The 72,089-nt window shown below is 37.4% G+C and overlaps 1 protein-coding gene and 1 non-coding gene across 2 annotated transcripts; one reads left to right on the top strand and one right to left on the bottom strand.

Moving 5' to 3' along the window:
* Positions 1-19,134: 19,134 nt before the first annotated feature.
* Rgs5 (regulator of G protein signaling 5) lies at positions 19,135-69,133 on the bottom strand. Its single transcript, XM_070034197.1, has 5 exons — positions 68,967-69,133; positions 39,937-40,047; positions 33,556-33,617; positions 26,902-27,068; positions 19,135-23,845 (listed from the first exon to the last, which is right to left on the bottom strand). Exons 1-5 carry the CDS (start codon positions 69,008-69,010, stop codon positions 23,684-23,686), a joined length of 546 nt encoding a protein of 181 aa, XP_069890298.1. The 5' UTR covers positions 69,011-69,133; the 3' UTR covers positions 19,135-23,683.
* Positions 37,412-37,532, top strand: LOC138835882 (small nucleolar RNA SNORA3/SNORA45 family). The gene has a single exon (XR_011374769.1). It is a non-coding gene; the product is annotated as a small nucleolar RNA SNORA3/SNORA45 family (small nucleolar RNA).
* Positions 69,134-72,089: the final 2,956 nt, after the last annotated feature.

The raw sequence follows: 72,089 nt of genomic DNA, 5'->3' as shown, positions 1-72,089 counted from the left end.
AAAAATATTATGACACCAAATATTATTAATAATGGACAATTGCCCACATAAAGGCTGGTGGTGAGTGCAGCATGAATAGTTTGGAAAACAATTCCTTCCTTCCTTCCTTCCTTCCTTCCCTCCTCTCTTCCTCCCTTCCTCCCTTCCTTCCTTTCTTCTTTTTTTGAAAAAATAAGAAAGGTAGTAAGAGTTGGAGTCTTAGTTCAAGTGGTAGAATACCTGCCTAGATAATCTCTGAGCTCCAACTCTATTGCCATTGCAGAAGAAGAAGGAAGAAGAGGAGGAAAAGGAGGAGGAGGGCTAATATCCTACAAAATCAATTTCATACTAGTAAAAGTTTCAAAACTCCTCCCTAAAAGTTTACAACATAGTTCAGAATAAATATGTAGCATTTATAATGATGAATAAATTCCAGAGGAAAATAGCTATAAATTAATGATAAAAAAATAAAAGACAATGTATGGCCAAGATAGCAAAGAGAATATTGACTATTGTTTTCTTATATAAAGTAATTCAGGCTTTAAAAAAGGCCACAAGCACTGGAGGTGTGTGGCTTGCAGAAGAACACTTGTTTCGACCCTGAAATCAAACTCCTGTAATGCCAAAAATAAATAAATTTAACCTAGAAAAGCAAAGGCAAAAAAGACATTTTAACATGAAAATTGATAGTATTATTAGCATATATATATATATATATATATATATATATATATATATATATGAACTTTGGAAATGGTAAATATGTGGACAAATACAAACACCAACACAGGATTTGCATATAAGAATGCAAACCCTAATCATAGAAAAGCTCCAATGGATGTGATACAATGAAGAGTCCAAGACAGTATTGTTAGAATTTAAGAGAGAGATTTTATTTAAAAAACACAAAAGAAAGCCAAATTTATAGGATGTCATCCTAAATGAGTTAACACCTAACAACCAAGAGTCCGATATAAAAAACAAAAATTGTTGATAGAACACAAGTAGATAAACATAGTATGAGTTAATACTCATCACTCTGAATACCTGGTGGAGGAGCCCAGTGACTTGGAGCAGCGCCTCTTAGCTACAGTCTGGTTGTAGTCCCACTGCCCAGAGGTCAAGGCTGGCAGCGACACGAAGAATACACAATGAGGAATGGATAATCTCTTCAATAAACAAAGCTGGAAAAACTGGATATTCATATGCAAAAGCATGAAATTGAACCATTATACTACAAACAAATATTACCTTGAAAGGGATTAAAGTCTTAAAGATAACTTGAAAAACTTCTAAAATTATACAGGGAAAATGAATTTGGCAATGGTTTCTTGGACATGACATTGAAAAATCACAAGTGGCAAGAGCAAAAAATAAACAAGTAGGACTATATCAAGCTAAAGACTCTTGCACATAAACGGATTAATCAACAAAATTAAAGTGCAACCTATGGAAAGAAGAAAGCGTTTGTGAACCATAAATTTAACAAACAAGTAATCCCCAAAATATACAAGTAACTCATATAACTCAATAGCAAAAACAAAACAACCCTCTAAACAACCAGATTAAAAAGTGGGTAAAGACCCTTAGTTATAAAGAAGATGAAAGTCAAAAGACAGTAAAATATCACATCATGTACTTTAGAATGGGTTACTGTATATTTTTTAAAAAGGAGAAAAATAATAAATGGTGTCAAAGTGAAGGGGAAAAAGGATTGGTACATCCACTATATGTAAAACAGTAAGAAGGTTTCTCCAAAAATGAAAAATAGGACTTCCTCTCTGTAGCAAAACCAGTTTGGGTATTCCTCCAAAGAACTGATGATCAATATGGCAAAGAGACACCTGTAATTCTGTGTTCTTTGCAGCAATATTCGTACATCATGCTAAGTAAAATAAGCCAGACACAGAGAGACTGATGTATGATCTCACATACACAGAGTGCCTAAGACAGTTGAAGTTACAAGAGTTAAGAGTAGGATAGCAACTATCTGGTGAGGGGGAAAGAATAGACAGACATTGGTCACAGGGTAGAAACAATGTCAAGGTGAGTAAGTCTGAGAGCATAAATGCCTCCTACAAAATATATTTAATAAAACTATATTATCTACTTGAAACTTGCTGAGAGTGCATCTTAAATGACCTCATCAGAAAAAGCAAAGTGAGATAGGATAACTGCAAGATGAAGACAGTATTCATTAGCTTGATCCTGGTAATCAGATAACATGAAATTATCATGTTGTACAGCTTAAATGCATACATAACTTTAGTGTTGTGGTACTGAGGCTATAACCCAAGGCCTTGTACATACTACATGTGTTCTACCGCTGTGTTACACTTGGGCAACCTCTCCCAACTCTGTTCTATGTGAACTTCAGGCTTGTGCATCAGATAGGAAAACTATAGACTTACAGAGACATTTTAAACCAATTCTCATAATTGTATATCATACAATTTCTGTGAGTTAAAAGCAGTGCTGTGTTCCTGGAGATGTTTTTGGAAACAACCCAACTATCAAAGACACAGGATTTGTAAATTCTTATATCCCTATTCAGGTAATAATATTTGATCGGTACAGAAAACAAATAGATGTATCTTCCAGAATTACAGTGGATTGTCATGAATTTAATGAAGTAGCAATTCAAACTGCAGGTATTTCTTCATACTGCTTTAATTGCGAGAACATTTTCTGGATGCTGCTAAACATCAGTGATCTGTCAGATGCTTTTTCCCTTCATATTCTTATTTATAAAGACTACTATATTGATATTCCTCTTAACTCCATTAAACTTTCACTTTCCTGTGACAAACAAGCAACATACATTCACTGTTCTACCACAGGACCATACCAACTCCCCAGCCTTATTCTAGATTGAGAGATACTTGAGAGATCTTTATTCCACAAGAAATCATACTTCTTCCTACCTATCTGTTATACAGACTGGGCATGTTAAGTAGGAACATAGGCTCCTCTAGACCAGAGGACAGCCAGCTATGACCAAAGTTCTCCTAATATTTGTTCTAATACTCATTGAAGCACAGCTACTTCTACATCTCCATATTATCTATGACTGCCTTCTTACTACAGTGGAAGAACTGAGAAACCAACGAAGTGAGTTACAAGGCCCACAAAGTCTGATTTATTTTCTGTTTAGACTTCAACAGAAAAAGTTTGCTGACCATTGCTTTAGACACATGAGAAGAATATTTGTCACACTGAGTGTGGGAAATTAATCCTTTCAGAATTCAAAGGACAGGGTAAGTTTTCCTAAGGGTCAGACATCTTGAGGACTCTCTCAGGATCAAATACACATCATTTGTCTCTGATGAAACTATCATTAGGATAAATTCACAATGCTTTAGGAATTCTCTGGATGTGCAGTAACATATACCTTGCTATGATAAATTATTTCGATCTTTTCACTCTGTAACCTGGAAACCTACCAGTGTCTAGTGGACCTCAGAATAGGAGGAGGCTGTTATAAATGCCAAGAACAAGGTTTGGAATTATCCTATCTGGCTAGAAACCACGGCCAACTGATGTGCTTTCTAGAGGCCAAGGAATGTAGAATGGTCAGTGGAAGAATATAGTTATAAATTCCAAAGAGAACACTGTGACTTGTCTGCCACCTAGTTATTTGGGGCTTCTTTTAGACTCTAGAGGACTTGATAGTGCTTCAAATCTCAGTAGTGTATGGCGATGGTCTTTGGAGTCTTGTTGGGTCTTTAAGGGTTAATCGCAGAGACCTTTAGTTTGGCACAAAGTCCTGCTATCGTTGCGTCCTTTGGAGAAAAAGATTATAGCTTGTTAGTAGGTGTTAGTCTTGGCCAAGGCTACTAAGTGATCATGTAATGTAAGTTGCTCATCTTTAACTGGGTGTCATTTTACATACTCTGCAGTGAAGGTAGAGATACATAGGAACTCAATCATCAAATGGAAGGGAAAGGGAAATAAAGCTTCAACAGATCTTGAAGGTACAAGTTAATTCTAGGAGGAAGTAGCTCAAATGCCTAAAGCCCTGTTACTGATACATTACCTCTCTCTCTTTCTCTCTCTCTCTCCCTGTCCATGTTCAGTCTTAAGGAGGTCTACCTATCACTAAATCACTGAGGAAGATTAACACATAGAGGCCTAGTTTACAGATTTTTCTGCATTATGTTTATTTTTAAAAAATCATCCTAAGCAGGAACCAGCTACAAAACTCAAACTCTTACCTGGGGCAAGTGTAAAGGACAACAATGAAAGGAAATCTGAGGCAGACTTTTAAGGGATGTATCAAGATGGTTATGTTATTTATAAGAAGAGATAGCCATAGGTACATGTCTTTGCTTAATCATGAGTGGGGAATTCTTGGAATTCACACCACTGAAAGTTATTGTGGAAAATACCTCAATAAACATGATCCTTATTTCAGTTCTTGTGGATGTAGACCCAGAAGTGGGGTTATTAAGCCATATGGTATTTCCAATTTTATTTTCTTTGAGGAATATAGTGTTTTATATAAATGATCTACCAATTCACATTCCAACCCATTGTTTATGTTTTCTACATCTTTCCAAAGATTAAACTGTTGCTTTTTATGGAGGTTTCTATTTACTTTTTAAATTATTTATTTTTATTATCATTAAGTAGTTGCCATTTCAAAAAGCAGTTTATGAACATAATAGATCTTGATCAATGTCACCCCTTTTAACATTCCCATCCATCCCTCCCTAGTCACCTACTCACCCCTTCCCTCACTCTTTCTTTCTCTCTTTTCTTTCTTTCTTCCTTTCTTTCTTTCTTTCTTTCTTTCTTTCTTTCTTTCTTTCTTTCTTTCTTTCTTTCTTTCTTTTCTTTCTTTCTTTCTTTCTTTTCTTTCTTTTCTTTCTTTCTTTCTTTCTTTCTTGCTTTCTTGCTTTCTTTCTTTCTTTCTTGCTTTCTTTCTTTCTTTCTTTCTTTCTTTCTTTCTTTCTTTCTTGCTTTCTTTCTTTCTTTCTTTCTTTCTTTCTTGCTTTCTTTCTTTCTTTCTTTCTTTCTTTCTTTCTTTCTTTCTTTCTTTCTTTCTTTCTTTCTTTCTTTCTTTCTTTCTTTCTTTCTTTCTTTCTTTCCTTCATTTATTTTTGTCAGCTGTAGGGTTTGAACTCTGGGCCTGGGCGCTGTCCCTCAGCTCTTCAGCTCAAGGCTAGTGCTCTACCACTTGAGCAAGTACCACTTCCGGTTTTCTAAGTGGTTTATTGGAGATAAGAGTCTCACAGACTTTCCTGCCCAGGCTGCCTTTGAACCACAATCTTCAGATCTCAGCCTCCTGAGTAGCTAGAATTACAGGCACCCGACCTCTCACTCATTAATTTTGCAGGATATACATTGGATTCCTGTCTGCATTTCCCCTCACTCCTTCTCCTTTTCATTTATCTATAATTTTCCCCTTGACTCTACCCCACCCCATTGAAGTACCTGCTTCCTGGTGTTTTATTTTGCCAAATATTTTTTGCTTTCTAAGGATTTGCACTATTTGTGATCTCTGTTGATTCAAAGTATGTTACTTAGTACAATAGTCAATCTAAAAGGTGTGAGATAATATCTCAGTATAGTATTGGTTTGTATCTCCTTGATGAGTAGTGTTATTTAGTAAATTTTATACAGTGCAGGTCATTTATATGTCTTTTTTTGGAGAACTACCTATTATTTTTAAATTGGACTTTATTGTGAAGGTGATGTACAGAGGTGTTACAGACGCATATGTATTGTAGTGAGTACATTTCTTGTCAAACTACCTATTTCTTTTGCCACGTAAAAATCAGGTTTATGGAGTTGTACAAGCCCCATTTATATTCTTGGTAGTGGACATTTGCAAACAACTTGTCCACATTTTGTTGGCTTTTTAGTTGCTGGGAAGGAGCATTTCCATTTGACTTAGAACCATTTGGCTATTTTCACATTGGCTGCCCACAGCTGTGGTATCATATCCAAGAAATCCTTGTCAAGGCCAATGTCAAGAAGATTTTCCACTGTTTCTTTAGAAGTTTTACAGTTTGGAGGTTTATGTGTAAGTCCTTAATTCATTTTTAGTTGACTTGTACATGGCATAAGCATCAGATATCACTCCTTTGCATCTAGTTTTTCTGATAATTTTTGAAGTAACTGTATTTTTTTTCAGTCTATACCATTAGCAACCTTGGTGAGAATCAGTTTTCCTTGCTTGTCTGAGTTTATTTCTGAGATCTTTATTTTATTTTATTGATCTATGTGTTATTTATAAGCCAGGACCTTTTAGTTGTTTGTATTATAGCTTTGTAATATATTTTTAAAAAACAAAAATTTGATACCATCAGCTTAGCTCTTCTTGTTCAAATTTTTTTTTTTTTAGCTATTTGGAGTCTTTTGTGGTTCCATATAAATTTTAAGAATTTTTTTCTTATTTTTTAAGTGTCATTGAGGACTTCATTGTAGATTATTTTGAGTAGTATAAACATTTTAACATGCTAAAATTCCAATCTATAACCCTGAGTGTCTTTCCTTTTACCAATATTTTGTACTTTTCAGTGTATAAATCCTTTACTTCCTTATTTTATTCTTAATATTTTGCTATCATAAATGCACTGCTTCCTCAAATTCCTTTTGTGATCATTAACTATTACAAGTTACTCTTATATGTTGATTTTTGTACCCTACATCTTTGATCAAAGTTTTTGTTAATGCCAATAGGTTTTAAAAAATATTTTCAAGGTTTCTACATGAGATATTTTTAAAATTTTTTATTTTGGGTTCTTCTTGGGCCCAATGATCATAAAAAGTTTATTATTTAATTTCTATATGTTTGTGAAATTTTCCAATTTCCTTCTGTTTGTATTTCTAATTATACTGTATTATTTTTATGAAATATACTTGGAATGATTTGTCTTATTGTGTGTATATGATTGTGTTCAATCATATTATGTATGTATATGTGAGAGAGAGAGAGAGAGAGAGAGAGAGAGAGAGAGAGACCTAGAAGGTGAGCTATTCTTGAAGAATGTTTTATATACTTTTGGATAAAATTTTTATAGTATGTCTGTTAGATCATTGTCTATAGTATTTTTTTAGTTTTGTTATTTTCTTTTTGAATTTCTGTCTGGATAATCTATTTATTATTATAAGTGGTGTATTAAAGTTTTTATTAGTGTATTGTCTTTATTAGTGTATTGTAGTTTTTCAACACAGACTTATAAAGTGTCTATGCATTTTGGATATATATATATATATATGTATGTAAGTATACACACATACACACATATATAGTTGTTGTGCCTTCTTACTGAGTTGACTCTTCATCATTATGTATTTTATAAATCACTGAATCCATTCAGCCACTCTTTAATCAATGGGTTTGATTCATTTACATTTAAATTAGTTATGTTTAAGATGTGAACTTAAGCTAAACATTTAGGGGTGCTCATTTAGTGGTCCACTTTCAAAAGATACAGAGGCTTATATTTCCTAATATGTGACTCTACTATTTAGCTGATCACCTTCATTCTATGTCAAAGCCTTTATGGCAAATCAGTAAATGAGCTGCCCTGCATTTTTTGAGCCATTCTGCCAAATTAAGCAAACCAAGGGAGGCATAGTTGGAAATCCAATTCACAGCAAATCAATCCAATGTGGATGAAAACCTACTGCTGGCAGTTGGGGCAGTCCAGTAAGACTAAGCCATTACCCGGTGAGATCTAATGTTTTTGTAGGTAGATAGTTTCATAATTTTTTCATAATTTAAAGGAGACACAGCTAGGTGCCATTGGAGAATTGTGTGAGTATAAAGAAAGAAACCTTCCAGCGGCAACAGACATATGTAATCTTTTGTAGAAAGAAGGAACAAGTGACTTTTGCCTATAAATGAGCGTATTTCAACCCATGATGAAATGCCTGTGCTCAGCTGGACCCTTATGCCATGATATTTAGGAGAAGAGTTTCAGTCTGTCTGTTGTCTGCAGCTCTCATGGTGGGAGCAGCTTTGTCTTGCTTTTCTGCACCTTACATCTGAGCCTCATTTCCAACACAACAATAGATTCCAAACCCTGTCCTTCACCACACAGCCTACATTTATTTCTAATTAAAAAAAACTAAAAGCCAGAACAGAATCTGACAAATAAGTTGTTAATTCTCAGAGAATTTCTGGTATATATTTATTTCTGAATAATAGAAATACTTAAGTTCATATAGGAAATTTAGTTTACCCAGTAAAATTGCTTTGAAACTCAAGACTAGCAGTGGAAATTTTCTGAGATAAATTTAGTAAATAAAGATAGAAATCCTTGTTTCTACCTTTATTTACTAAATATACAGGTGGACCTGTTGCAACAATGAGAAGTACAAGTTGTCATGTCGAAAACGAGCTTTACAACGTTGGTATGGGGGGGGATGGGGGGGAGGCTGGGAAGGGATGTGAAGGGTAAACAAAGGAGGAGGTTGCAATGATTGATAAGAAATGTACGCATTATCCTGCCCATGTAATTGTAACCCCTCTGTACAGTATGTTCACAAAAATAAAGTAAAATATATATATTAAAAAAAAGATAGAAATTCTTGAGCCACTGGATCTCAGAGTAACAAGTGAAACTCTATTAAAGGCTAGAAAAGTCAGTCAAAATGTTGAAAGACACAAAGTATCTTGGACATGATAAGTTATACAGGACTGTAGACATTCACACAGTGAGACCAAAGAAGGATATTTTTAGGAGAGAATCACAAAAGCTCAATAACTATGTGCATATGTCATATAAAATGATGTTTATTGAATTGAACTCCAGGATAGTAACAAGAGGGATTTTTCCTTCGTTGTTGTTTTTGTTTTCTATTACTTTTGTCCTGTTTGTTCATTTATCTGTCTTTGGGAGGGTAAGAGGGGGGCACAGAAATGGTAGGACAAAGTGTGAATAAATGTAGCAGTGATACTCATTAGACACTATGCTGAAAATGAATTATATACCTTGTGGGGGAGGGCAATTGGAAGGGAAAAACTGGGAGAAAACAAGGGAAGAGGAGACACTGATCAAAAAGAAATATACTCATTACCTGACTTATTAAACTGTAACTCCTCTGTGTATCACCTTTACAATAACAATAAAATTAAAATAAAAGATACTTTTTTATAAAAAGGAGTGACTTGCTGTTAGAACTAGGATAAGCCCACAAAATATTTTGATCTGGTATCAGTTGGTCAGTAACAGGGAAATTCTTTTCAGCTAGAGCTGCTTTTAGAGCTGCTTTCTCAAAGCCTAGAATTGAGAACAATGCATGACTACTGATTATTTGTGGCTAATGAATATAAAATTTAATGTTCTTGGGATGGGAGACCAAAAATAATAAAATCATGGAAACTCAGCATAATTTTTAACATGGACATAACCATTCTGTATCTGGATTTGTGAAAGGGTATTAAAACAGAAAGGCAGAGGGCATTGACGATGCTGCTGCTTCCCAGGGTGAGGAGGTGGTGACCATGCACAAGCTGTAGAGTTGAAATCATGACATTTACATCAGTTTCTTACTATTCTTGGGATTTGCAGATGATTTCATCTGCAAAGTGAATTTCTTCACTTGCAAAGTGGGCATAATTATATGTTTTCTTACCTTGCAAGATCAACTGAGCTTGACTCGAGTTTGGTATTCATTTATTCACCACTTAAACAATAGCTTTGAAGTTATTCTCCTGTACTATTTCCTTAGATCACACAAATTAAGACTATGTTCACTATCTGGGCAGACCTAAGAAACACACTAACTTTTGGTAAGTTATCAAACCTCTTTTCTCATTTCAAACCAAGAAAACAAATAGCTACCTGTCATTTTTTAAAGATTGTTGTGATCGTGGATAGAAAGTCATAAATAACATGCTTAACATGCTGCTATTATTTTAGCAGGAAGGCACAAACAAAAGGAGTCTGTACTTAGAGATATAATCAGACTATCTTTTTTTTTTTTGGTCGGGCTTGAACTCTGGGCCTGGGTGCTATCCCTCACCTCTTCAGCTCAAGGATAGTGCTCTATGGCTTGAGCCACAGCGCCACTTAAGGTTTTCGAGTGGTTTATTGGAGATAAAAGTCTCACGGACTTTCCTTGCCTGGGCTGGCTTTGAATCTCGATCCTCAGATCTCAACCTCCTGAGTAGCTAGGATTATAGGTGTGAGCCACCGACGCCTGGCTTTGATCAGACTATCTCTATGATAAACGAACTTCTACAGCAGTCTTTAAAGAATGAGTGACTGTGGGGGAAAGTTCATGCAGATAAGGTGAGGGAACAACACTAGGAGTCAGAAAGTTAGGTTTAATTGTCTGCAGTGCTTTTCATTCATATAGGAACTAAGTGGTAGTGTTTGTGTGATATGGATGGACTCAAGCTCATCTGCTGTTGTGCTACACAGAAGGGTCATTTGGTGGCTAGTTTCCTCTCCTAGAATTTCTCAATTGTGAGCTCTTACCTGTCATTAATTACTTTATTGTGGGACTCCCTTTGTGTATGTGTGTGTATCTATTATATATGCATATATACATATATAATAAACACACACACATATCACTCCTTGAGAGCTGACATGGGATTTGCTTTGTATATGAATTCCTAACTAGCATAGGACATGGTACATAGTCAGTATTCAATAAATATATACATATGGAACAAACACAATAAGCAGTATAGTTGAGTTCAGGACAAATCATAAAATGGAGAGAAGTAGGGAATGACAGACTTTGGTGAGTGCCAGACAAGACTTCATAAGCAGTAAAATCCAGAGAGTTAGGGTCAGGGTCTTTGTGTTATCCTTCCCAAGTGCCAATATTTTATTTTGTGCAAAATGATGTGTTCCAGTAGTCCCTCAGGATCTAGAAAATATTAGCTGTTTACCTTTGAAGCTGAAGAATGTGTTTTCCTACAGCTGCTGATTTATTAGTGTTACTTTAGTTATACAAACCTTGTCTGTCTGGGCTAAGTAACAGCTTAAGCTGGAAGAAATGCATTTTCTAAACTCAAAGCTAGAACACATAGTGTAAGTGTGCTTAAGAGAATAACAGAATGGCATATTTGACAGGGCAAACCATATTGGAAAATTCTTGTAATCTCTAGCTGCAATTGCATAGCCTGTTACTTCTTTGTGCTTAGAGACTATGTAAATTCCTCAGAAATCCATAGGTTATGACCCTAGGCTGACCAGAGTGGGTTGGAAAGGGGAAGAAAAACAGTACATGGTAAATTTTCATGCCTCTGAATAAGTAAAAGAAAATCCAAGCCTTCTTTCCAGTGAAATAACACAGTGTGAAGTTCCAGAAGGAGAGGAAATAAAAATTAGGGAAGGAAAGAAGGACAAAAGCTCATTGTTGATTGCAACTATGGATGCCTGCTGGGCTCCTTTCTAATTTCGTGGACTTGAGATCATCCCCAACTCTTTGAGTCTTGGTTTCTCAATAGAAAAATGGAGCAAAAACTAATTTCCTGAAAGTTATGTATGTGAAATACCTTGTATAGTATCCACAAAGAACATAAGCAAGTTAAGTTTTAAATAAGTAATAACTTCTATTATAGAACTAAAAAATCAATACCAGAAAGAAATCAAAGGAGAGAACAAGAGGAAGACTGCAGATGGAAACAAAGGATTAATATCTAGAACATAAGCAAATTACCAAGTGGTAATTTGGGTTACCAGAGCCAGACTCAGAGAAGAGAAATTGGACATAGGAAGGTGATGTGATCACACAGGTAGAATGACTTTAAAACAAACAGGCAGACGTGAGACGTCATGAAATACTAAAACAAGATAATTATAGCAAAATAAACCAAGAGCAGTCCTCCACAAATATACATAAAAGCATCATTTCAGATGCTAGTCAAGAGCTCCAGGCTTTACAAAAACAGAAATAACAGATGGCCCTTCCATCTCAACCTATGATAAGAACAAGGAATTCAAAAAGGAGCTTTGTATGTAAGTTTGATAACAAACATATGTATTCTCCTTCATTCTTCTGTTTTTCTTTACCACTAGATCTATTATTGGTAACTTCTAATGAAAAGTATTTATAAAGGAAAATAAGCCAAGTGCCAACAGCTCTCCTAGCTACTCTGTAGACTGAGACTGGAGGATCATTCATTGTATAAAACCAGCCTGGACAGAAAAGTCCTGTGAAACTTTTTAATTACTAAAATGCTGCAAGTGGAGCTGTGGTTCAAATGGTAGAATGTTAGCCATGAGCAAAAAAAAAAAATCCCTCAGGGACAGAGCCTAGGCCTTGAGCTCAAACTCTAGGATCAGCACAAAAAAAGAAGAATTTTCTTTATATAAATGCAATATTATTTAACTTCCATCATTATTTATCCTTCCTCCCTTTCTTTCTCTCCCTCCAAACAGTCCCATGATTGAAATCATGTTTTTTTCTCTCTGTGTCTCTTTCTCTGTCTCTCTGTCTCTCTCCCTCTCTCTCTTTTTCCCCACACACATTCTGTATATTTCTTTTAGGTCTATATTCTGCATATGAAAAAAATCACCTTGTCTTTCTGAATTTGTGTTCCTTAACTTAACATAGTGATATTCAGTTTCATCCATTTTTTTCTGAAAGTGATACATATCCTTTTTCTGTATGGCTGAGTAATACTTCATTGTGTATGTTTACCACATTTTCTTAATCTACTCATCAGTTGTAGGGTACCTGGGATGCTTCTATAGATTGGATACTATGAACAATAAACGTGTACATGTAAATGTTTGATGTGTACCCCTTTGGATACATGTCCAAGTGTGGTGTGGCATGGTAATTCTCTTTTATACACTTATACGTACTGTGGATCTTCAATGCAGAGTACACAGACTTATGCAAAGTCTGAACTCTGCTACTTCTAGTCTTGAGAAGATGCTATGACAGAGCTTGTCATCAGAGACTGCAGAGACTGGCAAAGGTGTTCCTGGGCTAAAGCCACTCTCCATGCACAAAGCTCTGCTAACTTTCTTGTTTATTTTAAATATTTTTTATTGAGTAGGTAACTTAATGGAATCAAGTAATTCTGCTTTTCACATATACCTACTTTATTTAATAATAAATCAAACACTTGATTCTGCTAACTTTCTTTTGCTGACACAACTGGGTGACTGTGCCAAGTCTTTTACATTTCTAAATTTCATATTTTTTAAGTATAAAATAAACATTTTTCCATCCTACCTCCCCATCTCATCAATTTATAACATCTCATCAACTTATGATGATAATCAAGTGAAATAAAGTAGGTCAAAATGAAACAAGGATAAAGATCACAGTCCTTGAATAGACTTAGGCCAATGAATCCAAAATATCTCAAGCAGACATCTGGTCAACCAGTTTAAGTTCACAATATGAGGCAATGAGATGATGTTGCATGTACTCAGGAGACAGGGAACTTTCTGGAAGGAAGGGGAAATGGGATAGATATGATAACGCATTATCACTCTCCCTCTTGGTAATACTGAAAGTAGTACCTTCTTTCTCTGATTAAGCTCTAATGAGTCATAGAAAATTAATATAAGAGGAAGGAAACTGCTCTGGATGGAGATCTGAGAATGCAGTTTTATTTACAAGTTACAAAGCCACTTTTTATAGTTCATGTGTTTTTTTTAATTTGACATTGCCTTTCTGGGTTATAGAATATCAAGGTATCCCTAAATGTTGCAAATGAGAAAAAAGAGGCTGAGGTAGGTATTTGAGCTGCTTAAGGTCATAGGGAGAAAGAACCTAGCCTACAAGTTGAGTGACTCCAGCCACAAGGCACTGAGTCAAGTTGAATGACATGAAAGTTGTACATAAAAAATGCCCTCCACCAAGCCCTATTACTTTGCACACCATTTTTAGATGTCTGCACTTAGAGTTCAAAGAGCCACCGGTTTCATTTTTATCAAACTATAGCATCTGGATCATTGACTTCTTTTTAGCATTTGCTTGTCATGAGGAGATAGAATCTGAATAAATGCTTTCATTTGGAGTTCAATTGCGTTTATTCGCATCTGCAGACCGCTGATTAATAAAAATAGAAGGCTCTTCATACAAGCTAAAAAAATATGCTGTTTGACTTCCTGTACTTATAGTTAGTCATTCTATAAGACTAGACAAGGAAGGCACACAATCCCCAAATATTATTAAACCTTTTTAGAGGAAAAAAATATGGAAGGAAGTGCATGAGATTAGCCTCTTAGCACACTCATCCCCTAAAGGGAAACAGAAATACCATTAGAGTGAAAAGTCACAACAGCTACTTGCCATAAAATTATCAGGAAGAATCCATTTATTTTCTGTCTCTTTTCTTTTATGGTTAGCAAATTGGCTGGAGATGTTCAGAGACAAAGAACCTGACAGGTGTCTGACCTACTTACCCAGAAAAGAAGCACAGTCACAGAGTCAAGGAAATTAGACTCACAACACAGCTTTGAAGGAGATGGAGGAGATGATTATATTCTTACTCTTGGGGAGTTCTGAGCTTATTGATGGTCCCAATAGTCTCTGATCTACTGTGGTGACAGCCTTATTATATCTCTGACAGTACTTTCATCACACAGAATGACACCAGGGTGTAGGGGAATGCTGTCTGCTGGTGGTATAGCTAGAACCCACAGTCATTTTAGTTTGTGTTCTTGGCCTATCTTCCCAGGAATTTAGGAAGAGGGTAGTAACTGATCATTTTCATATTCTGAATTTTTTTCCGAAGTTAAAATAACAAATCTTTGTTTTTCTAATGCTGTTCTCAGAGACAATTCTCTTAAGTGCTCTATACAATGAATCTAAAAAAAAGTAGAGACATAGTTTTGGTGGAATCACAACACTCTAGAGAAATGTCATCCAACCTGGCTCAGTGTTAGATGTGGTTTAATGGAGGTGAAGGTAGTTTCTTTGGGAAACCCCTTTGTACAAAGGGGTTTCAATTCAACAAATCAGATTAGGAGTACAATGTATCTTGATCGATGTCACTCCTTCTATCCTTCCCATCCACATGCCAATTCTTTTAAAAAAATGGTTGATGTTATCTAAATAAAATAGAGGAAGCTCAATAAAGGGAGTTTCTCTGCTCAAGACCTTTAATACTTGAGAAAGTAAGGTGTATTCAGAGCTCTCTGGGAAAGTTACTTATGCTTGGCTGGTTTACAGAATTTCATGTATGGTGCTGAGGATGTAGGATGCTATTCACTGGGGTTGTGAATTTCTGAGTGAATTTTGAGGAGATCCATAAGAGAATAGCTACAATATCATTATCAATTCATTTAAAACAATGATATTGTGCCATTTGTAAGGAAATGGGAAGACTTAGGAAAAAATTCTATTAAATGAAGTAAGTCAAGCCCAGAGAAACACTAGTTGCATGTTTTGCCTCACTTGTGGTAGCTAGAATGTGCCTATAAATCTACCAGTAAATACACTGGGTGATAATCAAGGGGCTACAAATGAAGGAACAGAAGTGCAATAAACTCTGTGAGAAGCACAAATAGTGTGACTCTTTTTAAAGACTAAGTCAAACCCAAGGAAAGAAGTACCAGGAAATGGATGTTTCAAGATGGGAGGGTGGGGACAAGGGGAAAGGAGAATGAAGAAGGAAGGAGTTAGAATGCAGGGAAGAATTCATTATATGTACCACAGAATAGAGAAATACAAGGGCATGGGTGGGTGGAAGGGAAGTGATAATGTTGAAGTAGTGACAGATCAAGATGCATGGTACACATAAGTTGTTTGTTAGATTGGGAGGTTAGATTGGGAGGGGTGGGTGAGAATGTTGAAAGTGGTGACATGGATCGAGCTGCACTGTATTCATAAACTAGTTTGGTGAATGGCAACTCCTATGTAAAACTACTTAATAATAATAAAAATGCTGTTTCAAAATGTAAATAAAAGGTTAATTGTAGAAATTAAAAGTTACTAGTAAAATAAATTTTTAAAAAAGATTTGAAATGACAAGCTCAGAGAAATTCAGGAAATGCTTGAGTGAATCTGTGTTTTGCTATTAACAATAACTGGGTGAGTCTAAAAACATGGGCATGTATTATTGAGTCAGTTGATGGGAAAGGATACCCACCCATTCATGTACAAATATTTCTGGCTCCTGGTCTGAAGCTTATGAGGGCTACCAACAAAAAACAGCCAGCATATTTTAAACAGAAGAAAAATATGATCGGTCACCCTACGTTATTTTCCTTCTTGTCACAAAAAGCTGTTGAGGATTGTATGTGTTGCTCTTCCTATGAGATTTGGGGCTTAAGTGATGGAAGATGTTTTGCCAAGGTGAACTGAAAATGGTACTTTGCAGTTGGTAACATGGGAAACTTAGCATGAGAGGTTTGCCAGTTCTTCATATCCAGGTAAAGAGTAAAGCAACAGCCAAACACTGACCACCATAATATTCAAGAGAGAATGGAATCCTGTATAACCCATATGGATTACCAACCATCAAAATATAATAATAGGTAGACCTCACTCTCCTTCAATCAAAACAATCCTCCTCTCAGCCAGTGAACACTATTCCTCTGCTGTCTTCAGGGAGAATTTAAGAAAAATAAGCCATATGCACAATTTTCTTGGAGATGCTTATTTTAAAATATGAATGGCTGATAATCTTCTAACATCATATTTTATATTCAGAGGAGTAAGTTGCTCACCCAAAAGGATATCCAGCTAGGAAAATTATCACCACAAGAGGAGAGAAATTCTATTTTCAAGATGCAGCATTTTATCTGAGCCAAAATGCACTAGTATATAGTAGCTCTATAATATCAACTTTAAGGACATCTATTATTATGAAATACATACATTAATGTTGGTAGAACACGAATTTTCTTTAAGATAAAACTATCCACACTAGGAACCATACAGAATCATTATCCAGATATGTAACTTTAAGTGAATAGTTAGACCTCTGTGGACCTCAATTTCTTATTTGACATGGAATGGAGTCATGAAGACGACTGGGTTTATTTCTTATATGTGATATGGCTGATCACAGGGGCAATTTGGCGGAGAGACCTGGACAGGCACATAGGTGCCCCAGTTGCTGTCCCATCAGAGACTGACATCCCAGCTGAAGTAAAACTTTGCAGAGGGAGGAAGAATAAATACCCATGCTAGCCATGTGAGAACGTTTGTAAAGTCAGCTCCAGTGCCTACATTTTACTGAACTTGGGTTTTTATTCTCTTTATTTTCTACCCACTCATTGCCATTCAAAATGTTAGAGAAACTCAAATAGGTTAGGGCTTTAGTTACTAAATGAAGAAGCAGTCAAAATAAATGTTCAGTGAAAAGAAATAAGGGAACATCAATCTCCACACATCCTCATTCATTAAAACCTCCGGGGCTCTAATTCCTTTTTAAGTGTCTTTTATGTTTTCCAAGAATTCTGCTTAGAAGCAAAGAGGCTTCAGGCACTTAGCAGCACAAATTGAGGCGGGCATCTATTTCTCACCTGTCACATGTTGTTCCTTCCTGTGGCTATGACAGACACCACTTCTTAAGCGTGGGCATCTTTGCCCTGTTGGTTTACCATCATCAGCTGCAATCCTCCTTTATGGGAGCAATTGGGAAATGTGACCTCAATAGCAGTCCTTGTTGGCCATGAGGTCTAGCTGCCAAAGGCTGAGCATAGACTGCCTTCTCATAGGCTTTGCTTTTTATTTTTTATTTTTAAATTATATTTTCATTATCTTTAAGTAGTTTTCCAAAGGGGTTACAATTCAACATGTCTATTTATGAAAACAATGTATCTTGATCAGTATCACCACTCCCATTGTACTTCCATCCCTCCTAATCATGCCCCTCTCCTCAGTTTTTCTAGTTTCCTAGGATATACATTGAATATTGTGACATCTGTTATTGTTTAAACAAGCTGAAGTATAAGAAGGCAGGATTTGACCAAAGAGAAAATGAGAAGAATATTTGCCGGATAAGACTAAATCAAATGTTGAGTAAATTGAACTCACTTAGAAGCTACCTGAAAAAGTTAATGTATTTTTAAGTGATTTATTATAGGCAAACTATTTTTTCAAGACACTAATGATTCAGAAATTATTAACTTAGATATTCTTTGGAGATCTTATGGTTTGGAGAGTTTGGCTATCCTGACTTGGACACATAATAGAACTAGGTTCCAACTTTGAACCCAGTTATAATGATCTTAGAGCCAAATTACCCAACTGTCCTGCAAGTTCTCTGCTGTAGTGAACCAAACAGGAATTTGAGAAGCAATCTGATTTACAAGCTCTGTTCTGTCACTAATTTTCATGTTGATCTCGAGAATATCACACTTATTCTTGGGGAGAGAGAAGAAGAAGTCTGTTATCTTTGTTCCAGTAATACTTCTGGGTGGAAACTCTCAAAAGCTCATACAAGATCATTGAAATGAAGAGGAGAGAAGGTTGAAATGATTCTGCATGGGGAATAGGAATGAAAATTAAAATACTTGTCAAAGACTAAGAAAAGTCCTCATGAATGTCCGTGTTGAATTTTCTTTGTCTCTTTGCTCTATCTTGGCTCCTCTCCCCTCTTCCATTCCTTCTCCCCTGCCTTTCCCTGTCTTCCTCTCCTCTACTTCCACCATCCTATGATCTACTCTCCTTTCTTTTCTCTCTTTCTCTTCTCTCTCCTCTTTTCTCCTCTCTTCTCTCTCTCTCTTTCCACATGGATTCCAATTATTACTTATTTCTATAATCTGATCCTATATAGGCTTTTTATTCTTTGTATACAAGCTTTCTCCCCTAGGTCCAATCCTCCTCATTATGTGACACTAATACTCTATATAAACTATCTTAGCATAATTTTTAAGGTCATAGCTTCTTATAGTGACACCTGGATTTCATATTTTTAACCAGTGCAGGAAAAAAAAGAAAGCACTGCATTCATCAAATATTGTAGCATTCAATGAATATGATGTACACAGTCAATTTCTAATGGTGATACCCCTAAATCAGTAAGTGATTGCCATTGGTACTTGAGAGACAGGAGTCACCGGAGCATAGGAAAACAGGGCACTTTGCATTTTGTTCTGAGTTTTGCATATTAGGATGGGTTATAGTGGACACTTATTGACAAGGACCGCTCTCCATTGATCAAGGGCTCCTCTGCCATTAGAAACCTGGTGAGCAAACAAATCTTTCTTGAGGAAGAATGCATAAAAGAATGCTCAGGAGTCAAAAATGACACACACGAGGCTATTACAGGCATATATATTTAATATGACATTGTGATTATGGCTACAGATATGTATATATGTATATATATGGTGATTTATTTACCAAGAAACAAGAGTTGTTCATAAAATAATGGGTTTAAAAAAACAGAAGATAAACACAATTGTTCCAGAATTTAAAGCTTATAGGTATAATGATGACAAAATGGCATGCTCAACCTTTTACTTCTACTCCGTTCTCCAGACTTTATCTCCTGATGTTGATTTTCAAATTGCAGTATTTAAAAAAAAACCTCAAACTTTAGTTCCCTCATATCCAGGCACTATATGACATAAAATGAAGTTTTGCAAACATTATGCTTGTTACTCATCTCTGGTAACACGTTTCTCAGCGTTTTGCTTTGTCTTGTCTGCATTGGCCTGTATATTTTCTTAGACAGGAAGTTAAATGCTTTTAATGTATTCACTATCACATAACGTTGATTAGACTCAACTATTTTAAATATTTCCTGTTACAGAGAAAAAAGGAAAGGAAAGTACAGGGGATATGTGGGGAGGAGAATATCACTAATGAGAGAGTAAGTAACTTGCCATAGGTTTAGTCAAATAGATATGAATAAGGTTGTATTATAGTTTTTCTACTAGAAAATATAAGATTATTTTTAATCTATGGGCTGAAGATAGTACTCCAAATATTATCATGCTATGATATGAGTTTCCATTCAAAGTTTCAGATGTCTTCTAAATGGAAAGAGTTGAACCTTCAGTTCCAGAATTGTTTTGGGGAAAGCATTTCTTTGGATATCAATTGCTTTGGTTTGACAGATGATTTGTTAAAAAAGAAAAAAAGTATATTTAACATAAGAAGTTGTTGCTAAGTTATTAACTAAAGATCTTTGTCCTAAGCAAATGTTAACTGTGTGCTTTTAACATCAATGATAAGCCAGAGTGGTCTCATAGATCAAGTTATACCAAAACCTTATATCCAAAACCAACATAGAGTTGTCTTGCTCTTAGGTTTGAATGATTAAATATTTTAGAAATTGGGTTCTCTACTCATTGCTTTCTGGCACATACAAGTCAAATGGTATTAGGAGATTCTCCACATTTTTTTTCTTCTAGTTAAAGTTCTCTAGGGTGTTAAAATGGGCTTTCTTGTATAGCTGCATGGTGGGTAAAGAAATGCCTCCCTGCAATGATGGAAAATGACAGCAACAAGCAGTTGGATTTTTAGTTGAAGTGAGCGTCTCTTAAATCTTTCTTAGCCAGTGGACTAATTTCACAAGTCTGGGTACTTCTTTACAACTTCCTTCTTCTGCTTTCTTGTCTTTTATCTCATGACTCATCGTTTCCCAAACAATCAAGATTCTCAAGGAATAGGGAAAATGGCTTACTAATGGGAATAGTTTCAGGAGTAAAGGTCATTTAGCTTAAATATAACTAGCCTTTCAGATGATCCTCAAATCATAAAATTTGTGATGGAATGTATAAGTATCAGAGGAGGAAGAAGGGAAGGATGGAGGGCTCTTCACATGACCCACCACTGCTTTTTAACAAAACATGAACATAGTTTCCTAGTTACTCTGGAACTGATAGTCTGTCTTTTTGCCCAGACCCTAACCCCAAGCAATAAAACTTAGTTATGAGATAATACCTAGGCTAATCATAGGTCTCTCTCAAGAACAAAAACAAATACTTCTTTTTCCACTGACCAAAACTTGGTTCTAACATGTTCCTACATCCCAAATCCACTATGACTATAGTTCCTTGTTCATAAGGGGGAAAAAGCAAACACAGGGCTCTAACATGAGCCTTCATTTTTCCCAGGCAATTTACTCAAGTAAAAGTAGAAAGGAAGGAGAGGAAGGAGAGAAATGATAGATAGAGGTTACCCATTTTTTTCCTGGAAAGAACATCCCATGTTTTCTAATTTCCAAGATTAAAAGGAATATATTGTCTTAAGTAACCATAGAAACTACTACCAACATAGAAGTGTTGCTTTTACTTTTCTTTCTTTCTTGCTGTTTTTAAAATAGTTCTGTATTATTTATGTTTCAAAGAGCTTTCCCAAAAGAATTTCTAGGGCAATTTTCATACATATGGCTTCTCATTTGGGTCTAGAATATTCATGCTCATTTTATTATTTTTTATAATAGAAGAATATACATGGAGGTATGTATAGAGCGAAAATACTTATAGCTATAGATAGATGTGTGGGTACAATGTGACCATTTGGCTTCAGGATTTCCCTTATTTCCGCTGTTGAAACTTTACACCCCTAGTTTGAGATGCCCTTCCTGCCCTTTTCCTCTGGGTTCAGCAAAGGCTCTCTTCATCCTCCATTTACACTTCAGCCTCCCATAAAAGATGCACAGTTTTCAAAATATTTGAAGCCGGGCACCGGTGGCTCATGCCTGTAATCCTAGCTACTCAGGAGGCTGAGATCTGAGGATTGCAGTTCAAAGCCAGCCAGAGCAAGAAAATCCGTGAGATTCTTATCTCCAATAAACCACTAGAAAACTGGAAGTGGTGCTGTGCCTCAAGTGGTAGAGCACTTGCCTTGAGCTGAAAAGCGCAAGGACAGTGCCCAAGCCCAGAGTTCAAACCCCACAACTGACCAAAAAAAAAATTTAAACTTTTAACTACATTAATTTTTCTTAACAATGTATGGCATTCAAGGAGAAATGAACTTGCGTAGATTCTTAAGACTTCAAGGTCTGAGACTTTTTGTTTACTTGGTACAGAATGGCTAGCTGCTGAGGAAGAATGTCAGAATACCTGCTGGGACTTTTCGTCTGAGTGCCTTGTCAATCCCACACAAGAGCACATAACGAGAACTTCTCCATGCCCACAGTGTTGAGCTCATATATCTCATATATTGATACATGAAGAGCTCCGCTACAATATTGGAAGTATAAATGACAATATTGGCATGAATTCCTATCACTTGTAACTTTGTGGTATATTCTGTCACTTTAATTCATATTGAGAATGTGAAATGTCAATAATTCAGATAAAATATCCTTTGAAACCCCAAAAGCCATACCAACATCCACAGTGTTTGCCCAAAGAAAAGAACAACAAAGTCACTTAGCTTTCAATATTCTTAGAAAATAAGTGAATAAATGAGATACACATGGTGGGAAACTAAGAGTATGTGAATGAAAAAGGAAAAAGAGCAAATATAAAATTAAACAATGTAATCTACTTAACCATTTAAGAATTTTATTAGTCCTGTTCAAAACACCTTCTTTCTTAAAAATCAACTCAATGCCCTCAATTTAACTATCCTTATATGGTTCCGTTTACTTATATTTCTTACTAAATTATGTGAATTATTACTACATAAAAATCTATGAAAAAAGATTTTAGCAAGACTTATAATAATGAAATAGAGAACTATAAGCTTAAATCTATTAAAAATACCATAGCCTATCACTTTGCTGTATGAGGCATGTTGGGAGTGTGAATCTGAACTTCTGACTATAATTAAAAGTTACTAATTCAGAAAGCAGGAGAGTGAAGGAAGTCTGGTTGTAAAAAGGTTCTATTATTTTGCAAAGTGCAGGATATTTGAAAGCTGTCTCATTTAGAAAGCTTTCACATAGTCACCTTTTTTCAAAGACAATTTGGTATTTGAACATAATCATTACTAAAGAAACAGATGGCATCATAAGATAATTAATTATAATTAATGTTGAGATTATTTTTCCCTTTTTAGTGCATTGCCCTTTTGATATTGAGATGATAGGCCACTCCAAAGCATGGCAACAGTTTTATTTTATATGATTAGAGTCAGAAATTTGGGGATTAATTGTACACTCGGAAGGATTTCAAATCATTTGGAAATTAAATTTTGGCCTGCATCTCAGTTACATAGATATTTTTATATAATAATTCATTGTTGATCTTAGGTCACCAATTTAAAAAACAATTTATAGAGAGACCAGTAAGGGAGATATAAGGTCAGGATTAATATAAATTATATTTAGATTGATTTTACATAAACAAGATATTCATGTTTGCATACCTTATGTATCACATCATATGCAATTAACATAAAGATGATTTTGGAGAAAGCACTATTAGAAAATCAAATGGTTATCTCATAAAAAGCTTATGACTTTTAAAAATTCAGAAATTATTAGAGGAGTAATCTCTTTCAGTCAGGATTAAAACAATCAATCGTGTTCCTTTGAAATTGGCCTTTTAACTATATTCTCTTTTATTTCAGGCTAGTTTAGGTGGCAATAATCTTTCCCCACACTTGACTGTACCATATTCTTCTCTGAGATAGCTTTGTGTTAGGCAAGATTTTTCTGTGATGAATGAAGACTGACAGAAACTGGGTAGAGCTCAATCGAATAGGGCAGGAAGAATGAAAGGCTCTCAGACAACAGATCCACATCCAGACTGCTGTAGGCAAAAGAGTAATGGGCACTCCCTGGAATTCTCTGTGTGGGTATCTTTGAGCAAAGCTGCTATGGAAAGCTAGATGTGCATGTGATTGGATAATTCAGTGTTGTTATGGAAAGCAGGACTCATGGAATGTTTTTCATAGGCAGATCAAATTACTACTTGATTAACTCCTGATAAAACTCAGAACGCACAAAGCGTGGCAGAGAATCCTTCTCCATCAGAGCATGGATTCTTTTCTGGGCCACATCAAAGCTGCTCAGGGAAGGTTCCACCAGGTTCTTCATTGTGATGTCCTTAGTGAAGTGGTCAATATTCACCTGTAGACCAGAAAACAAGTCACCGAGTCAGCGTAGGTTACAGGAATTGTCAGTGGGTGGAAAGACAGGTGGGATTTCTTGTCAGTAAAATAAATCCTGGGCCTAGTGGCTCATTTCTACAATCTAGCAACTCAGGAAGCAAAGCAGGAGAATTGCAAGTCCAGGGTTACCCTCAATTAGTTATCATAGTAGTGTTGTTGAGAACTTGTCTAAAAACAACAACAAAAAAATCCCAAGATGCCAGAAGAGTTACAGAAAGATGAGAAGGGTCACTGCTATTTTATAGGCAACAGGATAGAAAAATTGATATTCCAATAAATGGATAACTCAGATTGAACCAACATTAAGACATCTAATTGCTTTTAGTCTTTCCATTACTAGCCAACAAAGACATGTGTTATTTAATCCTAATAAACACACACACACACACACACACACACACACACACAGGAGAGTAAAGAAAGAGAGAGAGAGAGAGAGAGAGAGAGAGAGAGAGAGAGAGAGAGAGAGAGAGAGAGAGAGAGAGAGAGAGAGAGAATGTTCAGTGACTTGAAGATCATAGCACTGGTAAGAGCATTTGAATTCAGAAGATCAATCATAATTTCAATCCAGACGTCCTGATATTAATTTGATAATCTTCCTACCACAGCATTTACTTCCCTGCCTTGTGGGGGGAGTAGCAGCAGAAAAAGAAATTCTGACTGTGATCTTTTTTTATGGCTTTGGAAAAGCAAGGAGGAAAGAATAGTTCTGATAGAATCATAAAAATAGCCAATGGCTGTGAGTATTTGAGAGGTTAGTCAGTGTCAGATGGTGTGCTGCAAGGTTTAGGTGAATAAATTCATTCAATCCCACATGTCTGTGAGATGCAGACATCTCCTATATTTTACAGAAGAGGAAATAAAGTTATAGAAATATTGTGTGACTTGTCCAAGGCCACAAATAGCATAGAAAAGGAAATCCAATGTGGCTCTTGAACCCAAGGTTGTTAGCAGCAGCCTTGAGCACTAGAAAGCATCAAGATGCCCATGTCCCAGGTGCAGGAACACTACATCATACTTCCTGGAACATCATTACTATTAGGGCCTATGTGAATGGGTTCCTGAGCTGTGAGCTGTGCAAGATACAACATATGAGTCTATCCCACTGGGATGTGAAGGGGACATTTATACTTTACAATGCATGCTTTCATGACTTGTAGGATGACTAAGTGTTAAAAAGAAAAGTAGAATCCAAATCAGTCAATAGTCCTGGATCAGAACAATGAAAATTGCTTCAGGTCTTTCCTAGGATGATAGAGGTCATCACTATGGAAAAGAGGGTTATTTCAGAGTCTCAGATAGTTATGGCAGGTTAGAGTCAAGACAAAGGCTTAATTGGGCAGTTCCCACTCAGGACAGCCTGACTAGTTTGTCTTTGGAAGTTCAATGTCATTGCTTAAAGTAGGCACAGTAGATGTAAAGGAATGCCGGAATTGAAAGCAGCCTCAGAGATGATGGATTCCAATGTCTGCCTCCACATTCAGCAATAACAAATCTTCCCCCTATGGTATATCTCCTGTTGTCACTGTACTTGATATTGGTACCCTGCATCTTTTTTTTGTCAGTCCTAGGGATTGAACTCTGGGCTTGGGCTCTGTCCCTCAGCTCAAGGTGAGCACAATACCACTTGAGCCATAATGCCCTTCCAACCCCATCTTTTATATACATTTGTCCAATTTGAGGAGGGGAAGGGGAATAACAAAATGATGAAACTAGGACACAGGATGAACCATTGCAGCATTGATACCCCCAAGACACTATATTGGAAATGAGCTTTACAACTTCGGGGCGGGGAAGAGCGTGGGAGGTGGAGGAGGAAAGGGATATGGGAAAACAACAAAGGAGGGGGTAACAATTCAAAACAAGAAATGTACTCATTACCTTACTCATGTGACTGTATCCCTTCTGTACAGCATCTTTACAATAAAATTAAATTAAAAATTAGTGGAGAGCTAACTTATGTGCTTATAATGGGAGGTGGAGGAAGTAGGAGGGGAGATCTGGAGAGAATTTCCAAATCAATGCCCACAGCAGTATTACAACCTATTTCCCTTCTTGGAGATTTTCATTTTCTTAACATTGGCTTTCATTATTCTGTACTTTCATCCTTCTAACCTTTGCTGTCTGTGTATGGAAAGAATTATCTGTTGGTATTGAGTCATACAGTTTTCCCATCTATCCAAACATATTTGATGTCTTTTTTAGTGTATGTTGAAACTACAGTATTCTACCCCACATGTAGAGGAAAAAAAGATGTTATGAACTTCCTCCTTTCAAATCATGGTAAATAAATGACTTTCTACACAAAGAGCTGTTCAGTCATCTCTGTTCCTTATTCCAAACAGGTTTCTATGAAACATGTAATGTTCAGATTAGGATAAGGGGAACTTGGTTTAATTAAATAGCAAAGGAAAAGATAAAGTTTCTCCAAAGTTTCTTTGAAACAAACACATATGCTGTCTTTTCTAATCAAACAGCAGCCAGTCTGTAGCACTACTATCTTGTATTATTTTGGTTTTCATGAATAGAAGTGCACTTCTCCCAACTAGGGTATGAATGCCCAAAGCCAGGGAAAGAGAAACAAAGGATGTGAAAAAACAGAAAAGGGGGAAAAGGGGAAATTTGAAGACAGGTAAGGGGAAGGAAAGAGGAACAAAAAAAGACAAATAGTAGGAATACTCAGTAGACAGTTATCTCAAACACTCATAAAACAAATATCCATTATTCTTATTTTGATAGAGGAGAGCACTGTCATCCAAGAATCCTCAGTGGCATCTCTCCAACTTAAGATCGCATGAAGTGGTCTGAACAGGACTCAAGTTGTTAAGTGCCAATCGGACTGCATTGTTGTGCCTTTGTGCTGACAAAGCCCACTCACAAATAGGGGCAGACCTCAGTGCTAAATGTTGGATCTGTATCTCAGGTCTGCATCCTTCTTGGGAAAGTGTTGATCTGATCTTCAACTAACCACATGCAAACTCCCACCCCCCACCCCCACCCCACATCAGAATCAACCTCTTTAGGAGCCTCGGTTTGGATGAATTCTTCATAAATTTGCTTTGCCTTCTCAGCCATCTTGACAGGGGACTTGATTTTCTTGTAATCCTCACAAGCAATCCAGAACTCAAGGTTTTCTTCACTGAATTCAGACTTCAGAAAACTTTTGAAGCTGGCAAGCCCATCTAGCAAGAAAAGAGTCACTTAAGATGTTCTGTTAACTTATTTAACAAGTGTTATAGCCTGTGAATAGCCTGGAATCACTTCCTATGTATGTCTATCCTTGATGCAAGAACTTTATAAATGTTACTTGTTCAGCTCTGATTCATGGCTAAGAGACAGGTGCCACATGTAAGTACTCCACTGGTGAGGTCAGAGAAGTCAAATAACTACTCACAGCTGCCCAAATGTAAGTGGCAGAGCCAGGATTCAAACCTAGACTATCTGACTAATAGTCCATGCATCGATCCAGTACTCTGAGCCACTTCCCAAAGAGACATGTGATTCAGCTTCTTGGAATAGAAATAAAATGACTGCCTGCTTTCTAGTTTAGTTGGACTGAGAGAAAAATACAAGGTCAGTACAAATGTCATGACAAAGGAACCTCTGACACGGACAGAAGTTTATTAGCTTGTCTTTTGATACAACTGAATGCAGTGTGCATTTAGGTGACACAAACCTATTTATGGCATCCAGGAACATGATTGACACTGATGCCATTCTAGACACATATCAATTACCAATGCAGAAACAATCATTTCACATATGGTTTGCCAGTATAAAAAATAGTAATGAAGAGTATCATACATAATCCTGGTAATTTATTTCTGAAAATTATTTCCAAGTAATTTGTTATGCTTCAGGTACTATGTTTAGTCAGTGTGGTAAATAAAATAAACATGGCTCCTGTCCAGTGAAGCTTATAGTCAAAGGAAAAATGAAGAACTACACTAAGTATTCATACAGTAAAGAAAAAGGTGCATCACTACAGAGTCATAACAGGGTTAGGGAAGGGAAGGTAGTAACATTCAATGTAAGAACTAAAGGGAAGGGTCAGATAGAGATGCCACATGTAATTAGTTACTGTGGCCATAAATGACATATCTCTGATTGACATATATTGCTTTTAAAGTAACAATCATCATTCTGTCTTCAGTTGTAATGCTACAACAAATCTTAGTTTATGAAACACATCCATCTACATAAAGATATAGATAGATTGCCATCTCAGAAAATTCTTGGATCTGGTCATTTTTCTTTCCATTTATTTCCCATCTTTCTTTATTAATTTCCAACATGGAAGGTGAATAGAATGTGTGGGGAAGATTTAATAAGGTAAGGGAGATGGAAAACATAAAAAATATGTATGTTTATATACATTCACATACCTTATATATATGAATCTCATATATTAGATACATATTTCATATGTATGAAACATTTTAAGCCAAAATTCCAACAAATTATATACATATATATATATATATGTAGAAAGAAAATCTGTGTTAACTTGTTACATAAGAAAAGAAAAATTCTAGAGAAATGAGGTAATTCAACTTTTTTTTCCGATCATGGGACTTGAACTCTGGGCCTGGGTGCTGTTCCTGAGCTCTTCAGCTCGAGGCTAGCACTCTACCACTTTGAGCCACAGCACCACTTCCAGTTTTCTGGTGGTTTATTGGAGATAAGAATCTCATGGTCTTTCCTGCCCAGGCTAGCTTTGAACCACGATCCTCAGATCTAAGCCTCCTGAGTAGCCTGGATTATAGGCGTTAGCCAATGGTGCCCAGCTATATTCTAATTTTCTATCTGTAAGATGTACCAATCCAGCCAGCTTATGTGTCACCTTCCTTCAGGGCAGAGGTAAAAAGGACTCCAATTTTCCTCCAACTTGCCCCATCAGAGATGCTTCTACAACAATCCATGAGTTCTTTCAGAATGTATTCACTATTCACAATGCATTTTCTTTGACCCAGTTTCGATCTATTTCTCTTTCCCTTGAGTTTTTCTCCTGTAAGTTTTTTTTTCGTACAGACTGAATTTGCATTCACTAGTCATTGCCTCATGCAGTGACTTGACACATAAGCAAAAATATATGTGGTGATTAAAGCAGAGATGTAGTATCCTCCAGTATTTCAATTACTTTAGGTATATTTTTATCACCCATGCTCTTCACAGTCTCTGAAACCACATTCAATTCTGAAGAAACAGAATACCTGGAGTGAATTAAAGCCACGATCGATTTCAGCATCCACACAAGGCATTGCATAATTTAATCGTTTCTCCCTATACCTACTCTAGAAATATTTTTATGAACAATACTTAAAAACCTATCATGGAATAATGATAGAAATGATAAACAATTTCCTCTAGAGACCTCAATTGAGGAATGACTTTAAAATTCTTTGATAGCCTTTCCTAGTTAAAATCAGGTGTATTTTCTTTCTATCTCTACCTGTATTTTCTGTTAGATTCCCATCACCATTTATCATCATTTAATGACATGGGAGTCAACATATATACTGAAAGAAGAAATAAGGACTAGTTCTCTTTGTGTCATGGTTAAAAGTTTCACTGCGTATTAAACAAGTGATGTCAAATAGTCTCTGTGGAAATGGAAAAATTCCCAGGGATTTTCAGCTGCCAGGAAATGAAACCTTATGAGTTCTTACAGACTAGATCTAAGACTGCAGAGGAGAAAATAGTTCTAAAAAATAGGCCCATGTCAAATTAATTCTTATTAACCCCCAAACCCAATAAACTACCAGGCATTCTGAATCATCCTTTCTATATTGTTGTAAAATGGAGAGCTAAAAGATAAGTCCTCCCAAACATTGTTATTTAAGATGAAAGGGCATGTGTCAGGACGTGACAACAGAGTTGACATTTACTATACTTCCAGCAAATAAGCCTAGAAAAGAATTTTCCAGGGTAGTGAGTTACCCTGTGTATTGGTTCTATAGCTTTAGTTGAATTCCACAAAATTATTTCAAGACTTTGTCCATGTATACACATGGACCCTAACTCACAAATGGTTTTATACCCTATTGATCCAGGAGATGTTTAAATTTATTCTTCCTGTCACCTGACTTTTGAGCATTTCTAGGGAATTGTTTTATGGGACCCTCTACAACAATTCTCATTGCTCTTTCTCCTTCCTACACTGTGGTTTTTCTATTGATTCATTCATTCTAATGATACCTTCTCTAGTAGCCCAGCATTTCTACTAATCTATACTTTTCTAGTGATAGCTTCTCTGCTGAATTCCTATCACCCTTGAGGATGTCTTCTTGGGACAAGAGTTGAAGACTCCAAGCTAAATATTTATATAAGAAAGCATATTTTTTCTGCCCTCCCACCTTCTCTGCCCTTGACACCCCAGGAGAACTCCCAACCTACATCTCTAGAAAGCCACACATTCCCTGCTGCTCCTGCATGAGCCTCCCTAACCCTCTCAACATACCTCCCCAGGCATTGACTACCCAGAAAGCAGATGATGCCAGTCCAATCTCCTGGAAGCACCTATAAGATCACTTGGTTAATAAAAGCAGAATTAGGTAAGTCCCAGTGAGTATTCTATAAAGGAAAAGATACTAAAAAGAAGAGTGCACAAATCTCTTCCCATAGAAGGGAGGAAGAAGAAGAAAATGGTACTGACAATTGATACGCAACATTACATAGCTTATTGAATGACAGCATGGATCCTACAGCCAAGATCTCCTGGGAGTGAATCCTGGCACACGATATTGTTGCAGAAACTTGGTCAAGTTGCTTCAATGGAGATAAGGGGACCTACTTGATAGGGCTGTGGCTAGGATTGTAGTATTCAGACACAGCTCTTACATGGTGCCAAACAACTATCATTATGTATGTATCTCCATAAATTCTGGCTTTGTCAGTGTTATTTATAACAAATTTAAGATTCAGCTTTGTCATTATTAAAAAATGTTGCCTCATTTCTGAGGTGTCTTCACCACTGCTGAGGATTTTCATTCCTAGGTAGGAAGAGATCAGTTCTGTTCTTTTGTTGAGATCACTTACTTCTGTAGCCATCTCTTCCAAGAAATATAAATTCTTTAAGTTCCAGGTTTGAGTTTCACTTACTTCTGCCTCTCTTTTACTTCCTATCTTCTAGCCCAAACCTGTGCACTTAATAGTTAATACAGGTTTTCACTGAATGGAAGCATTTCCTTCCTTCCGATTGGCAGATCAAAATATACAAACGTTAAAGCAAAAACAATTTTCTGATTTTGCTATTGCTTTAGTACTTTGTGGGCCATCTAGCCTCTCTAAATTTCAGTTTCCTGTTCTAAAAAGAGGGATTATTATTGTAACTATGTCAAAATTATTAAAATCATTTAATAGGTAAATGCATACAAAGTGCTTAGAATAGTTACCTGGCATGTAAGGAATCGACATATTAGTTTTGCTTTTATTATTAAAAATAATTGTCTTGCATGGAAATTGTGCTTTCCAGTGACTTAGATGACAAGAAGAAAAATATTTTTAAAAACTCTAAAAAACAAAGAAAGAGAAACGAAAGGAAAGGCAATGGTAGAGACAAAAAATTGATGCTAAGTGAAATGAACCCCAAGATAAGGACTCAAATGGTTTTTCTTTCTTGTTATTGTTTCTAACCTGTTTATAAGATAATTTCTTTGTTGTTTTGTATGTCCCTCCCCCACGGTATAACCCTGTTTTCCCTGTATTTGATGTTGGTATAATTTGTGGAGGGGAAGGGAAAAAAATTGTTTAAATAGGGATACATGTGGACCCATTGCAACAGTGAGATGTACAAGACTTAATGTCGAAAAACGAACTTTACAACTTTGCAGGGCGGGGGAGGAGGAGGGCAGGGATGGTAAGGGGAAACAAAGGAGGAGGCAACAATGCTTGATAAGAAATGTACTCATTACCTTGCTCATGTAATTTTATCCTCTCTGTACAGTATTTTCACAACAAAAAAACTTATTAATAAAAAAGAGCCTGGATTCAGGCTACTTCAGTCTCAAGAGTGTATCAAGAAAATATTTTGACCTTCTAGAACTCCTGGGAAAGGAGGATCCACTAAAAACTTGACTGCCACTCAATTGTTTCACTCTCCCGTCTCTCTCATAAATGATCATTTGGAAGAAATAGTGTCATATAAGCACCCAAATGCAATCTATTTTTTTGTGTTTACAGAAACAACATACTGTCATAAACCCCCATAGACCTAATAGATGAAAATAGATGGGGACACTCATAGAACTGAGGGCAGAGCATTGAAGAAGATGTACTTTAAGAATAAAGTGAAAGACACTGGATAATTGAATGAGTAAAAGAGCATCATTGCTAGGTAGAAAAGATTGAATAGCAACTTACCTGCTTCTGTATTATTTAGAGGCTTGGTAACAATTGTCTTTATACTCACTGATGAAAAATTTGGCATAAGGAATAACTGGATTATTCTATCAACCATGAGGGGAAATGGCCTATTTTAATACAAAAAAGTTGCCAAATGTCTCATAACTCAACAGATATGCTCTTCTCCAAGTTTAAATGCTTTAAGTTTATCAGAAGTAATTGTAAACTTCTGGAAGCATGTCTTTCCCAAATACATCTGTCTTCCTTCCCTATTTTGTGTGAATCCCAGCTAACCTCAGACATTTTGTAGATACACATTATTCATTTTAGCAGATTCAAACAAAAATATCTCATAAGAACTGAGTAGCAAAAGTGTGACTTATAGTTGTTCCTACACAGCCGCTGATGTGCAGAGAAGTAGGTCAAGTGTCTTTTGTGCAGGTCAGTGACATTAGCCACCAGTCCTTCCTCAGGAATCTTTCACAGAAGGAAGACAACAACAAACAGAAAGCAATGCAAAAACTACCCATCAGCATCAACAATGTGCTGACAGAAGTCTCTGGAAGTCCAGAGGGTGAATCATTCATTCTGGAGGGAACACTAGGCATTTGACATGAAGGTTAGCTCTTATAGGAAAGAGAGAATTTCATCAGATAAGAGGCATGAATGAGTACAAAGGGATTATGTGGAAATCTTACGCACTCTGACAACAATTCAATTTTCCTGAAGACTAGCCCCAGAGTTAACCTGGTGAGTCTTCACTATGAGACCTTTGAAATTGATACTATAAGTATGAGAATAAGTAAGGATTTGAGGTTAGGGAAAAGGTAAGGAGTATTCATTGTTGTGCTGGTTTTCATTTGGAAAAGAATTCTGATGTTTATATTGTTTTGAACATAAAAATATGGTCTGCTGTCAGAAGAGGATCTGAACTTCAAGATATAATTCTTGTCAGGCCACCAGAGTAGCTGACAGCAGTTAGAGCTATATAATCCATAACTTGTGCAGAGATCTTTGTACTGCTACTATCAATCCTCACCAGTCCATAGTTTTTCAGTGTTACTGCTGAGAGTTGTAACAAGCACTCAGGTCAAGCCACTTGCTCTGCTCACATAAGTAAGCAAGTATGTCTTCCTTTTTCCCACAGTTGCTTTTTCCTCTCCTAGCCAGCTGTATGACTGCACACCCATGGAAATCTTCTCTTGTTGAAGCCACTTTGAAATATGGAAGAAATGTTGAAATTGAGGAAGAAAGACATGAGCCAAACCAAAGTGTTTTGTGTCTCTGTCTCCATCCTAATCATAATAAGAAATAATGTGAACTTACAGCTGTTCTGCAGGAGCTTATCCAGGGAGTCACGCCATTGCAGGGCCTCATCCAGCGAGGGCCTAAAATCAAGAATAAGAACAGAAAATGCTGATAGCATTGGTAGGGAGTTAAATACATGCACAGCAATGCCTTGGCCTTGTTTCTCTATGTGGTGGAAGTAATACCCATTCTCAGGACAAGGACATTTGAATTTTTTTTTAACAACTGGTCTGATGATAGGTTTGCTTTCATATATCTACACTGCTGCTTTTATTTTAACATTTATATATGCAGATAGCCAGCAGCGATTTGCTTTCAACCACCAATCCTTTTCTCACAGCAGGATGTGTCTAAGTGAGCTGATTTTGCCTGAGGGGTGGTGGCAGGAGGGGGTAGGGATGGTTGACCGCATTTGTTCCCTCTGGGAGCACCTTATTTGAACTCTTGTACTAGGATGTGAGTTCTTCATTGTCAAATCAGAATAGACTGATAGGGCATTTATTATAAGCGGAAGGGGAACAAGGATGATTTTGCAAATTAGAATTTCCTTAGCTCTAAAATTGTTTATCAGTTTTCAGGAAAATTATTGCTTCTGACTTGTAAGAAATGATATTTTGGGGATTTCAATGTTTGAAGCCAGCATCTGAGATCAATATAATCATTTCATTTTTCATGTTGCTGGTTCAGATTCTGCCTCATTCTGTCTGTGTAAGGAGTCTAAGGCAGCAGTGGATTTCTTGGCTAAAAACACCATGATTATTTCCTAACTTTTCAGTTCCTCATTGCAATGTACAGAGTGTGAATCTTAAATCATGTGATTTTTTCATCATGTTTTATCTGTTCACTCTTTGAAACTTATACTTGACAAAAATGACCGTAACAATCCTTGTGAAATTACCTGAGGTATTTTCTATTTTCCAGGCTATAAAGACAAGTATAATAGATTGAAAACACACTAATTCCCTGGAAGTTTATTTTTCACAAGTGAGCTCCCTTCACTTCTGTTCATGGGAAGGGACATGGGGAGGAAAAGTGACATGAGATGTGGTTGAAATGTGTCTCTATACTATAAAAAGGATAAATTTTTTAGAAGTCAATAACTCCTTCTGACTCTTCTATATTGCTTTATACCAAGAACTTTCTCTATGGACATGTCACTTCAGACCTACATATTCAACATAAGGCCATATACTCTTTAATTTGTTCACTGTGGGTTCAACATTTCCCATAAAATAGACATCTAACAAGTCCAGTTGTTTGCAGAAGCAGCAAGACATTGAATTACTGAACAAAAGCAACTGGCTCAGACCAAAGGGAGTTGACTCACTGAATCATCTGATTTTAAAAATATTCTCCCAGAATGCAATCACCTTTGGCCCTCATCTTCTTCTGGCCAAGATAAAGGAGTTCAGGAAGAAACAATGTCATGGGGAGGTGCACCAAACTTTATTACCAGATCTCCTTTGTCCCAAATGGTCTTGTTAGAACCAGGTCAATATTAGTAGCATCACAGCCAAGATTAAATTCCTGAAAAGGACGTGTTCAGAGGGTATGCCTGGGGGTGAAATCAGTCCAAATGGATTTAAGGTCCCAGTCAAACATGACATATCTCCCACAGCTTGCATCCTAGTGTCCTGATGACCAGCCTAGGAGGTAACAGTTCATCCTGTCCTGATTCTCAGAATTTGTCAGCCCTCATTAAGTCTGGCTTCTTTGGGAACAAGATAGATGCAGATCTCTAAATGACCAATAAAGCAAGGTCCCAGCTCACCACAGAGAGAGTAAGCACAAAGTCTCTGTGTGGGTGTATGACAGAGGGAGAGGAAGCTACTCCAAATGACAGGACATATAAGCATTTATAGGAATGATTAACTGTGTGTTTTATAATGCCCAGTGTAAATGCCATCTGGTTGGGAAATGACCATAGTACGTGGTGCTGGCAGCTTTCCCTTCCTTTCACCATTCTTACCATATTTTACTTGCCTAAACTCCCAGTATGACAATGGTGTCCTTGCTGCTGGAAAACCATAGCGTATCATCCATAGAGACCCCTTCCCCTCCCACCCTATCCTGTGGCTTGTCCCCCCACAGTGGCATCTGAATAAGTGACCTCTGTTGTGATGATAAAGATGTATGTGCAATTGTGAGTCCATATATATATATGCAACAGTTTTCTTGTTTCTCCATCTATCACCCACCCATGATTTCCAGGTCAACATTGGCCATGGGATACGGGCTCAGTAAATGCTAATGGACTTGAGATTGATCCTGAGCAAAACTCACTGCCTCCAATAAATGTAGATGCGTCAAATTTATACGTGAGTGCATGCTGTCTTATTTCACCCAAAGTTTGTCTGGCTATTGAAAGCCACAGAAGAAGATTAACTTATATTTAAACAATGAGTCCTATAAACCATGACTGTACCTGCTCTCTTGCTGTCAATTCCATGCATGGACTGTAACCATGCAAAGTGTTTTAACTATTCTATGTGCCAGAAGTGGGATTTTTGTTTGTTTGGCTTGGCTTTGATATTGATTTTGTTTTTTTTCCTTCTCTTTTAAATTTTGTGGCACTGGGGATTAAATTCAGGATCTTGCATTTCCTAGGTGAGTACTCTACCATTTGAGCCATGCCTCCTCCTCATTTTTTTGATTTGGTTAAATTTTAAAGAGGGTCTCAGATATTTCTTGCCAGTTCTAGCCTGGGCTATGATCTTCTTACCCATGCCTTCTCTCCTGAGTAGGTGGGATTACATGTATGTACCAATAACTAACTTTTATCACAAACTAAACTTATGTGGCTTACTAATTTTATGTATTGTTCATTTTGATGACCTGCAACAGAGCCTTGGTGTGTGTGTGTGGGAAGCACTTAGAGAATTTTAACAAGGAGATAGCTAGTGAGATGAAGACAAATCAGAAAAGGGGCCTAGGAGGAGGAGGAGGAGGGAGAGGGGTAGATCGGGGCAGAGGAGGAGTTTAAAGCCTAATGAGAAGACAAAGAAAATGTTAGAAGTTCATATAGACTTTGAGAGTTCTCTGAGAAGAGAAGTGAATGTTATATGCCAAGGGGCTGGAGAGCAGAGATAGTGAAATAGGGAAGGGTACTTGTTTGCTCCAAGTGAAGAAGACAAGATCTGAGGAAAAAGAGTTGTTCAAACTAGTAAATCTGAAACCAAAGCTGGAGTTTGGTATAGGAATATCAGCTGAAGAGTTGTTCAAACTAGTAAATCTGTAACTGAAGCTGGAGTTTGGTACAGAAATATCAGCAATTGTTGCTTTTTTGTTTTTGTTCTTGTTTTTTTTTTTAATTTCCCAATGATTCAATTTTTTATTTTTTTTATTGTGAACTTACTGTACAGAGGGGTTACAATTACATGGGTACATTTCCTATCAAGCATTGCAGCCTCCTCATTTGTTTACCCTTCACATGCCTTCCCAGTCCCCCCCCCTCGCCCCCACCAAAGTTGTAAAGTTCGTTTTTGACATGACAACTTGTACTTCTCATTGCTGCAACGGGTTCACTTGTATCCTTATTTAAACGACTTGTTTTTCCCCTTCCTCTCCACAAATTATACTGACTCGATTTTTTTTTTTATTCTTAAGGTGAACTACAGAGGAGTTACAATTACATAAATATAGTAATAAGTACATTTCTTGTCAAACTTGTTACCCCTTCCCTCATTTTTCTCCTACTTTCTTTTTAATCAATCAAGATTGAAAATATATTAAGCAACTGAAATGTTTCCTAAAAAAATAAGAAAGATAAGCAAGATTAAGAACACTTTCATCCCAGAGAGTTAATTTTTCCTCTGAGTGAATACAGGTAGATTTTAAAAAGGAATGATAGAAAATGATGAGAAAATAAAAGTTGATGGAGTTCATGTAGGAAAAATTTTATCATGATATGTTAGAGTTCTCGAGAGACTCTTCTGGTCTTGACTTACTGGTGGGGTCAGCCAGGGTCCCCATTCGTGTTCAGATCAGAAACATGTCCACTAGAGGGAAGACCTCCTTCATCACCCTTAGATAGTTGGTATGTGCTATAGTGTGTTGTAAATCTTCTTCTGTCCTTCTAGAAAAGCAAAACAAAAGCCAAACTCTCCTTGCTAGATAAAAGTCAGAGAAATTTGCCCAACATGAAGGGTTGGGGATTTGGAAGAGTTGGGGGTTATGGATTTGGAAGAGAGTGAAACACTTAGTAGTCACTGTAAAAATTATAATAAACAACAGAGAGAAAAAGGAAAGAGATTCTTTAGGGATGGGAACATCTTTCCGGAAATAAATCAAATTTTCAGAAGGAGAAATTGGATGGAAGGCAAGAGAGGTAAATAACCCAATAAGGGCAGCACAAGTTTGCTTCTGAATCTATTTAGCCAAATAGTACAAGTGTTTACGTGGGACATTAACCTGCAGAATCAAAATAGGAAATGTAGGACTATATTTTTTAAAAATTTATTCCACCAGTCAACAATTACCAAACTATTTCCTTCAAAGTAGACCTTTTGATCTGTTGCTACTAAGAAATGTCATTCTTACTCTCCATAAGTACTCTGAGCCTCATGCTTTCCATTGAATTAGCTATCCTTTTTTTAAAAAAAATTTTTGCAATGCAATAAACCCAATTATGCCCCACTTCCATTTTGAGATCACTTTGAAGTAATGAAAAGAGAAGGGAAATATCCACTTAGGACTTTTTTTTTAAAGCATAAGGCATTTCTTTATCTGCCAGCCAAGTCAGCTATATTAAGTTGAAGGTCATTTGGGCAAAAGATGGGTTAGCCACTTTCTACAAATGTTAAATTTAAAATGAGAAATGAAAGTCAGAGTTTCCTGTATTTTCCTATGTTTCTGTGATATCAAAACTTGCAGGAGGCATAGAAAAGTTTTTATTACATTTGGCTTTTTCCTTTTCCTTTTCCATCTTTCCATTCTTGAATTCTGCGTGTAACTATACTTTTTGAAGGGAAGATGAAGAGGATCTATTTAGACAGGAATGATCTAGATGGCTCTAGAAGGAAGATGAACAGGCCCATTTAAACTGTGAGATCTAGATTCACTGACATAACATTCAGACTCTTTAGAACCATAGCTTCCTGCTAGATACTAGTAACTTATGCCTGTGATCCTAGCTATTAAAGAGGCTGTGAACTGAAGGGTTGTGGTTCAAAGCTATGAACTCCATCTCCAATGAACCAGCAAAGAACCAGACTAGAGGTGTGGTTCAAGTAAGTGGTAAAGCAAGAAAGCTGAGCAAGAATGGGAGACTTTGAGTTCAAGCCCTGGTACTGGCATATAGATAGATAGATAGATAGATAGATAGATAGATAGATAGATAGATAGATAGATAGATAGATAGACTGATAGATTGATTGATAGATAGATATAGATACACATATATGTCATCATCATATGTCTATACAGATTAAAATCTATATATAGAGAGATCTATCACTATAGATCTATATGGATATATCATATGATAGGTATCATATATATACATATTATGATGTATCATATATATATATATGTATGATATATGGCCTATTATATGTATCATATATATGGTACATATACATGTGTATACATATATAGCCATATATATTATATCATGTACTCTATGATATATTATGTAATATATGTACTACATTGAAGATATATAGTACATAATATACATAGTGCCAGTATCATATGTGCTATATTATATATTTCTATTTCTGTTCATGTTTCCTACCATGACCAAGTTGAACAAAGATGTGGAGGTTGCAATGGTGGGGAACAAGAGAGGGAAGACAAAAGAATCTTATCAGAAATATTAACTTATAAATTGGGGAAAATATATGATAGATATTAAGTAGAAATAGTACAAGTATTCATTTTTCCCAGAAATAACAGTCTATCTTTCCTCAGATGGACCTTTGGAAGAAACTATTATATAGCCTAATACATCTTTATGAGGACCTATCTTTGTCTGTGTCAACATGCTGAGGAAGAGCCTTGGATATTCCTTAGCAGTAGGCTGTGTGCAGGTCATAATGGGATCAGGGAAGTTTCCTAACTGACAGTTACCTAACACTGCATATGATCACATGTTGTATGTTAAATAACTGAGGGATATCTGGTGCCATTTTGTGAAATAGGGTCCAATTTTAAAAGAAAAGGCAGGTCTTTTTTTTTTTTTTTTTTTTACAAAAATTCTACCAGTGTTCAATATTATGCTCCCTGACATGGAACCAGTGGTGTTTCAAAGCCTGCTTATTTACAAACCAACTCTCCAAGGACTCTTGTGATCTTCAATGAAGAATTAAAGGGGATAGTTCTAGAGACAGGGTTGATGCTATCCACTTAAGGAGTGGTTGTCATCTGGAAGAAAATGAGTGGAATCCAATCATGACTCACTTTTGGGTCTTGGTGTGCTTCTCCGGCTTCTCATTATAAGGAATGACAAGGTCAACAACCGAGTCAGGCTTCTGGAGGAGAATTCCCAACTTGATCTTAATCTCCTTGGCCCTGAAAGAAAAGATATAAAGAAAAACAAGAATACCAGGTGAGCATTCAGATCTAGAGAAGAGATATCTTTCTGTATCAAACAACAATGGACAAAACTCCACATCCTTCTTGTTGTGATAGAAAGACCATCAGTGCAGGAATTAAGACATAAAAATTCTAAAATATGGGAAGGGATAGGAAGGTGAAACAAAGGAGAAAGCAACAATGCTTGATAAGAAATGTACTCATTATCTTGCCCATGTAATTGTACAGTATTTTCACAATAAAAAAATTCTAAAATAAGCACTTATCATGTGTTTTTTTGTTTCTATTGTCTCCTCTTAATCTTAGTGATTTTATAAGTATTCTCTTATTTTTGTATTGCACATGCCTTTACAGATGAGGAAAATGAATGGCAGTGAGGCCAAACTATCTACCTCTAGAATTCATTGATGTAATTCTCTACTAGTTTTCTGCTCCCAATCATTGATTACATTTAAGACATTTGGAAAAAATATTGGCAGCAATTAGCTGTATAAGGATTTCATTTTAATATGTCCATTTGTGTATACAATTAATCATGATCAGAGTCACCTTTTCTCTCTGCTCCCTTCTCAAACCAGTCTTGGCACATTTCCTCACTCCATCTTGACACGTGTGCATAAAGTATTTTGACTGTCCTCACCCTTCATCCTCTTTTTGGTTAGTCTCATCCATTCCACTTGTACATACACTCCAGACAAGACATGTTTCAACTTTCTAATATGCATTTCTGCTAATGTATGCTAATGTTAGTGTGTGTATACACACATATTACTATATGTGTTCACATATGTATTTATTTTAGGTTTATCACCCATATATGAGAAAAAAAACATATGACCATTATCCTTCTGAACCTGGCTTAATTCACTCAATACGTTGATTTCCAGATTGTTCTACTTCTCTGAAATATGCAATTTCTTTTTCTTCTTGACTAAATAATACTCCATTTTGTGCTTATAGATAGATAAATCTCACTATATATATATATATATATATATATATATATATATATATATATATATACTAGTCCTCTGTTTCCTTTTCTGTAAAATGTGACAGTTAGAATAGATGCTTTCCTGAGCCATTTCTCATTATAAAATATAAATATTCTGCTTCATAGTTGTTTACGAAGTTTTCTTTTCCAAGCCCTGGTTATTGCACCATGATGGCTGTTGGAGTATCTCATATGCAGCAAGCCTTCACAGATGTGTGTTGTCTATGGGGAGATGACAGCCATGTTCTCTAGTCTTTGGTAGCTTCAGTATTTTAGTGAATTCTGGGTAGTTCTCCATCAAGGGCTACAGTTATTTCATGCTCCATTTTAAATGTAGAATTAAGCACCCCATTACTTTAACACAATTCTGAGCTTAGAAAGCACTATTTAAATCTTAAATAGTAATCTATAAACAAGACATTGCATACTAAGAGACCCAGAACTGTCCTTTCCTTGTCAGTGTGAACACTTTAAGCATGCTTTTATGTATAAAGCACGTTTATGATATTGCATTAGGGTTATTGATTTATGTGTCTGTTTTTCAAGCTGGGTAGAACTCTTTGAAGGTAGAAATTAAATTTTAAATACCTTTTAACCTTTGTGCCTGGCACAATTGCTTGGCAACATAGTAAACCTTCAAAAATATTTGTCAATGTGGGCTAAAAATATCGTCATTTGGGCCCCATAAATCAGTTAACATTTGTCTACCAGTCAATGGTAATCATAACCAAAGCTGTGATGGGGCTCACACTGTGGCCAGACAAGATTTTGATATCGTAAACACGACCCTTCTTGAGCCATAGAGAGATAGCAACGAGACAATTTAAATAGAATGGCCGAGGTTAACAAGTATGGATATTAGAAAAGTAAAGGAAACCTACTCTAGCAGCCTGGAAAAGCAGCACTAAATACCTAAGTCTTACGTCATGTTTCTTTTGGTACTGTAAATATGATTTCAAAACCATGATTTAGAAATGGCCTCTTTTTCTTCTTATTTCTTTCTGCTTCTGTTTTTGGAAGAACCTTCTCACTGACCGAAGCCCTATCAGGCCAGGCTCAGTGGAAAAATGATGACATTATGGGATGTTCTGCTAAGCTGCTTATATAACCTGCTGAATAAGAAGTCTTATTTTGATTATGTAATGTTTTCCTGTCCAGAAATTGGGATGTATAGCATAGTGTAGCTTCAGCCTTTTGAAATGAGTAAATATGCCCATGCATGGAATCCCTTACCACAACATTTGACATATAATTTTAATTCTGAGAAGTTGGATTTAGCAAAATAATTGTTGTATTCAACCAAACGCAAATTGTGTTTCTTACCTTTCAGCACCAAATCAAAGAATCAAAAAAGTTCCCATGTTACTTAAAAAACAAACAAACATTGCAACAATGAGATATACAAGTTGTTATGCCGAAAACAAACTTTACAACTTTGGTGAGGAGGGAAGGTTGGGTGGGAGGGCGGGGGGGGGGGGGAGAATGAGATGGGAAGGGGAAACAAAGGAGGAGGCTACAATGCTTGATAAGAAATGTACTCATTATCTTGCCCATGTACTTGTAACTCCTCTGTACAGTATTTTCACAATAAAAAAACAAACAAACAGAAAAACCAAAACACTAGATCCACAAGCTTCCATATTCTATCAGTGGAGATAAGAATTGCCTGTGTTAATTTATCTGAAATATCAAGGAAACATTATTGAGGGCATGGGAGAAATGCATGTAGAATGTGGGGCTCTCCTCTAAAGGCTGACATGTGGTCTATATGTGTCCCCCAGTTCCCGAACATAAAGCAAATACATGCCATAAGTACTTTTAGTTTCAGTGTGAATTAGTAGTAACCACTGTTTAGTATTGATGAATATTTAGATTACCTAATGAAAATACCTCATATGTATTTTCCTGTAAGTTTTTCCTCTCTCAATTCCTGTTTTTCTCCCTTTTGTCCTATGAGACAATTGCTGTTTTGTTTTGTTTGTTGGAGATAAGAGCCTGGCCTTAAACTTGCAATTCTCCTGCCTCAATCTCCCAAGTGCTAAAATTACAACTGACACACCACCATGGATAGTTTGAGCTATTTATTTTTGTAAAAGGAAGACAGATATTTGTGTATAATGTCCTTTGCAAGAGCAACAGTCCATAGTTGTACATTAAAGGGTAACTAGAACAAAGAAGATAAATGTTGCAAAAATAATTATTCATCCATTCATTACCTTATTTATTTCTTATGATTTTAAATATTTATCAGGTTTATCAAGTCAGGCTGTCTTCAGTTAGTATACAGTTGATAGCAATTTCAAGTACCTTTTTAAGAGAGGATGTGCAGAAAGCAGCAAGGCAGTGGGCAGGAGTACCAAGGCAGTAGGGTCAGGAGACATAGACAAGGCAAAGACAGGCCTTCTGGGAAAAGAGAAAGGAATGTGCTTGTTGGGATGCAAAAGCAGAAGGTATGTCCTGTTTGAAAGTGAAGTGATGACCAGGAAGGATGAAAGCTGCACTTGGCCTCTTGTTCATGGAGTGCTGGTGATAGAGAAAGGGTTGAACTGAACCCAGCCAGTGGAGCATATAGTATAAATGAAAGGAAGAGGTAAAACTACTGAAAGGTGTCTTTAAAACAGATCTGTCTCTAGGTAAAGTGAAAGGACCCTGTCATATAAATGCGACGTGTTTCAAATTTTCTTTTGCTGATTTTGGATGCATTTTTCCCTTAGTTCTTTCTATTCTATCTCGATCATTTCTTTCTTTCTTTCTTTCTTTTTTTATTTTTTTTGGTCCAGTCGTGGGGCCTGAACTCTGGGCCTGGGCGCTGTCCCTCAGCTCTTCAGCTCAAGGCTAGCGCTCTACAACTTGAGCCACAGTGCCACTTCCAGCTTTTTCCTTTTTGCTTATGTGGTGCTGAAGAATTGAACCCAGGGCCTCATGCATGCAAGGCAAGCACTCTACCACTGAGCCACCTTCCCAGCCGTGGATCATTTCTTAAATAGGTGTCTATGTGTTGATGTGGGTGGGGAGCTTTACAAATCTGGTTTATAACAACCTTCTGTAGAAAAGTAAATTCTATTTTCTCAGATTAGACACACACACAAGACACTTCATGATTGCCCTGAGGATGCTGGGGACAGAGGAAATGCTGGGCTTTGGAAAACACTGATTCTTAAGAGTTTACCTACTGGCCTAGTGTCTCCTTAAGAACAGGATATTAAAAAAAGTATACAATCTGAAAAGTCCAATGACCCAATTAGATCTGTGAACCCATTCAGAAAATGAATAATACTGTTACATTTATGTCCACAAAGCAGTAACAGAAGCTAAAGAGATGACAAATGCTGAAATTCAAACCACTCTAAACATTTCACTCCTTTAGCAAGGAAAAACAGTGTGCACACAGTGTTTTTTTTTTGCTCAGGATTTCCTGGAGAAATATTTCATCACCACTTTCCTCTTTCTTCTATTCTGGCTACATACCAAGGGGGGAATGGAATACGTCAAATAGAATATCAAAATAAACTTAAATTTACTGAATTATTTTGCCTTTTAAAGAGAAAGCTAAATGGACTCGATTTTAAAGTAATTTCAAAAACAACACTATCTGGCAAAAAGAAAAATTAGTTTGTTTACAATTCCAGACTCAGTCTCTGCCTCTATTTGACTCAACACCAGGCATTTTTTCCTGGCTAAATCATATTGATGCTTATTTACAAGAAATAATGTTTGTTACCTCTCATCTTTCTCCCCTTCCTCTTGTTATCCTATTGTTTTACAAAGAAAAGCTTGTTTTGAAATGAAAAAAGTCAATTGGAGACAACTGGGTGAAAGTTTAATTACAGTCTCAGAGGAAGAGAATTTTTCCTTGGGATGACTCATATTGTTGATTTCAAGCTGAAAGAGTTTGAAGAATTGTAAGGTTTTGCATTTTTAAATCTGCTTCCTATGGTATTATGGGGGCCAGGAAATGAAAATATGAAGCCATGGAATCTTTAGTGCTTCCTGCTAATAGGTGAATTAAATGAAAAGATTTTTCTCCAGGCATTTGTTAGGAAAGCAACACTAAGAGATACAATGTAATCACAGTCTAATCTGTACCTATACCCAGTGTTTCAATGTTTACAAGGATGCTTCCTGCCTTGGAAACATTTGAAACAATTGAAGGACCCATTTCCATTGCCTGTAAACTCTATAATATGTATGTATATATCTATATCTATATCTACATATATATTTCTAAGTATTGAAAGGGGTAGGTGGGATGTACTAATACAAAGTGTAGGCCAGAAACATGTGAAATAACATAAAACTGTTTAAAAATAAAAGAAGTGTGATGGCAAATACTAGATAGTCTAACAAAAACCTTTACTGTAATCTCAGAGCCCTTTATATTGTTAGACAACAGCACTTGTCAGTTTGAACTTATATCTCTGCATATATATTTGATTATTCTCTCTCTTTCCAAGGTGTGCCAGGTCCCCAAGAGCAGGGTCAAGATCTCTTTTGTTCACAATTGTATCCTTAGCACTTAGCTCAGGAGTCAGAGCTTAATAAGTACTTGATAAAGAGTTTCTGTATAAACTAATGAATGGATAAATTGGTGAATGAATCGAATTGCTGGGTTAGTTAAACTGAAGATGGGGATGAGGTGGGTAGAATATTGGAGTGTACCATAATATGACCCATGGAGCACTAGGATGCCTCTAACTTGGTTAACAGGAGAGAAGTAAAACCATTAAATGATTGTAAGGGTCACAAAACACCTGAATTCAATTTCCACCCCTTATATAGAATGAAAATAGAAAAATGGCTGGGGATGGGGTGTTGGCATCACCTGGCAGTAGACTGCTTGCAATTCCCAGCAGCATGGAGAAAGAAAAAAGAAGAGGAAGAAAGGGGGCAGGAAGGGGAAAAGGGGAGGAGAGAGTGGAGGGGAAGAAAGGAGTAGAAGAAATGAGGAAAATGGTAAAGAAAGGAAAGGGGGGCTGGGAAGGTGGCTCAGTGGTACAGTGCTTGCCTTGCATGCCTGAGGCCCTGGGTTCGATTCCTCAGCACCACATAAGAAAAAAAGAAAAAAGCCGGGAGTGGCGCTGTGGCTCAAGTGGTAGAGCGCTAGCCTTGAGCTGAAGAGCTGAGGGACAGCGCCCAGGCCCCGAGTTCAGGCCCCATGACTGGACCAAAAAAAAAAAAAAAAAAAAAAAAAAGAAAGGAAAGGGAAGAGAAGGGAAGGGGAAGAGGGAAAGAAAGGGAAAGGGAAGGAGACATCCTGAACAAACATGCAGTTCTTCACACTATGTGGGACATATTCTGAGAAAGATGAAAGGGGATAATGGCAAACACTGGAAATCTGAGTGAGGCTAACTCACCAGTAATTAAAGATAATGAAAATGGCCCAGGGGCATAGACCAGTCCGGTGGTTGTTTATAGAACTGTGACAATCCCAGGTAGATTTGATGATAAATTTCAGACTTGTGTTAGGAGCAGTTAAGAATGAAGAAGAGCTACAGGAGAGTTGGGATGTGTAGGAAACGATTTTCAGGACATTTCTATTTGAAGGGTCCTGGCATGGGGCAATCCGATGTCAACTGAATCTGGCCCACATCTGTGTTGCAGATGCCCCCTGCTGGCCATGGGAAGGCATGGCCTAAAGTTAGTGAAGAGATAAAGAGAGAGCCAATTTGCTCCAAGCTCTTTCTAAAGAAATACGGCAGGAATGCCAATTTCCGTTAAAGTAAAAAGAGTGTGTCCTTCCTAGCAACAAATATGTGGACAAAATGAACACCAGGGTCCACCATGTTCGTTAGAAAACAATCAAAATCTGGAGAATATGCTGTCGTGGGGTCTGAGTGCGAGAGGAAGAAATGCGATTCTTTAAGTAGTGTTTGGCTGAGATCTGAATCACACAGTATCCACACAGAGGCCAATAGAGAAGGGGGAGCCCAGAAGATATAGATTGAGAAGCATTGGAAAACACGTGCTAGCTGCTCATCTCGAATTTTGTATCAGTGGAGTTTGTTACATGTAGAAGGCTCAAGAGAGACAAGTATATTAAATGACTGTGAAAATCCCCAGTGAAATAGAAGATCATACCAGTGGAAAACCAAGTCTATTCTGGAACTCAAGTTCCAAACTTTGTAGGATTCTCTGAACATGATCATTCAAAATCAAGATAAACTGTTGAAGTCAGGCAGAAGGCAATGGTGGTCATTTTGGTGCAGAACGAATGTCATTTTAACATTCCCCCCACATTATTTTCTGAATTACCCTACTTCCATTTGAACTAAAAACAATCTACTCATTGATTTATCAGTGGATGAAAGAGTAGTTATCAAATGCAGTGTGATATCATGCCAAGTACTTAACTTCTTACCTGATTCAGGTTATACATTTATGGACATTATGGTTAGCATTTCTCAGGATAGAAAGGCAAAAAAAAAAAAAAAGATGCCAAAGAATGTAGAGTTAATGTATTGTGATATGACTTCAGCAATAACAGTTCTTTTTCTTTTTTTTCCAAAAGCAAGTGAATCTGTCCTTGATAGTGCCCTAAGCTTTTGCTCATGTGAAAGGTTGGATTTATCATAAGCCACTTCAATCAAGAAGATGGCGGAAGAAAACAGACTTGACAATGTCAACTGTGTTAAATGTGTCTCTGGAAAGTATATTCATCTATTTCAACCTTCAAACTTTTGCTAAGTTCTAGTATTTTGCTTCAGGAAGTTCTCCTAGTAACTATTGCTGTGTGTGTGTGTGTGTGTGTGTGTGTGTGTGTGTGTGTGTGTGTGTGTGTGTGTGTGTGTGTGTGTGTGTGCGTGTATAATATACTAGGGTTTTTACTGGGATTCTTGTCATATATGAAGCCTTTGATTCTTAAACACCTTGTTGCCTGATACAAACTACCAGGTGATGGGAATGCCATTTCAGAATATTTTGAGTTGGTGAATCTTTCACATAGTGGTAATCAGAGAACAGAGATCTGGACCTTTGTCAAGATTATAGAATGAGTTATATAAATGCTTTTTAAAATCAACTTGTTAATAATTATACAGTATAGTCCAAAAGGAGGATATAATTAGACTTCATTATGGAATATCAGTCTTGCTTTTATAAAGTCTAGTTATGAAGCAGAAATGTTCTTATCATTAACTATTCATAGCTAGAGTTACCTACTAAAACAAACCAATCACTGATGATAAACAAATTGACTTGGGCTAATAATTTTCAATAGTCTCTTTTTTTGGGGGGGGGGGTCTGGTCGTGGGGCCTGAACTCTGGGCCTGGGCGCTATCCCTCAGCTCTTCAGCTCAAGGCTAGTGCTCTACCATTTGAGCCACAGTGCTACTTCCGGCTTTTTTCTTTTTGCTTATGTGGGCTGAGGAATCGAACCCAGGGCCTCAAGCATGCAAGGCAAGTGCTCTTCCACTGAGCCACCTTCCCAGCCCATAGTCTCTTACTATAGTCTCTTACTTACTATAGTCTCCCAATAGTCTCTTACTATCTCAGTGAAATTATGCAAGTTATATATTATCTCTGAGGGGATCACTAGAATCTGAAGAAAGAGGTTTCTGTGAGGAGTGCAAGAGGTAATGATTGTAAAATCTCATTGCCTGGCTCATGAATACCATGTAGGATGTGAAACAGTATCATTATTGTCACTTTCTTCCTCCTCCTCACTCCTCCTCCTCTTCTTCCTCCTCCTCCTCCATCTTCCTCCTCCTGCTCTTCTTCTTCTTCCTCCTCCTCTTCCTCTTCTTCCTCCTCTTCCTTTTCCTCTTCCTCTTGTTCTTCTTATCTACTGAGCTTACCAACACTCATTTCACTTAGTGTTTTATAGTAGTTTCTTTTTTACTCTTAGTATACTAATATTCAACTCATTAATCTCAGTTTCTTCTTGGTTGGTAAAACAGACTCCAAGGCTTATGAAGTGAAATATCAGGGGTAGTAATTTGAGAAGAATTGGGAAATCAGAAGAAGTTTCCAGTGATCCTGTAGTGGAGATGGTAGCAACCATGTTAGGCTGATAAGCCAGGAGGTTCTGACCATAAAGCAGTAATCAAATGAGAAAGTGAGGCTCTGATACACTTCCAAGCAGCATGGAAGGGTCCATCTTTGCAGACCCCTTGTTTGTGCCCAGACAAATGCAAACTGAACAAGACAGGCTGCTAGAGCTTGTTCTAATTAATGATGTGTGGTCTTCCTCTGTCACCTGGGGAAGAAATTACTGTCTCTCCCCAGATCCCTGACGTATAGGAGTGTGGACGATCACATGAGGTCACCAAGCTTTCCTCTAATCATACCAGCCCTGATCCAATGCAAGGGCACCCGCACCCTGGCCAAGCAGTCACCCCCACGCAGCAAACAGAAAACAGGCCATCCGAAACAACGCTTACCTATAATGACATACAGGGATTAACTTACTGAAGGTTTTGTTCATGTTTTTCTTTGCTCTTAAAGACAGCAGTTGGGGATTTGTGCTTTCTCATCTCTGAGGGAGTTGTTTGACAGAGTGCAAAGTGGATGGGGAATGGACTCTGTTGTCCACAATGCTAACTCACTGAGGAGCTGGGCTGGCTTATTCCCAGAGAGCAGGACCGAGAATCTATTACTTTCTAGTAAAAACAATGAAGTAGAAAACAATGAAGTAAAAAACTAGAGAGGGAAGAGAGACACTCCCAAGACAGGACAGTAGGATGGTGGTTTAAGGGTCCATAATTAAGCATGCATTTCCCAATCACACCACACACCTTTGTAGCATTTAGGGAGAAAGAAGACTGTACAGAGGGATGGATATATGGTACATACCATAAGGTTCCACCCTTAGCAGCTACAACCATACCTACACTTAAGCCACAGACCCTAGAGTGACAGAGTCTGAGGAGCCTCAAACAAGAAACTTACAAGTAACAATGCATCTATTGAAAAGGATTTTTTAACAATAATGTTTCATGTAAATATGAAAAAACTCTCATAGAAAGAAGAGTTTTCTGAAATCCAAACAGAAGGTGTTAAGGAGAACCCACTATCCATAATTGTAATGGAACCATGGAAATAGTGAGCAATAAGTATGGCAAAGTTTCCATGACTGAAAAAAGTCATCAACAGCAGATTAACAACAGCTGTTTGGGAGAACAAAGTAATATGACCACCTGGATCTGTCCAAATGCTTTCATGAGATGCTTTCCAGACCTCTAGTCCATCATTACCATCACAAATAACATAGTGAACTGTGGTAAATCTCTTCCTTGCACCTGCCAGAAAAGAAAGTCTAGATTCAATTGATGAAAAGTCTGTCTCAGATTATATAACTGGATGAGCTTGTAGAGCAGTCCTTCTACACATTGAGATGGCTGTCCTTAGAGAGAAAGTCAAGTGGAACCTAATGCTCCTATCAAGAATATTCATACTTGGAAAGCACATCTGGTTATAGTGGTTTGAAGCCAGGAAGGAGAGTGTGTGAGACTCTTATCTTCAATTAACTATCCAAATGCCAGAAGTAGAGCTGTGACTCAAGTAGTAAAGCACCAGCCTTGGAGTGAAAGAATTAAGGGACAGTGCCCAAGCCTTAAGTTTAAGCCCCAGTAGTGTCACAAAAAAAGAAGCAAGAAAGGAATTATGGAAGGAAGGAAAGAAGCAAGCAAGCAAGCTTAATTTATATCTATGTCCATGTCAATCAACTGGAAAGTCAGATTAAGAGCTCTGACACTAAAATCAAATTTCTCTGATTTATCTTACTATGCATTTGGCAAATTTCTAGATTTTACTTATTTTTTTCTTAATCTGTAAAATGGAGAAATAATAGCCATTCCTACCACTTAATGCTTTCATGATGAACATACTCCTATTAGTGCCTGGCACATGTAGTGTGGCACTCCATTAATTTCCTGGGTTATTTGTGGTATCATTAAGTACAGTAAATTCTATACTCCTGAAGGAAAACATCTGCCTTATCTACAGAAAAAGGTGACAGCTCTCCACACAACATGACATAGAATATAACAGGAAGTAAAGGGAGGAAACTATAACATCTTCCCTTTACTACACTTTATTGTCAGTCTAGTCACCAATTTGCTGGATGATCATAGGTAATTTGATCCTTCTTATCTTTAAAGGAAGAGAGTGGAAGGAAGGAAATTAGTGAAAGAACTTTGAATGTCCTTTCTGATATGTTTTCATAATTACAACATTGGACATCTTTAGCACCTAATTGAAAAGCCACAGAAAAGAGGGCTTCAGTTTCCTGGGAATGGAATCATATATTCCATTTCCACTCAACCTTTCTTCCCAACAACAGTCATATGCTGATCATTTGACTACTCCCTTCTCTACATTAGATTGTCTTCCTCGTTCCTGATAGCTAAGTTAGTCACAGATGCTGTTATTTCATCCTAGGAAATTCTTCTAAATGTATTGCTTCTTCTCCATACCTGAGTTTACCATTTACAATTACTGTGACATCCTCCCTACGACTTCCCTCTCCTCCTTCAATACTAGACCATCCTTTCAGAAACAACTTCTGGCTCTTTGCGATGGTTCTCTCTTATAAACCACAGATCTCAGGGTCCTGAGTAGATGGGATTATAGGTGTGAACCACTGGTATCTGGCTTAGTTTTCTTTTTCTTTCTTTCTTTCCTTTCTTCCTTCCTTCCTTCCTACCATCCGTCCTTCCTTCCCTTTCTTTCTTTCTTTCTTTCTTTCTTTCTCTTTCTTTCTTTCTTTCTTTCTTTCTTTCTTTCTTTCTTTCTTTCTTTCTTTCTTTCTTTCTTTCTTTCTTTCTTTCTTTCTTTCTTTCTTTCTTTCTTTCTTTCTTTCTTTTTGTCGGTCATGGGGCTTGAACTCTGGGCCTGTGCGCTGTTCACTCAGCTCAAGGAGAGCGCTCTACTGCTTGAACTACAGCACAACTTCCAATTTCCTTCCTTCCTTCCTTCTTTCTCTCTCTCTCTCTCTCCCTCTCTCTCTCTCTCTCTCTCTCTCTCTCTCTCTCTCTCTCTCTCTCTCTCTCTTTCTTTCTTTCTTTCTTCCTTCCTTCCTTCCTTTCTTCCTTCCTTCCTTTCTTTCTTTCTTTCTTCTTTTTAAATCTCCTTATTTTGCTGTCAATATCTGGCCTCATTTTTCTGTATAAAATATTGATAACAGAGTTCCCATCTTATAGATATGCCACTGGGCTAGGAAGTCCATATATAAGTGTTTAGAATAACATTTATTAGGTAGAAAATATTTGGTGAATGCTATGTAGTTATTATTACTGTCCCTTTCACTGTCATAGCATTTTGTACTTAGGTGTTAGCCAATACCCATTTATCGATAGGATAGGATACAGCAGATAGAATACAATCAACTTAAAATGTGATCAACAGGGCTGGGAAGGTGGCTCAGTGGTAGAGCGCTTGCCTTGCATGCCTAAGGCCCTGGGTTCTATTCCTCAGCACCACATAAGCAAAAAGAAAAAAGCCGGAAGTGGCATTGTGACTCAAGTGGTAGAGTGCTAGCCTTGAGCTGAAGAGTTGAGGGACAGTGGCCAGGCCCAGAGTTCTGGCCCCACGACTGGACCCCCCCCCAAAAAAAATGTGATCAACAAAGATCTTCTAGGCTGTAATTCAAGATAAGCTCCTTTCAAAAATCCTCTACCATGCAACTGATTTTGAAAATATGGAGAAGATCCATGTTTGGCTGCTGTGTTGGGGACAGTCTTCTGGAAAGACAAAGTGGATTTTATTTGTATTTTCTGAGGCTTCTACTGCTCCCTAACACCCTCTTGTCTTTTATATTTTAGAATTTTTCCCCCTAAGTGCTGTCCACTCCCTACTTGAGGGTTCCCATGGAATTTGAGATATTTCCCATGCTTTTGTGACCGGTCTCTGTCACACTCATCACTCAGAATAGGTTATTGAGGGTAATGAAGGAGACAGTGTAGGGACAAGATGAACAGGACAGAAACAGTTCATTTCCCTTTGACCTACAATTCCCTAACTTATTCAAAATAGTATTGGCTGGATGGCTGGACTTTCGACAACTCAATTTGAAAGCCAAATAATAAGTAGTGGGAAAATGGTTCCCTTCCAGTGGAGGAAGACAGATATTTATGGCCATTTTAAGTACCAAAGGTGGAGAGGTCAGAAAAGATTCCCATGGGAGTGTCTATGAACAGTGGTGTCATCCACAGCTCCTGGATTCTTTTGAGTTAAATAATACTGATGGGCTTCATAGACTGAATGTCTATTATTCTGCATAGATCTTACTTTTAATTCATTTGATGTAACACTAAGAAAAATAAGTAATAAAGAATATTGGAGGAGAAAGGGAAGGAAGGGGGAGAAGAGTAAAATTAATTGAGATCTTAGTAATCATTAACAAATATTCTTTTAAATAATAAAGCAACAGCTCCCAGAAATGTGGTCTCTCACAAATCATTTCTGTAGTAGATATGAACACAACACCTCAAAGAGAATACTTGGTCAACATTTATCTTTGGCAAATATGAAAAGGGTTTGTTTGGCAAAATAATGGCATAATAATAATAATGAGGAATGAAAGAACGGTTATTGTGGCATAGTTGGAGTTGTCCTCTGTCTTTCTAGAGTATTTTAACTGCAGTGTATTCTTCTCAAAATTTCTGTTCTTAAAAGTGGCATCCTGTATACATTTGTCTACTTTGGGGAGTGGAAGGGGAATAACTAAACACTGAAACAAGGACACAGGATGACCTATTGCAACGATGATACCCACAAGCCAGTATATTGGAAATGAACTTTACAACCTCCGGGTGGGTAGGGGAGTTGGGGGGGGATGAGGGAGGGAAGTAGAGAGGGAAGGGATAATGGGAGAACAACAAGAGAGGGGCTAACAATGCTTGACAAGAAATGTACTCATGGCCTTACTCATGTAACTGTAACCCTTCTTCACAGCATCTTTACAATAAAAATAAAACTAATAAACAATAAAAAGTGGCTATTGACTCACACCTTATTTTGATATTCATTTCCATTAAGATATTTTTGTGTTAATTATTTTCTCATCTATAAAATGGCAAGCAGGATTTCTGTTTTTTTTTTAATTATTAGCCTCAATAATGCAAAGGGATCTCATTATGATAGTTACATCTGGTATATATAATACTTTGATCAAACTCACTCATCTGCACTACTCTTGTAACATCTTCTCTCACCTTTATTCCTTTGAACAGTTTTTGGTGGGGCTCACTATGCGGTTTGCATGCATAGGTTTCATGTACTTTTATAATATTTAACTTCTCCTTCCTCCTACCCTAGTTCCCCTTAATCATGACATATTTTGAGGGCTTCTTTTAGGTCTACCCCTTCAAATGAGCAAAAAGTGAACTATTTTTGTTTTGTTATCTACTAGGTACTATGGTGATACTTCACAAAGGTAGTAAGAAATGATTCCTGATCTGAAGTTACTTCCTTTAGTCACTAATAAAGTGACGTGACAATGTCTCTGTTGCAGGGTTTGATAAAAATCAAGTTGTACAATACCAAGAACCCAACCAAAGTTGAATCTGAGGAAAATAGAGTAAGACATGAGCTAAGTATGGTGGTATATGGTTATAATCCCAACACTCAGGAGACTGAGGCAGGAAGACTCCAAATTTAAGGCCAGTTTGGACTACATAATGATACCCTGTCTCAGAAAAGAAAAATAAATAGTAATATCACTTACAAGAAAAATAAAGATTTTAAGTAAAAAATGTTTGGTTACAGTTCAGAGAATGGAGGGATAACTTCTCCCTGGGGGAGGGGAATTACAAAAAGCTTCCCAGAAGGGGTGATATTTGGAGATGAATGCTCTTGGTGAATCCTTGCTGTAAGGAAGAAGAGGGCATTTGTTTGGATCCCAAAGCCTTCTACTTTTCATTCTCCTATCTCTCCAGAAGTTCTCAAAATTTAACATGGGAGTTCACATTTTCCTAAGGTATTTTTTAAGCTTTACAAAGAAGCACTTAAAGTCTATGCATTGAAAAGGTTTCACTCCTGGAGAATTCTCCTTAGCACAGCCAGAACATCCCTTCCTTTCCTTCCAGCCAGCCATGCAGTCTGCCCTGTAGCTCTTACATACTGAGGAGACTGAAGAATAATAGTAGCTCCCTCAAATTGTGTGTTTTAGCTGAAATAGGGTAGATTCAAGTGAGAACTCAATTAGTGTAATTCCTTAAAAAGGCGAAGTCAACGTTCAACAAAACAAACACCAGGAAGCAGGTACTTGAAAGGAGTCAAATGGAGCCATGGGGAAAGGGGTAGAGGAATGAAGAGGAGAAGAAGGGGAGAAGTAATCAAGTATTCAACATATATCCTACAAAATTAACAAGTGTGAGGGAAGGGGTGGGTTGGAGAGGGATGGGTAAGAATGTTGAAAGGGGAGACATTGATCAAGACACATTGCATTCATAAACTGTTTTGTTAAATGACAACTCCTTTCTACAACTACTTGAAGATGATAAAAATTAAATAAATAAATAATGGATATTATTTGATTACTGAGAGAGAAGTTACTAAATTTAAATTTGATCTTAGTGTGAAAAAAGAGTCCAGGAACCAAGCAGATTGCCAGTTGCCACAAGACCTTAATCAATATAACACATATTATAGGAATATGTTTATATGTATTTATGTGTGTGTGTGTGTGTGTGTGTGTGTGTGTATATATATATATATATATATATATATATATATATATATATATATAAACTGGAGACATTTCAGACTAATGTAAATGTAATTTCATGTATTCTAAAAGCAAGTCACAACTGATAGACTATCAAATATAGAACACATCAAGGAAAAATGTCCTGGGAACTAAGAACTTTGGGAAGCATTGCCAGAGAGGGTGCTTAGAAAAATCCCAAAGGGAAAAATAGATATAAATCCTAGATAAGACATGGCCCAAAGCTGAGAAATTTCCCTTCAGATGACAGAAGAAAAGTTAAGAGGGCATAGAAACAGGCTCAAAGAGAGTAAGGAGAACAAGCTACATGGTAAAAAGTTTAATTCTTTCATTTCCCACCATCATGGGTTGAATATTGGCCCTCCAAAGATGTCTACCTCTTAATCTCTAGGACATGTGGCTGTTTTACCACTCCATGTGAGTGACAGTTCTTAGCTTGCTATGGCAAATTAATCAAAATTGTCTCTATGACCAAAGACATGCAGTGTTCTTGAACCTGAAATGCCCCCAATGTCTTGGGTCATGTCAGAGAAACACTCCAAGGGAAATGGCAGTGCCCAAAAGAGTTATGTATATGATGCTTGCTTTATGAACAAACAGCAGTTCCAGGACAAACAGACAAAGTCCTGTTGGAAGATTGTCAGTATAATCAAAGAAGGAAAAACACATGAACCTGGTATGCTGACTTCCTAGCAATACGTTTTGGGTTTTTTGTTTATTAGTTTGTTTTACTGACTCACAGGTGGTGGCCAATAGCTTGTAGAAGGGCAGTGGAAATTGGCCTTATTAAAGGAATGTCAGTAGGGGCATTATTTCCTTTGGAAATTATTATGAGTAGTTGCTTTAAAGTAGAACATGTCACTGCCATCTGATCCCTCTTCTAGGTTAGGGCGGTGATTGGATTCAGCATGACACTATTCCTATGTTCTCATTTGTGGTGACTGCCTGCATTCATCAAATGAGAGGACAGGAGAGCACTACAGCAAGGGGCTAAATCTGTGCACATCGTTTTGTATGTTTTAAGACACAATGCGCTTTTTCTGCTTGTCAGCAAAAGAGGCAGAGACTGTCAGCAGATTCTTTGGTGGGAAGGTTCTGAACGTAGTTGGCAGGTGAGAATAAAGCTGCTAGCCTTGAGAGTTGCAAATGGGAAAGACACAGAATCTGGATTGGGCTTTGCTGTTCTGCTGTTAGATGTTAAGTTCAGAGTTCTACAAAAGCCCCGGAGTAGATGTGATGCAGATTTGGATCATTGACTGTTATTCCTTCAGAGAAAGGAATACACCTTATCACCAAAAATGCCCAACAATTTGCACAGAGATATCATTCTCTAAATGATAGCTTGATGGGGAAGGGGACCAAGTAGTTGAAGCATTGCTTATCTAAAATGGAAGGGAGGTGGTGGAGATAAATGCATGAAAGGGGGGCTTTCACACCCTCAGAAGCATGTCCTTACCCTCAACATGAATGGGAGTAAAGGAGAGAGAGGAGATAATGGATCCAAGATGAATGAATGACATCTTGTTGGAAGATAGTACAACCAAAGAAAGATAAACAAATGGGACCAGCAAGTTGAATTGTATATTATTCTGGGGGAAAAGAAGTGGGAAGGAATGCTCTATGCCTTTATGCTTTGTAGTTTTTTTTCCCTTATCGCCTCACATATTTTCCCACTTACTTCATGAGATGATCAACAGAGTTGAGATACAAATGTAATGCTGGGAATACTGGTGATTCCACAGACTGAAGGGGACTCTGCTCTCATCCAGTTTGGTAAAATTGAGGTTAAGAGTGATTGTAGCACTAGGTGCCGGTGGCTCATGCCTGTAGTCCTAGCTACTCAGGAGGCTGAGATCTGAGGATCGTGCTTCAAAGCCAGTCCAGGCAGGAAAGTCCGCAAGAGTCTTATCTCCAATTAACCACCAGAAAACCAGAAGTGGCACTGTGGCTCAAGTGGTAGAGCACTCGCCTTGAGCTGAAGAGCTGAAGGACAGCACCAAGGCCCAGAGTTCAAGCCCCATGACTAACAAAAAAAGTGATTGTAACTATAGCGTGTAGTGATAAAAGGAAGCCAGTAGGTCTGCACCTATGTATGAATGGAAGTGAGCTGATGAGGAGGTTCTTTCTGGGCTAAAAATAAAATGGTGTGCAAATTAGTATCCCTTTCCCAAAATAAGAACAAAAAATAAAAAAGAACTTGAGGGCGGGGAAGGTGGCTCAGTGGTACAGTGCTTGCCTTGCATGCATAAGGCCCTGAATTCAATTCCTCAGCACTGACTAAGCAGAAAAAAATCCAGAAGTGGAGTTATGGCTCAAGTGGTAGAGCACTAGCCTTGAGCTGAAGAGCTGAGGGACAGCGCACAGGCCCCACAACCAACACCAACAACAACAAAAAGAACTTTAGATGTAAGGGAAGAGGGGGAATAGTAGTTGAGACAAAGAAATAAAGGAGCTTGAAATGAAGGAAATTTAATATCATGTTACGACTTCAAAAGAATCTCAGAGTAAGAGATGATATCTCATAGCCCAAATAGGACAGATTCCAGAAAGTATAAATCCATATGCTTCTGAGACTCCTCTTGCTTTTGGAACCTGATAGTATCAAGTGGGTGTATGCAAACCCGAATGGCATTTACATATAATATGATGATGGATTGAGTTAGTCATTAAAAATGAAATGTGATCTTAATAGAGTACCAGTATCTTGCTTTTGCAATTATTTTACTGTAAGGGGTTCATGGCCAGGGAACAAGAATTAGACCATGGCATAGTAAGGAATGTTCCTGGCCTATAGCCCTTAAAAAGTTTATAATTTCCGGAGTAATAGAGATCTTCTTACATTTGGTTTTGGATTCTGGTTGTTGACACAGGCTTCTGAAAACCCTTGGAATTTCCTGAGTGATAGGAACATCTTTTTTTGTTGTTGTTGTTATAAGAAGACACTTGCTAGCATCCTGGATAGTGGCTTGATTGCCAGAAAGACAAAGTCATACTTAGAAACTTGGAACTTTCAGCCCCATTTCCCATCCATTTAGAAGGTGGGAGGGGGAAACAAAGGTAAATATTGAGTTAATAATAATCAATCGTACTTATATGATTGGTGTAGATGCCTCCCAAAGGCCCATGTAAGGTCTTGGCCTCCCACCCACAACACTATTGGGAGGTGATGGGAGCTTTAGAAGCCATAGCTGAGATGGAGGTTTATGTCACTGATGGTCCCTGGAAAGGGATATTAGGAGATTGTCCTCCTCCTCCACCTTCTCCTCCTTCTCCTCCTGCCCTTCCTTCTCTCCCTCCCCTTCCTCCTACCCCTCCTCCTCACTATCCCCCACCCCTCACTCTCATCATATACATTAGGTAAGAACTTTTGCTCTACTATTTATACCTTGCTATGATAGACTACTTTACTATAAGCCCAAAGCAATGAGGCCAATGGATCATAGACTGGACTGTCTATAAGTGTGAGTGAAAGTAACTCTTCTCCCTTTACAAGTTGATTTGTCTTTGGTATTTGTTATGATGATAGAAAACTAATGAAATGATGAAGCTTCCAAACAATTCTCTGAAGTACAAGTTTCAGAGACCTTCTAGGCAGTTCAATGATGACATATCATGCTCTCAGTATGAGGGATGGGGGTGAGGAAGAGGTGCACCCATAGATGTCATGAAAACTCCTACTTTGACAGGTGCATCTCTTTATCTATCTGTTCATCTTTAATCTTGGTAATATCCTTTATGATAAGCCTGTAAATATTTCCCTCAATTTTATAAGCCATTACATAAAAATATTATGCTTATAGAAAGACTCATCGGAAAGCTCTGTTTATAGTAAAACTTACAATTAGCATCTGAAGGAGGACCAGTTTTGTGGGATTGAATCCCTAGCCTGTAGAGTTTAACGTTAACTCCCAATCGTGTTAGAATTTAGCTGATTCATAAGGTGCTGCACTGGTTTCAATGTAGTTGGATCTCTGCAAAAGTTATATTGAAATTTGATCCCTAGTATAATAATAGTGCTGAGAAGTATAGAAATCCTGATGAGGAGATTAAGTCATGACGAAGGATTAATACAGCTCTCTCAGGACTAGATTAGTTACTATGAAGCAGCCTGTTACAGACTAAGGTTGTCACTCCTGGTTTTAGCTCTTCCACGCAGGTTCTTTTTTTTTTTTTAACTGAACCTCCAAGTTATAAGGCCCCATGAGATGTGAAAATCATGTTCCTAGATTTCTCAGCCTCCAAAACTCTGAGTTGAAATTAATTTCTTTTTTATGTTTTTTTTATTGTGAAAATACTGTACAGAGAGGTTACAGTTACATGAGTAAGGTAATGAACTCATTTCTTATCAAGCATTGTTGCCTTCTCCTTTGTTTTTAAATTAATTTCTTTCTTTTATAAATCACCTAGCCTCAAGTATTCTGTTACAGCTGCAGAAAATGAACTAAGTAACATAGATGCCCGATGAATGTCTGTAACAAGTAGAGAATTTCTTGGTGTGAAAAACTCAAATTCAGTGTCAGAAGTGAATTGCATATGAGATGAGCCAAAAGCTTCCTTTCTTATTCAACATAAAATATAAAACATGATAGAAAGACACACGCGCCTGAGAAAGAAAAAGTTCCTCGCAATTTACACTCATCCTTGTGAAAGAAAATGTATTCCTTCCTGCCAAGTTCAGGCACACTTTCAGTTGTTTGTATAAATATCTGATTTCAACAATTTTTACCTAAGTCTCACACACTCATACACACACAAACAACAACATCTGAAATGTGTGTATGCAGTCAAGGGTATATGAGCCTGTTCAGGTGACATGCTAGTTTTGGAGGTAGGACATGGAGAAACTAACTTTAAGTTTCTTGAACTTTGTAATTCAGAAACCACCAGACCCCTAGACCTTCTGACAAAGTCCCCAATGTCTATGTCATTTGGTCCCACACTCCCATGGACCCACACTTCTCTTGTAAACCATCATTTAAAATAAGTTGCCAAAGTACAGGAAGCTACTTCTTAATGGAACATCCTGATTCTTCCTAAAGCTCTTGAATCCCATAGACAAGGGCCTCATCAAGAAACAGATGTTCAGCACAAAAAAATATTAGAAAAAGTAATAGCTTGACCAAAATAGCTCCCCACACTTCATTACTAATAATAAACACTTGCAGAGCTGAGCATGCCACATTCTCACAAGCACTTTACTTTATGTTACAGCATCTCTTCTGAGTCAAATGGGATAGTTCTAGCATCTTTCTAGGGTATAGAGAGCTTCAAGGTTACAAGTGAGACTGTGTCCAGCTGGGCTTGTTGCTGTTCTGAGGAGTGTCAGGAAGCAGCTGGGAAGGAAGACATGGGGAAAATGAAATGATAGGCCTAGCCCCTGTCGCTGTCAATGAGCCAACATATTCATCAAGTCCTTACTGTCCAAAATATTTAAAATCTGTCTGGCTGAATGCCTTAAAGCTTGAGATATATAGCTATTTCCATTTTGAAGGAGCAAAGGAAGGCTAAGTAGAATGCTTTGCTAAGAAATACCCTATTTGCCCTTACCAGGAGAACCTATGATACAAGTAAATGAGCCCAGAGAGGCATGTGAATTACTTGTCCTGAAATTGTATGCTTCCTGTAATTAGCTTGATGGTACCTACAGGTTTTCTAAGAAAAAGCCAATTTCTAATATGTGGTCCAAAGGCAAGCCGTTATGTCTACACTATGGTTTGAAATGGCAATTGTATATATATTTGTTACCCAACATGGACTTCTGCCATCAGAATCTGAATTCATAAAACTTCCAAGGATGGTCAGTCCTCTAGGATCTACACAACTGGGAAATGAAAGTTGGGTAATGATATAAAAGCCTAGGAAACCTGCCTGACCCTTCCCATCTGGGCCTCAGACATGGGCTCTCTTCACTGGTAAGGCGAACAAGTCTCTCTGTGAGTGGTGCTCAGATGACATGCATGGGCCACATTCCATGGGCTGCAGAAAAGTGTGGCATAGTGTAGAGAGGCACAGTGGTGTCACACCTCGGAAGTCACATGTGTCTGCGTCCTTGATTTACTTTTGCCTCTTCATTCTCAGAATATTTACACTCTTAACAAAAGAACAAAGTTAACTGTGGACCAAACTTAAGTATAATAAAATTGGATGAGAATGAGGGAAGGGATGACATTGTCCAAAAAGAAATACACTCTTCAACTGTAACCTCTCTGTACATCACCCTTATAATAGCAACTTATTTGCAATAACTAGTACATGTGTAGAACAAGTAGAAAATGTCAAAAGCTAGGTACATATGACCATAGAAGATGATGTTAAATGAAATGAAACGCAAAATAGAGACACAATTTTTTTTCTTTCTTGCTATTGTTTCTAATGTATTTATAATGTACCATGTGATTTTTTTGTTTCTTTGTATGTTCCTCCCCAATGGTATAACTCCTGTTTTCACTGTATTTGATGTCAGTGCCCTGCATCTTGTATATATACTTCTCTAAGTCTGTGAGGGGAAGGGAAAAACCAAAATGCTTAAATAGGGATACAGGTTGACCCACTGTAACAATGAGATGTACAAGACACTATGTTGAAAACAAACTTTACAGTTTAGGTGGGGGGGGGTAGTTGTGAAGGTGGGAGAGAAGGATATGGTAGGGGAAAAACAAAGGAGGAGGCAAAGGAGGAGGCCACAATGCTCTATAGGAAATTTACTCATTACCTTGCTCATGTAATTGTAACCCCTCTGTACAGTATTTTTACAATAAAAAATGTACAAAATTTTTTAAAAGAAAAGAATCCAATATAAATGGGGAAGGAGGATGGGGAGGAGGAGTAGGAAGAAGAAGAAGAAGAGGAGAAGGAGTATTGTTAAAGACTGCTAGATTTGGTTTACCCTCGTGTCAAGCACACTTTTCCTTTATTAAATTCACCAAAGTAAATACAGTCTTATTCCACAGTTTCTTCATACACCTTTACAAACTGGGAACTTTTTTTTCTGAAATTACTATGTGATGTTTTAAACTGAGTTCATTGTTATTAAAATTAGTATAAAGAAAGCTATATTTGGGGGGGAGGGGGGAGGGTGGGAAGGGATGTGAAGGGTAAACAAAGGAGGAGGCTGCAATGCTTGGTAAGAAATGTACGCAATATCCTGCCCATGTAATTGTAACCCCTCTGTACAATATGTTCACAAAAAATAAAATTAAATTAAATTAAAAAAAAAAGAAAGCTATATTTTTAACTCGCTGTATCTATTGAAGTTTGGTCCCTGGCCTTTATCAGTGACTTGGATGAAATGCCAACTTAAAATGTAAATGGAGACTATCCTGAAAAGAAGTGAAGTCCAAATTCAGAATAAGAAGGTGGTAGAGCTGAAAGAAGTGTAGAGGATTATATAACATAGACAGTAATGCCTAGTGAGAGCCACTTGTTGATATTCTTAGCCAAGTCTATGACTCAGGACACCTTACTTCTATCCAGGAATTTCCCTATGTATTATACAACTTTCTTTACTCATTCTTACATATGATGTATTACAGAGAGGTAGAGAGAGAGAGATACAGAGACACAGAGACACACAGATACACAGATACACAGAGTAGAGATTAAGAAACCTGAAGCGAAGTATCTGTGGCTCACACCTGAACTTCAAGTACTCAGAAGGCTGAGATCTGAGGATTCCAGTTCAAAGCCATCCCAGGCAGATAAATCTGAGAGACTCTTATCTCCAATTAACCAGCAAAAGTTTGGAAGTGAAGGTCTGGTTCAAGTGGCCTTGAGCAGAAAAGCTAAGGGACAAAACGCAGTCCCTGAATTCTAGCCTGAGTCAGTACGGGCACATGGATTTAAGAGCTTCTCAATCTCAGAATGTGAAATTTTGGATTGTGATTCAATCATCCCAATTACAAAAGGTTATGGAAAATATTTGGATATGTACTGTATATTTAGTAGTATTAAATGTCTATTGCTAATTTTTTTTGGTCGGTCGTGGGGCTTGAACTCTGGGCCTGGGCACTGTCCCTCAGCTCTTCAGCTCAAGGCGAGCTCGCTACCACTTGAGCTACAGCGCCACTTCTTCCATTGCTAAATTTTTGAGTATAAACTATGTTTTTAATGAGTCTTCTAATGGTTTTGGAAGAGTTAGCACATTTTCTCTAAAAAGTGAAACATATTGAAGGAATGATAGATTAAATGGTAAAAAAAAAAAGTGTTGCACTAAATACAGATTCATTTTCATTATAAAAATAAAAGATGAGGTTTTGATGCAGAAATATGAAAAAGTCTTGATGTTTGATTGACTGGCTTCAATGGCATTTTTCTGACTACCTTCAAAAAGTAGATTACTCAGGGCCCAGCTAACAAAACTAGTCACTTGTATGCATTATTTCATGTATTTTTATGGCACTTCTTTCCAACAAGATAAATATTCTCACTGAGGAAGTGAAGCTCAGAAAGCGGTTCTGTGGCTTTCCCAAGTTTACAAAGGTAGCAAATAATAGAGGGAGAGTTATGGCCACTGTTCTTTCCTGAAGGCAAAAATGGACTCTGAATTCACTTTTATATTCCTAAAATGAAGTAGGAGTAACTTTCTCAGGCAGTCAGTAATAATCCAGATTTTACTGTCTTGATCCTCTGGGTGACTGAGTCTTTAAAATATGGTACAGATTCAGTGTTATCTGAGAACTGATGGAGACTTTAAAGGAAAAAAGAGATAGGAACCTGCTATCTCCTGTCTTCCAGCCATATCCTGGTTCCTGTTAGTAGTGGTTGGTCCAGGCTGAATTAATTACAGTTTAGTTCCTTTGCGTTCTGGCCAACAGGACAGACAAAAGCCATTAGCCCTGCCCCAGAAACATAAATAAACTTTCTCCCTAGATACCATCTATTCCACACTGTGTAATTCTTGCTGGGGAAGGAGAAACAAATTAGATAACCTTTCAGAGACCCTTCATAATGTAAGCCTCTGGGATCTGAAAATAGTTAGAACTGGCATCTGGTAAGTCAACATTGCCCAGACTAAATGAAAGAATGATTGGAAAGGAGCAACAAGGTACAATGTAAAATGTAATTCACTAAAGCAGTTGTAATAGTAAGCTCCATGAGAAAGAGCCAAAGTCGTACAATTTCCTAACATTCACCAGTAGCCAAAGGCAGAAAATCATTAGAAATAAGACATGCTTTATTCCAAAGGTGTTTCCAATGAAATTATAGAAATGCTGAGGGTTTTCTTTCACATTTTTTCCCTTCAACCAACCAGGTGTGGTGGTAATGCATTGTAGCACCCAAGGCCTCTCATGTGCCAGGCAAATCCTTCCTCCTTGAGCCACCCATCCTCAGCTCACAATTTGTCTTAAAAAGTTTCTGTTAAAGTCTCAGGAAGTGCTGTTAGGAGATCTTTACAAATTGGAGACTTACCCTCAAAGATGACTATGAGACCCTACCCCCTTCATCTGTTCCTTTGTTCCTCAGTGACGAGTTGCACCATTTGGCTCTGCCACACACTCCTACCATGATGTATTAGACCCAAAAGTAATGGAGCCAGTCAAATGTGGATGGAACTTCCCAAACTAGGAGTCCAAATAAACCTTAAACTGTTAACTGTTATCTGATTATCTCGAGTATTTTCTTACAGTGATCATAGCCCCATCTCTACCTCAGGTTTCATACCACAAACATGACCATATGGTGGAGGACCAAACTGCCACTACATAAATCCTTGAAGGCCAAGCCACAGTCAAACCATGACATCATGGAGTCATAGGCAGGATGGGCTATCCAGGAGTCTATGCCCAAGTGTGGCTGTCTTTGAAGTTGACAGGGACCGTACCTAGATGCCATAGCATCAGCCAAACTAACTGTGCCCTCTCACCTTCATTTCTTTGTACCTTGAGCCTTGTCTTGTTGGCCTAAAAGGCATTCCTTCTCCTTCCTCTTCCCATCTAGAATTAGCTAGCAGGTCCTGTGTTGGGCCCTAGATAGTTGTTCTTCATTCCACTCTTATCCCAAAATTTCAGAAAAAAATAAATTAGAAAAGCAACACCTTCAGTTATATCTCTCATGTGTCAGTGAAATCAAATACATTTGTCTGACCATGCTTATGCTAGGTTGGAGCTATGAAGGATATTAGAAAGCAGTGATACAATGTCACTTGTTAAGTTAGAAAGTAGAGTCTAAGGAAAGTGAGGTAACTTGCTCCAGGCCACAAATTTAGATACCATTCCCAACCAATAGTCTTTTCACTATGGTAAATAACAATATATCCTTTTAATTAAAAAAAAAACAATTCTCTCTATAATGCAATATGATACAAGTTGCAGATTGATTCTTTAGAATAGCTTTTCATTAAAAACTGATTTGTGCCAGCACTGGTGCTCATGCTTGTAATCTTAACTACTCAGGTGGCTGAGATATGAGGATTCCAGTTTGAAGCCAGCCTGGGCAGGAAAGTCCATGAGACTCTTGTCTCCAATTAATCATGAAAAAAGCTAGAAGTGTCACCATGGCTCAAGTGATAGAGCACTAGCCTTGAGCAAATAGGAGCTCAAGGACAGCACCCAAGCCCAGAGTTTGAGCTCCATGACCAGCAAAAAACAAACAATAAAACAACCAAACAGAACAAAACAAAACACCTACTGATTTGTTTTGCAATGCATACTTGTTTCCCTCATTTACTTTATATGAAATTTAAAAGCTTTGAAGTATAGCCAGGTTCCTTTTGTAACTTAGAGATAGATAGGAGCCAGTGGGATGAGGGACATGACAACTAAAAAAAAATAAAGAGTTTGATGTTGATTTTTTTAGTAGATTGAATCATTTAACTACTAGGATGTGTGGAATCTTGAAATGGGAGCTGTGGGGGAAAATGATAAAAGTCATTGCATTGGTCAAGATGCATGATACTCATAAACTGACATGTTGAATTGAAGCCCCTGAATCCCCTTTGTACAACTCCTTAAAAATGGTAAAAGAAATAAATTTAAAAAAATAAAAGTTTGATTCTTAGCCTATTTTGACATCCTGCATGAATATTTACTAATCCACAGTACATATGAGTTTACTGTTAATAACAGACTCATAGCGTAAGGAACTTAGGGTATAGCTCAAAGATAAAGCATTTGCTTAGTATATGTACAGCCCTAGGCACTGATTCCTTGAAAGAAAGAAAAATAGATTCATAGAGTGATTCAACATTAGTGTTGCCAGAGAACCAAACATGAAACAGTACTAGAAATAATTGGGCAATGTCCCATTTGTGGGTCTTAGTAAACAGGCATGTTTACAAAAATACACAGGGCAAAATCAGTGATTAACTAAGAGTACAGACATGAGCCCCGGGCACCTGGCACAAATCAGTTTTTAACGGAAAGCTATGCTAAAGAGTCAAATTGCAAGTTATATAATATTGCATTATAAAGAGAATTCCTTTATTAAATCTAATGAACATATTGTCATTTATCATAATGAAAATTTAACAAACATCAATTGCTCACCAAATGCCAAGCAGTATGTCATACAATCCCAAAATTCTTGCCAGACTGATGGTCTTACAATCATTCCTGAGTTGATTATTCACTAGTTAATGTGGAAAGACTTATCTACTATATGTAAGTGTGCAATCCTTTCAAATAACAAGTAAGTAAAAGGATCCACTAACATTGTGAAAATTCCCCTAGTTAGAAATATTGAGAAAGAAATCATTTTGTACCACCTCATATTCAAGGAAATTTAGGTACCTTTCAGATCTCTGTGCTCTGCCTGCTTCTCAGGCTTTCTATACAGCAGGTAAGAGAAAGGAGCAGCAATAAACAGTACCCCGTATTAAAACCCATCTTCCTCCCCATGGATGGTCCAGTGGGCAGCAAGGACCCTAGTTACCATCTATTATGCTTTAACTAGTATCAGCTTCCTTTATGTGCATCTGTTTAAATAATCTGTGGTTTTAAAGGAGGAAATAGGATTCCTTGGAGTCTAGCAATCACTAGAAAACACTGCTGTGGAAAAGAAAACAGTGTTATATTGTTATCTGATTAAAAATCGTCTTGAAGTAAGATGCAAATTATCAGAAAGAAGACTAAAGTTTTCAAAAGACAGAAGTTCAGATGGCCCACTAAATAATTATATATGACTTTCTTATACCAACACTCCTAGTGCCTTTAGGGATAAGAGTTAGATTGTGTAAGGATTTCTTTTACTTTTTCAGTAATGATCAAACTAAATTTAATCAAATCCATTCTTAATAAAAGGAAAAACATTCCTATCTCTGCAGCGTTGGTAGGTTAAATTTTCTAATAGACATTTGTTCTTCTATTTACTTTTAGTTACTTAAGATTTCCTCCAGGTATTTTCCAGCTCAAGTACAGCCAGAGAGCAACAGAAGGGTAGCTCCATTTGTCCAGAAACTCTAGCTAATCAATAAACAATGCATTCCAAGGTTTTTCCTTTCACTCAGCAAATTTAGGACTTCCATGTAACAGAACCACAGTGCAAAGTACAATGAGAAATCCCTTTGCTCATTGCAAACCTGCTTTCTTCTCCAGTCTCTGACCTTAATACTGGTCACCATTTGAGAGTTTTATATACATAGATTCACTTGTTCCCAATATCCAGACTGTGAGGTAGACACTTTTAAATACTTTTAAATAATTGTACAGATAAAGAAACGTGGAATCGGAGAGGTTAGATATATTGGTCAGAACTATACAATAATAATTGGATGCAGTATTCTTCTAATTTAGCTTGCTGTTAGAATCTCCATTTTTAAACAGATTTTTTTACTCTGAAGCTATCCTCGGTGGCATATACCTGTAACCCCAACAGTTTGGACTGAGAGCAGGAGGAGCAAAAGTTCTAGGCCAGCTCAGGCTACATGGTGAGCTCCTAGCCAGACTTAGGCTGTAGAGTGAGACCTTGTCTCAAAATGAAGAATATAAAAGAAAAGGAAGAGGAGAAGGAAAAGAAAAGTGCACATTATTTTTACTCTGAATAAATACCTTTAGAATAGGCATCATCTTGGAATATTGTTCTGAACAATAAACGATGCATGGAATCCCTCATGCCGTGTCAGACTCCAAGTTTAGACCTTTCAAAACCTTTATTGTTTACAGATAGGAGACAATTTCAACCCACAATCAAGCACCTCAATCTAGTCACAAACCATAGTGCCTCTTTCACCTTTGGGTGATAGACTTCAAGTAAAAACTCACCATACCTCTGTCTCTTAAACTAAAATCATTTGGTTCTCACCTTTCCAGGCATGAGTGGGGCAAAGCTGCAAGTCCTTTACACATTTTGGCAAGTTATTGAACTCCTCAGCTTTGCACAAAACTTCTTAACAGCAGGACTGGTCTCTGAAAACTTCAGCACTGTCTGGGGTAGGCTTTCTCTCTTGCAGAATAAATACAAGCTTCCTCCCAGCCCTCTGGGGCTCTTTGGACCAATGGAGAGCTGCTCAGGAAATTGCAGGCTGGAGACAGCACAGTGTGCTTGAGGTGGAGGCTGGGATTCTTCCTGGACTGCAGACACTGCATCATTACAAGACTGGAGATCACTGTTACCACCACATTCTACTTCTGGTTCAGCCAGGACACAAAGGACATTTGTGTTTGAAGTTAGTAATATCAGGCGGGCTAAAGTCAAGAGCAGGGCTTTCTTGGGGAGCAGAGTGACTTGGGCTACTTCGGATAGGTCAGAGATATTGACAAAGTTCCTTGGAGACTATTTAGTCCTATATTCGTGCACAGTGGAGGGAATGTGTACTGTATGTGAATACTTCTCTCATGCCAGGCACTTGAATGGATGCTAAAAATTCAGAGAAGAGACTCTCCTTGCTCTCAAGATCCAAATGCAATACAAAGTGAACAAGCTGTTAGAGTCATGTGAGAGCCTCTCAGCATCAAGTTCTCTTCCTCACCCTGTGCTGAAGGATGGGCACCAAATTATCACTTAGATAAATCATAGCACATGAATATACAGTGCCTGCAATCCCGGCAGTTAAGGGAACTGAAGCAGAGGGTAGGAGATTTGTGTCTAGCCTTGGCTGCGTAGCGAAACCTTATCTCTGATGTCAAAAATAAACACACAAATAATTGCTATATGCCCTTTATGGAGTTACATGTATGGAAAGATGTTAAAAATGATCAGGAACGTCACATGTCAAAAATCTTAATAGAGATTGAGTAGGACAAAATCCAAAAGGACAAAGTGCATCTATCAGATATTATTTCCTAAACTTTGGTAATTCCACAAACATTATCCTAATTTCTTGATAAATTGGTGAGCTAAATTTTGGATTCCACCCCAGAGCCATTCATCTGTTTGCATTTGGACAGGCTTGTCTTTTCTTACCCTTCATCCTGTCTCCGCTAATTATCACTCAAAGATATTTCCACCAAAATTAACCTGAATTGCATCATATTCTGTTGACACCCAATGTAAGTCCTAAGGAGTAAATTGAAGTTCAACTTGAAAATAAGAAGCATTGCATAATCTTTAAGAAAAGCTCTGAATATGGCATTCAAGATCATGCTCATAATTTTTTTGTATTCTTAAAAAATTGTTTGTGTCAATGAGAAGTACAAGTTGTCATGTCCAAAACGAGCTTTACAACGTCGGTGCGGTGGGGGGGGGGGGGAGGGGAGGGAAGGAGAAGGATTGGGATTGTGGGGGAGGGGGGAGGCTGGGAAGGGATGTGAAGGGTAAACCAAAGGAGGAGGGTGCAATGCTTGGTAAGAAATGTACACATTATCCTGCCCATGTAATTGTAACCCCTCTGTACAGTATGTTCACAAATAAAATTAAATTAAAAAAATTGTTTGTGTGAAATATCTTAGGTGAGTTGAGTGAGGCAATTCATGCCTGTAATCTCAGATACTTGGGAGGCACAGGCAAAGGCTCCTGATTCAAGTCCAAGTCAGACAAAGATAGCCAGTCCTTATCTCAACTATATATACCCAAAAGCAGGAAGCATAGCTCAAGTGGTAGAGTGCTTGTCTGGCAAGTGGTGGCCATGGGTTCAATTCTCATACCTACATGACCAAACCCAAATAACAGACTTCATATTGCATGTTTTTCAGATTGTTAATTAGGACCTGTTATTGACTTGTAAAGTCAATTCAATATATTCTGACCAAACATTTTAAATTAAATAACTAGACTAGGCAAATAGAATTGAATTGAAAAGAATAGACACTTAGACAAACACACTTGGGTGCATTACATTTAGAAAGTTAACAATTATTTTCTGAAATGTTTGCTTTAATTATCAGGAGGTATGTAGGCAGAGGTTATTATGTAATATGTATTTCTTACTATGGGTCACTCAGAAGGTACAGGCAGGAGGATTTTACAAGTTCAAGGCCAGCTTGGGCTACATAGTGAGTTCCTGGATAGCTTACTATGTGGTTATATGGTTATATATATGCACTTTGTACCCTCAAATCTAAGCTCAATGTCAGTCATACATATGGATACAAATACAGCTTGATTTAACACAATGGCCCAAATGCTGCCATTTACTGGCTAAATAAACACTAGCCTATCAATCAATCGTGGTTGTTTAAACACGTGAACACTATCCTTGACTAGTGAATCTAATAATATAGAAAACAAATAGCAGAGAAGATTTCTTGGGGAAAAGCCCAAGTCATTGTTTGGAAGTCAGGGGCCTTTCATGATAATATGGGGGATAGGAATTTAATGTAGAGCAATGGAGGGTGATGTTTGAGGACTTGAAAAAATCAAGAGTTTCTGTTTCCCCAAATTTTGTATAGCTAAAAATCAAGTGTAGGGGCTAGGAAGGTGGCTCAGTGGTAGAGCGCTTGCCTTGCATGCCTGAGGCCCTGGGTTCGATTCCTCAGCACCACATAAGCAAAAAGAAAAAAGCTGGAAGTGGCGCTGTGGCTCAAGTGGTAGGGCACTAGCCTTGAGTTGAAGAGCTGAGGGACAGTGCTCAGGCCCAAAGTTCAGGCCCCACAACTGGACCAAAAAAAAAAACCACACAAAAAAATCAAGTGTATAGTAACACTAGAGCCTAGAATGCAAAATTCAATAACAAAAGTATTAAATGCAATGTAATTTTTAAAAAAGACTTCATAACCACGATTGAGCCATGTAAAAGAGCGGCTCTAGCAGCAGGAAGCAGAGAGGTTGTTTCCAGTGGCTGGGGAGAAGGGTTTGAAGAGTTCCTGCTCCCTAGGTGTGAAGTTTCAGTTATTAAATATGAAGCATTACTAGAGACCTCCTGTATGCGATGGTAGTTAAACACTGCTATATACTTAATATGTTGATAAGAGTATCTTTTCTCACAATGAAAAAAAAAGTGAAAAGTACTCAAGTAAAACACATTTGAAGTCTTACCTTTAATTATTT

This window comes from Dipodomys merriami, unplaced genomic scaffold, assembly GCF_024711535.1.
Source record: "Dipodomys merriami isolate MVZ:Mamm:240054 unplaced genomic scaffold, mDipMer1.0.p SCAF_24, whole genome shotgun sequence".
In the NCBI taxonomy this organism is placed as follows: domain Eukaryota; kingdom Metazoa; phylum Chordata; class Mammalia; order Rodentia; family Heteromyidae; genus Dipodomys; species Dipodomys merriami.
Note: the sequence above shows the minus strand (reverse complement) of the source record. Positions and strands in the feature narration are given on the sequence as shown.

Bases quoted from the DNA above. Each gene is read 5' to 3' on its own strand.
- Rgs5 (XM_070034197.1), bottom strand. From the start codon at position 69,010: ATGTGTAAAGGACTTGCAGCTTTGCCCCACTCATGCCTGGAAAG. The intron at 40,048-68,966 runs GTGAGAACCAAA...CTTTTCTTTCAG, and splicing joins CCCCACTCATGCCTGGAAAG to GGCCAAGGAGATTAAGATCA. The intron at 23,846-26,901 runs GTTGATTCTGAT...TCTGGTCTACAG, and splicing joins AAACCGAGGCTCCTAAAGAG to GTGAATATTGACCACTTCAC.